A 60948-nucleotide genomic window follows, 5' to 3' on the forward strand; every position below is an offset into this window, starting at 1 on the left:
CAACCTGGCATTTGGAGTCTCCCAGTGGAAAGACTAGCTTCTTGCCCCATGACCATGAGACCAGGTTTGTTAGTCAACAAGTTATGTAGAGGGGCCAGCCCGGTGGCATAGCAGTTAAGTGCACGTGCTCCACTTGGGTGGCCCAGGGTTGGCAGGTTCAGATCCCAGGTGTGCCCCGACACACTGCTTGTCAAGCCATGCTGTGACGGTGTCCCATATAAAATAGAGGAAGATGGGCACGGATGCTAGCCCAGGGCCAGTCTTCCTCAGCAAAAAGAGGAGGATTGGCAACAGATGTTAGCTCAGGGCTAATCTTCCTCACAAAAAATAAAAATAAAAAAATAAGTTATGTAGATAGCTCTCCATCAGTTTTTTACTGCTTCGTCCTAAAAAATGACTGAACCCCCAGGGAAAAAATAGAAAAAATTTCAATATGGAAGAGAAAAACATAAGATAAATAAATGATAAAACTGACGCTAAAGGAAGTGAAGCGAATTCAGGTAACAGGCAGTAGTTTTCAAAACTTCTGCAGAAGCTTTGAGAAGATGTTGCAACCAAGAAAACCCAGAATTGCTATGAAGATAGAACAACAAAGTGCTCTTGAAAAGTAAAAGATGATTGCCAAAATTAAAGATTCAATGAAAAGGTTTAAATATAAAGTCAAGGAAATCTCCCAGAAGGTAGAAGAAAAAAGACAAAGAGATGGAGAATATGAGAAAAGTAAGAGACATGAAAGATTGATCCAGGAGGCACAACGTCGGACCAATAGGAGTTCCAGAAAGAGAACTGGAAAATGAAGAGAATAAACGCATTCCACAAGGTCAAAGAACGTGACTATTTAGGATGAAAGGGCCCACAGAATGCCCAGCACAATGAATGAAAAGAGACTCACACACACCGCGGTGCAACTTCCAAACACCAAGTATTGAGTAGATCTTGGAAACTTCCAGAAAGAAACAAAAAAAGTTTTCTATCAAAGGAATGAAACTCAGATTGGCATTAGAAACACTGGACAGGAGGGAAAAAATGGAGCAAACCTTTAAAATTGTGAGAGAAAATAGTTTTCTATCTAGAAATCTATGTCCAAGCAGCCCATAGAGTTTAACACAGTCTGAAGGTAAGAAAGAAAGACATTTTCCGACTTACCAGCCTCAGACTGTTGGTGTCCCACACACTTTTTTCTGAGAAAGTTACTTGAAGATGTGCTCCAGCAAGTAAATTCCTCTTTCTTGGACTAAATGAAGGAAGAGAAAAATGTAGCATACAACCTAGAAGAGTGATTAAGGGAAGTTCCAGGATTCCAGCTGCAAGAGTAGGCCTGGAGAGCAAGCAGTTGGAAAGACAGATATGGAAGATTCCAGGAGGCAGACACCTGGAAAAATAGAGACTTGAGAGATTTTATACAGTTAGAGATTTGGCACCACATAAAAGATATTACAAGCAATTGGTGCACAATAAAAAGTAAGACAATGAACCAGGCAAGAACGTAAGGAATATAAACCCCTGAGAGGTTTCACCTAAAAGGGAAGAAGATGAGCTCAGAGCCAGACTGCCTCACCTTGACCTCCAGCTCTGGGACTATCAGCTGTGAGATCTTACGTGACCCCTCTGTGCCTCAGTTTACTCATCCATATAATGGAGATGATAATAATACATCATAGAATTGTTGCAAAAAGTACACGAACTAATACATGTAAAGTAATTAGCACAGGGTCTGTCACATAGTAAAAGTTCAGTAAATTTTAGCCATTATCTTTATGGACTTTTCTGGAAGAATCTACTTATGAATAAATCCAACCAACCAAAAGAAATTAAAAAAAACACACACACACACAACTGGAGAAACTGTAGTGATCATCGTGTCCATTTGATTGGTTAAGGTCGTGTTAACTACCTTAGCAAACACACCCAAAGTATAAAAGAGCTCAAACATGATAGAAGTTTATTTCTGCATCACATAAATTCCAAAACAGTTGTTTCTTGATTGGCGGCAGCTCTCCTCTCCTTGGTGATTCAGGTGTCTACCACCTTGTGGCCCCACAGAGGTCAGCACGGCATCCAGGTGTGCTGGGTTCTTGTGTCTCCAGTCAATGGGATGGGAGGGAGTGCAGAGGATCATCCACTGTGGTTTTCAGGGGCCAGGCCAGCAAGTGGCACCCAGCACTTCTGTGCATCATCCAGAGCTCAGGAGCATCCCACTGCAAAGGAGGTCAGGAAGTGTAGTCCTCTGTGCATCACCCAGAGCTCAGGAGCATCCCACTGCAAAGGAGGGCGGGAAATGTAGTCCACTGTGCAGCACCCAGAGCTCAGGAGCATCCCACTGCAAAGGAGGGCGGGAAATGTAGTCCACTGTGCAGCACCCAGAGCTCAGGAGCATCCCACTGCAAAGGAGGGCGGGAAATGTAGTCCACTGTGCAGCACCCAGAGCTCAGGAGCATCCCACTGCAAAGGAGTGTGGGAAATGTAGTCCACTGTGCGCGGGAAGGAAGGGTGACGGATTTGGTGAAAAACTTCTGTCATGCACAGATTTCTGGTGTCAGAACAGAATGTCAATGCTATAAACTTGAACAAAGTAAAAATAATAATATTCAGAGGTGGGGAAGGAGGGTGGGAACATTAGTAAGGATGCTAATATCCTCTTCTTTCTTAGTAGGACATCAATTCATTCTGCTTTAAATCAAAAAATGGAGTTAAAAAAACTATAATGACTCTAATCCCCTAATTTTGCCATGCTTTGTTTTATAATCTTAAAAGAATCTTTCCAATTAATATCTTATAAAGAAGAGCAATTATCTGAAATTCAGAAATTCATTTAGTGTAACCTCAATTTCTTTTTCTTCTGTTAAATTCAAGTGAAATTAAATTTAGTACCCAAAAATTTTTTAAGTGCAGGCGTACCTTGACCTCAAAGCTTACTTTCCACTTCCCGAAGCCTGGAGGTACCAGCTGGGAAGCTCCCCCGGGGAAGCTCAAGTGAGATCCCGGTACCAGCATAAAAATCCCTCAGCCACGACCTGGCTGGATGATGCTCTGGGCCCCACTTTCCGGGCCTCTCCATCAGCCACTGTGACGTGGACATGTGAGGAGGCTCCTGAAGGTGCTGTGCCCAAGAACAGCACCCCTCGTCTCTGCCCTGTGCCCTCACAACCTTCTGGGTGTCACTGCCCTCCAGGAAGGAGCAGAGAATGAGAAAGGGAGACGTTGGGACCGGGAGGACCCAGGCCCTCCGCCCACCTGGTTCCATAAAAGGGATGCTCTCCAGAGTTAGGGGTTGCTGGAATTTGCTGATGTGGATTCTCTTCCTCTCAAACTTGCAGAAATGCTGGGAGGTAGCACCTCCCAGAGCAGGAAGTGATCATTAAAGAAAACAGAATCAGGGGAGACGTTGGAATCAGCAGACCCAGGTGGATTTGCTATAATTGCTGTGCAAAGCAACCCTAGTGCCACTTCCGGCCCTTACCAGGACAGCTCAAACTGTGGATGGCCAAATAACCCAGCTGAGGGCTCTCGTGGACCCTGCTTCCAGGAGACATTGAGGGGAGTCTCTGCTCTTGATGGCCGCTGTGTAAGAGTTTTCTGACTCCTTTTCTGGAGTGGGACGCCTGGTGAGGATTGTGTTGGGGAAGAGGGAGAATCCCCCTCCACCCTTTCTCTTAGGGTTCTCATGGCTGGCCAAATAATGAAAAGACAGGTTAGCAGGAGAAAATCAAACAAAGTTTAATAACATGTATACATGAGAGAAACCAGGGAAACTGAGTTTCTTAACAAAATGGCAGAGATTTTTACTTTAAATAGATTTAGATAAAGACAAAGGAGGATGTTGGGGGTGGGGGAGTCAGTTATGGGAGATTATCAGAAAAGCACAGTAAACAAGAGTATGCATATTTAAGTCCTCTCCTTCCGTACTGAAAAGAGTTTCCAGAGATAAGATCATCTTCCCCTCTTCCCAGTACAAAGAGGGAGATACCTTTACAAATGGAGATTTCCCTTATAAATGTAAATGTTTGTCTGGCAACTCTTTTCAGGGCCACCTAGAAAATGTGGCCGGGGAGAGACAGAATTTTTGATAAAATGGGCTTGGTGCCTTTCCTATTGTAACATCTATTTTACATTATATTACAGCCATCACATGGTAGTGGCTCCTTCCTGGAACAGGTCTTCTATGTTAAGTTATTTAGGTAGTTTGGGGGAGGTCAAATGTCTGTCAGAGAAAATAATCAAGGTAAAGAGACATATTTCAGGATGGCCAATTTTTATCTTCCACAATTGCATGAGCTTTTGATCCACCATCCAGCCCCCAGAGAGACCCTGCCTCACGGAACACACCCTAGCCTACCTCCCTACCCCTAAACCAGGCTTGGGACACTTTCTCCCAGGTTTGGTGACTCCTCAGGCTGGGGAACAGGTCTGCAGCCAAAGCATTGCTCACCCAGCTCCACAGACGTCTCTCTCTCTGAGAACCTCGGCTGTCATTCATTCATGTCAATCATTCACTCGGCAAGGATTCACTGAGGACCAAGCACTCTACTGTGGCCTGGGATACAGCAGTGAACAGAGCAGCAGCCCTTCCGTCATGGACCTTATATTCCAACCAGGACACGGTTTCTTCACCTTGGCACTACAGACATTGGAGTTGGGCAATTTTTTGTTGGAGAGTGAGGGCTGTCCCGTGCACTGTAGGATCTTTAGCAGCATCTCCACTCTTTACCAATTAGACGCTGGTAGCAACTTCCCCTCTCCCAATCATAACCACCAAAAACGTCTCCAGGCATCGCCAAATGTCCCTGGAGGGCAAATTGTTCCCAGTCGAGAACCACTGAATTGGGGAGACACCGACACAGAGACACACACACCCACACACCTCTAACAATACATTTAGCATGAGGCTCACCATAGAGAGGCTCTTAGACGAGCTCTAGGTCTCAGTATCTGCCGTCAGGATTCCAGCTACCCAGAGCCAACGTTATTTTGTTGCCAGGCACTCTACATAGATTACCTAAGTTAGTCTTTACAACATGACAACCCCAATATTAACCATCCTCCCCCCATCCTGCAGATGAGGGAGCTGAAGCTTAAAAGCAGTGAAGTAAGCAGCCACAGCATTAAGTGGAGTAGCTGAGATTTGAACCCAGGCAGCCTGCCTCCAGACCTGGTCCTGGTAACCACTATGCACTCTGTAAACAGCAGCGTGCTGGCCTGACCTGCAGCCCCAGGATGCTCAGAACCTGCAAGGAGATCACTGACTGGAAAGCACAGGGAACACTGGAGAGAGACATGCAATTTAAAGGTGAGCTTTTCAAATGGGGTGCTGGGCCGGCAATGACAGAAGCCACAGAAGTAACCTGAGACCAGCTTTTGTCTCTCTTCCTGGTGTAATGTAAAACAGGTTCTTTCAGGGCCAATAAAAATCGATGGTGGACGAGAATGCAAAATCACATTAGTCTTTTAATGATAAAATGATAAAGACTTCTGTGAGGGATCAGAATTGGCCACCCCAAAATGTGTCTCTTTGGCATGAGGATTATTGGGGCTGGTTACTTTTAAAAACTGCAGACATGGGAGAAGCTCTGAAAAGTAGAATTTACCCTTTGTAAGAGTCATTTACATTTATAACGGAAATCTCCATTTGTAAAGATATCTCCCTCTCTGTACCAGGAAGAAGAGGGGATGACCTTATCTCTAGAAACTCTTATCAGTGCGGAAGGCAAGGACTTAAATCTGCATATTAACCTCACTGTTGTTTACTGTGCTTTTCTGGTAATCTCCCATAGCTGACTCCCCCACCCCCAACATCCTCCTTTATCTTACGTGAAGATAGTATTTAAGACGAGAACCTCTGCCATTTTGGTGAGTTACCCAGTTTTTCCTGGGTTTCTCCCATGTATACATGTTATAAAGCTTTGTTTGATTTTCTCCTGTTATTCAGTCTCATGTCAATTTAATTCATACCCCAGCCAGAAGGACCCAGAGTGGGTAGAGGATTTGTCTTCCTCCCCTACACTGCCAAGAATATGTATGTTTCCTGCTGTCATTTCAGCCCATCAGGCCCTTACTAGGTATGGTGGGAAAGCTGGAGAAACTAATGATTAATAATAATAATGACAGCAATAGTTATAACAACTAGTATTCATGAGACCCTTCACATGCAATGCCTGCCCTTTACTTGTGTTAACTCATTTAATCCTTACAAAACCCCATTAAGTACATGCAGGTTTTTTTGTATATCAATTATATCTCGATAAAGCTATTTAGAAAAAAGAAAAGAAATGAGGATTAAGAAACTGTGCGGTGCCCAACAAGTACACATTTCTCATTACTGAGTAATTGTAGATAATTATAAAATAAAATATTATTTTTCTTTAAAAAAAGCCTTATGGGGTTACTTGAGGCAATCAGGGGCCCAGAGAGGAGAAATGACTTTTCCCAAGGTCCCACAGCGAGACTGACCCACAGAGACAGGGCTGGTTCAAGGTTTTGCTGCATAGCTCTCAGCCTCCCAGCTCAGTGGGAGGAGATCCCGAGGAGCAGGTGAGGGATGGATAGAGGCACAGCAAGATGCCCAGAATTGAGCCAAGGGCATCAGCAGCAGCAGGCAGTAGAAAGAAGGCGAAGCTTCCAGGTCAGAATGTGAGGTGGGCCCCCCACGTCAGTGGAGGGGGTCTGGTGCTTGATTCACTCCCAAATCCAGGTGACTTTCCTTAGGCACAGGTAGAGAAAGGTTGGAGACAGATGCAGACAGCTTGTGGGGTGGTGTGCAAAGTGCAGATGTAGCTAGAAAGTTGGTGGTGTAGGGAGACAGCAAAAAACAACCCAAGGCCCTGCTCTGCCCTCAAGGCACAGCCAAGTTACTGGGGCTTCTCAAACTGTGGCATATGGACCACCCACACCAGCATCACACGAGCAGTTGGTTGAAAAATGTGTATTTCCCCTGTTAATTTAAATAACAAAAAACTCTTCATTTGTTAAAATAAGAAATCTAACAGAGTTATGGGCTTTTTCCCCCATTATATATGCGGGAGAAGAAGAAAGTCTAAATAGTTCTGTCCTGACTGACAGAGCATCTTACAAGAATTTATGCTCTTTACGAGTACAGCAATGTCCATTCCAGAATTATCACTAGAGAAATGGCTGGTCCGAATGCAAGTTTCTGTTTGAAGGTTATTTTCACAGGACATGGCCACAATTTCAAGTCTCAGGAGTTTTACCAGACACTTTTGTTCACATTATACTTCTGTGGATAGATTTATATCAACAGGAAACAGAATAAACTGGCAATAGGTTCACAGATATTGACATGTGGGTGATCTATTGCTGTGTAACGAACCACCCCACAACTTAGGGGCTTAAAATGATACGTTATAATCCTCTCTCATGTCTCCGTGGCTACCGGGCTCAGATGGGCAGATCTTACTTAGAGTCTCTCAGAACGTTACATTCAGACAGTAGCCGGGGCTGGTGTCATCTGAAGGCTCCACTGGGCTGGACATCCCACATGGCTCACCCACAAAGCCATTGGTGTGGGCTATCAGCAGGGAGCTGAGCTGGGCTGTCAACTGGAGTTCCTATCCATGGCCTCTCCATGTGCTTGGCCTTCCCAGAACCTGGAAGCTGGCTTCCTAGAGGGAGCATTGCAAGTAGCAAGGAGCCCCAGCAGAAGCTGGGAGGTTTCCTTCAGAATGTCACTTCTGTTGTCAAGCAAATCACCAAGGCCAGCCTACATCAAAAGTGAGAGAGATGAGGCTCCCCCTCTCATGCATTTACAGGGAGGGAAAGAATCGATGTTCATCTCTGGAGATTATCCACCACATCCCACCGGCCTCCATGTTACACAGACACCAAGACTGATATTTTCATGAATGATCTCAATTTGACATCATATCAAATCAGATTATTTGCAAAAGAAAGACCTTGCTGCCACTGTAGTTACAGAAAAGAGGGGACATGACCTTCATTCATTTCTGAGATACTGTTGTTGATTATGAACATCCAAATTTTGAGGGCGAGACCTGGAAGGTCATTAGTTAGTGTTATAAATAATCAATAAACAACTCTCAATTCTGTGACAGATCTGGAGCGGAGGATGGCAGAGATTTTACTTATAAGCAGGGATATAAGGCACAGATCTCATTAATCTTCAACACCAGGCCACCAGTGACCCCAAATCAGCCTCGCTAGAGGTGGGGCCCAGAAATGGGCATTTTGTAATTTTTATTCATGGTATTAATTTTTCTCTTCCTAATTAGAATCACTTCCAAGCCTGTTGATACCAGATTGGCCCTGGCTTTGCCTACAGAGCTCCTCAAATTCACCAAGTTGATTTGTCCCTGAGATTTCTTCTCCAATATGCCATTAAGTCTTCTTCAAAAAATCTCCCCACGGCCAGCCCAGTGGCATAGTGGTCAAGTTCGTGCTCCACTTTGGTGGGCCGGGGTTCAGATCCCAGGGGCAGACCTACACACTGCTCGTCAAGCCATGCTGTGGCAGCTTCCCACATGCAAAATAGACGAAGATTGGCACAGATGTTAGCTCAGGGCCAATCTTCCTCACCAAAAAAAAAAAAAAAAGGTTTCTCCTGGACTCTATGACCTCTAGCTTTCCTTTCAGCCCTAACATTTCAAAACAATGATAACAACTCCCAGAAGTCCAGCGCTAGCCACGTGCCAGGCATTGGGCCGAGCACTTCTCACCCACTATATTCCTTAATTCAGTCCATTTACGGATGTCAAAACTGAGCCTCCCCAAGATAAAGTGCTTTGCTGGAGGCCACTCAGCCAGTCCCCCGGTGGCATCTGAATTCACTCCGGGGTTGATTCGTGCCACAGTGCTCTGACTTGGCCACTACACACAACTACTTTCCAGCTTACCTGACTACCCCCCCAGGCTATGACACAGACCAGGGTGTCCAGGGGCTCCGGCCAAGGCTCCTCCCACTCTCCCCAGCCCTGGAGCAGTTTAAACAGTGCCAGGGGTTTCCAGGGCCTCCCTTGGGTGGGATGGTGGGGTGGCAGTGATGGGGGAATGCACATACAGGCTGTGCATGGGGGTGCAGCAAAGCCTCAGGATTGAGTTAAGGCAACAGGGGAGGGCTGGGGGCAGGGACAGGGCTCCTGTCTGTCCACCCCACATCATTATTGAGGTGCTATTATATGCCAGGCACTGTTCTAGAACTGGGGATACCTCAACAGATGACACAAACTCGTATCCCTGCCTTCCTAGGGCCTGTATTCCAAAAGGGAGACTCAGGCCATCGACAGCGAACCAGAGAGGTAAGGGAAAGTACGTGGACTATTAAACAATGTTAAAGTAAGGTAGGAAAGGAGAACAGACAGCGATGGGGTGGAGGGCAAGCACTCGTCATTTTCTATAAGGTGGACAGAGAAGGCCTCACAGAGAAGGAAGGTGATGCTGGGAGTAAAGGCATGGAGGGGAGGGTCCTCTTCCCCCCGCATCCTCTAGGTGGCAGCGTCCTCTCATCCGCGGGGCAGCACCGGTGGGTCCTCCCTCTTCCAGCCCTAGAGGAAGATCCCTAGGGAGGCTCACTTAAGTGACACTATGGGAACCAGGGCTGCTTTGGCCCATCTATAAATGCTGATTAAAAATGGGGAATCCTAGAAAACAACGCATGAAGAATTCCTGGGGTGCAAACATTGTTCTGTATCTTGATCTGGGTGCTGGATAGACAAGTGTGTTCACTTTGTGAAAATCCACTAAATTACACTTCTTATAATCTGCACACATTGCCCATAGGTTGTACTTCAATAAAAAGTTAAAAATGACACACACACCTGGAATATTTTCTTTTCACCTAAATCATAGTTTTCATTACTTTGCCCACCTCTTGCTAACTAGAGCTCTGTGCCATCTTTCTCAGAGTTTATGAAATACATCACTATAGACAAAACGCTCAGGGCTGTGCCCGACGTGGAGGAAGCTCTTCATACGTGTTAGTGCCATTTCCGTCTGCGCACGCCACAATGCGTCATCTGTGATCTCAGTCTCACTTTCTTTACACGGAGGAAGAACTCAGAGATGATTGCGAGCGATCTGATGGCAGAATCCTAGAATTTTATGATTCTTCCCAACCTTTCACGGATAACTTGCTCATACTTATTTTAATAGAAGTTCTAAAAGCAAGTGACCTTCATGAGTCTTTCAAAAATATTCACATTAGTTTTCATAGAACTAACTCTTCTTCATACTTCTATTTCCTTCATTGACATATTAATTAATTAAAGTATGATTCAATAATGAGATCACTTGGCATAAGAAGATTTGGAGACAAACACAACTCACCCTAGGTATACAGCTCAACCGGAATGGGAGAAACGCTGAGGGCATGGAGAGAGGGGGCCGCTGGCTGCGAGGTTTCACTGGGCTGCAGCCATCAGGCAGCAAGTTCTCTGGAGGGAGTGGAGAGCTCGGCCATTCTGGAAGGTTGATTCACTGGAGGTTGGGTCAGAGAGCAACTAGGTACCCCTTTTAAGTGCTGGGGTCTGCAATACTAATTCTTACACGATTATTAACGGGCTGGCATACCCATCAGGCATTGCTGGAAGCGCTTGGTAAGGCTGCCTTTGGGAACCCAGAATAATAATCAAAACCATTCATTGTTTAACTTCTGTGTCCCAGGCCCTAGCTAGGTGCCTTACGTACCCTCACAGTGCTCCTGTGAGGGCTGGAATAGCACCACCATTTGAAGCTGTCCATCAGTTAGTTCTCGATGTGTAACAAACACTCCAAAACTTGGTGGCTTAAAATGACTCCTGATTTTAATTTAGTGCATAATTCTGTGGTTGGCCCTTTGTGGGGGCTCAGCGGGGTGGTTCTTCTAGCTTCAGCCGGGCTCAATCACGTGTCTGGGGGGAGCTGCCACCCAGCTGCTCAGCTCTGCTTCTGGAAATTGGCTAGCTGTGGGCCGAGGTGGTGGAGACAAGTGGGCCACTTGATCTCTCGTCCCCCAGCAGACTGGCTGGGCTTCTTCACATGGTGGCTGGGCACAAATCCATGACAGAGAGTGGAAGCATCCGAGGTCTCTCCAGGGCGAGGCTTAGAATTGGCACAATGTCACTTCCACCACAGTCTACCAGCCAGATCAAGCCACAAGGCTAACGTAGATTAAGGAGTGAAGCAATAGACCTCCATCTCTTTGCACAGTCATATTGCGAAGGGGTGTGAACGAAGAAATGAGAATCATTGCAGACATATTGTTCATTTGGAGCAAATGGGAGCATTTTAATTCTTAATTAACATCAGCTGAGCATCCTCTACTATTTACACAGCACAGTGCTGTGTTGTCATCCTCGCAACATCTCCATGAAGTAGAAGCAATCATCCTCATTTTACAGATGAGGAAATTAAGGCTCAGAAAAATTAAGGCTACTTGCCTTAAGGAATGAGGATCATGTAGCCTCGTGCACATAAAGACAAGGGATTTGAACCTATTTCTTCTGATTTCAAGTCCACTATTCTTTCAGTCATGCTGAAGACTCCTCACCTGGAGTCCATGAACTTCTAGAAGGTGTCACACGGTCCTTGAACAATTTAGGGTTACATACAAAGTTTCATACATATTGCATTCAAGTATTCTTCTGAAAAGGAAACAGCTTTCATTAGATTCTCAGAGGGGTCTATGTCCCCTGACAAAGTTGAGCACCACATCTCTGCACAAGTGTGGAGCTTTCTCCCAACCAGGCGGGCGAAGCCTTCCAGACAAAGTCCCATCATCTTGGTACATTCCACAAACCTAGAGAGAAAGGGAGCCTTTGGGCTGGCTCTCAGAGAAATTGGATGGAATGAGGAGCTTTGCCTCTGAGAATCAGAATGTGTTACTTCATCTTGTGCTGAGATGGAATCAGGGGTTTGAAAGAATACTGGCTTGTTGAAAATGACCTGCCAGGGCAGGTGGCGACCAGCAGTGGTCAATGAGGGAAGCTGCCACTTGCTCAACTCCAGAATAGTTTTCTGTCTTTTGCACACTTGGATTTCTGTTTCAGGGGTGCCCAGACCCAACCCCTTTCTCCTTTCTGCCTTAAGATGTGGCCCCAGGGCCGGACCCATGGCTCGCGTTCCGCTGCTGACGGCCCGGGTTCGGATCCCAGGCGTGCACTGATGCACCACTTCTCTGGCCATGCTGAGGCCACATCCCACATACAGCAACTAGAAGGATGTGCAACTACGACATACAACTATCTACTGCGGCTTTGGGGGAAAAAAGGAGGAGGATTGGCAACAGATGTTAGCTCAGAGCCAGTCTTCATCAGCAAAAAGAGGAGGATTAGCATGGATGTTAGCTCAGGGCTGATCTTCCTCACACTAAAAAAAAAAAAAAAAAAAAAGATGTGGCCCCAGAATTGCTGAGAGCCAGCAGCAGGAGTCCTGGGAGAGGGCCTGACTCCTGGCCTTGACTGAGTTCCTTACCTCCTCGCCCCACTGCCAGGGTCTCAGCTCTCCCAGGTCTGCATTATCCTGCTGGGGGCCCCAGATCTCCACCTCCTTATGCCAGGCAGCTTCCTCCTATGCCTCCCCACTTCGGCAGGGCCTGGGGCTTAGGGAACCTCCAGTTGGCAGTGGTCCAGCTTAGAGAAGCACAAAGTCATCAAGTGAGAGAGCTAACAACACAGAGCTGAAAAGTGAGGGACAGCAGAGAGAAAGTGACCCGCCTGCCATGCCTGCCCTCTCCTCACGCCATCCACAATTTCAGCCCGCCATACAACTATACGTGTCTTCAAGGAAGCTTGGCCTCCCTCTCTCTAGTTCACCGGCATCCACTTTGTCCCCCTCCAATCTATTCTCAATACGGCAGCCAGAAGGATCTTTTCAAAACACAAATCTGATCATATCATGCTCCCCTGCCTAAAAATACCCAATGGCCTTCCATTATGGCCTAACAAGCCCTGTTGTCGCCCCTGCCCCTCCCTTCAGGCTCATCTCACACGGAGCTTCTCCCAGCTCACAGAGCCAATTGGTAAATATTCAGGAATTTGTTGGCATCTGGAAATTGACCATGGTGGGAGTATCTATACTAGAGAAGTCAACAAATGCTACAAATCAATTATTTTTTTCCCCCCGGAGAGCTGGTTGACCAGCACACTGCTGCCCCACGCCCACTGTGTGGTTCCATCTCAGGGTCCTTCCATACTGTTTCTCTGCCTGGAACACTCTTCCTTCCTTCTTTGTTGATTTAACTTTACTCTTCTAGACCTCAGTGCAATTGCTACTTCCTCTGGGGAGCCTCCTTGGTGTCTCGGAATAAGTCGAATCCCAACCTTGATCTTCTTCTTCTCAGCTTGTGTCACAGTTGTAATTTCACATGTATTTGTGTGATGAATGATTATTGTCATCTGCCCCACGGGAGTGTCAACTCTGTGACGAGAAGGACCCGTGCCTGGTTTTGCTCACTATCTTTGTTCGATCACCCAGCACAGTACCTGGTACATGGTAGAAACTCAAAAGATTCGTTGAATTAATGACTGAGTTAGAGAAATATGCATAGACAAGAAGTCCTAAGCTATGCCTTCTGTGGCAGAAACTTCTTTTGCTCATGCAAACTCACCGTCTCCTCTCTATCTCCCAGTCTCCTTCGCTATTAGGTTTGCCATGTTACCAAATTCTGGCCACGGCAGTGGGGTGACAGGTACATACTCTGTTTCCAGCCATGGCCTCTGAAATGTCACAAGTGGTCTTCAGTGCTCTCTCTCTTCCCCATCTGCATGGCCAGAAGCACAGGAGTCACAAGACAGAAAAAGGCCAGATTCTTGAGTCACCAACTGAAGACAAAGCTGCCCACACAAGTCCTCTGACCCTCCTTGAACTGTGGTAGGAGCAAGATGCACTTTTATTGAGTTAATCCCTGAGGTTTTGAGGTGACTTGTTACTGCAGCAGAACTTAATATATCCGGACTGAAAACACTTTCCCAGCTCTATCATTAACTCCTTCTACCCTTTGGTAAGCCACAATCTCTCTGGGCCTCAGTTTCCCTGTTGGTCAAATGAAAAGATTCCACAAGGAGACCTCTGAAATCCTTCCAATGTTAAAATTTGGTTGTTCTGCTTATATATTATTTTCTCTCTAGCACTATATGCAGACACTAAATATTGGCTAAACAAGAGAAGCTTCCATATTTGAAATTCTTTCCCCCAGATAAAGGCATTTAAAACCTTAGAAATTCAGAGTGGTTACTCAGAATGTTTAAGCAACAACATCCAACATCCAACAAATAAAATATTCATCAAAATAACAATGGTGACATTTCATCAAGAAGCTGGGGACCCTTCTGAGATCTGCCCCTCAGCCTTCCAGAAGCTTCCCCAAGCATCCTGCTCTGTCTGCCCTGTGGCAGTCTGGCGGACCCGGCATTTCCAATTATTACCCAGCCTCATCCTCAGACTGTCTCCACTGTTCCACTCGGCTGATTCTGTCAACCGCCTTTCTGAATAGAGATGACCTCGTTTTTCAAAGGAACCCACTAATGCCTTTTCTTAGAGAGTTGTCATTAAAGGCTACTGCCTGGGTATCAGTAATGAAGAAGCAAAAGTCACATCTTTGATGAGATGTAGCCAAGGTGATGCAGAGTCCTGATGACCCACTGGGTTTCAAACCTCCTGAGGTCCATCCTAGCTCTGCCGTGGGTTCACTGTGTGTGAAAGAGGCCAAAGGCAAGCTGTTCTTGTGTTGGGGTCTGTCTTCCTGTTAAGAATGAAGGTGATGGCAGCTGCTCCCATCCCGGTAACCATAGTAACAGTGGACCACACGGCAGGTGTCTGAGCCCCATCAGACAATGCCTGATATTAAGTGTTCTTCATCTTTCCCCTCACCCCCACCCTGGATCCTGTTAGGTGACAGTGAGGGTCTCCCAGGAGAGCAGCTCAGGCATGGAGATCTGGACTGACAGCATTAATTAAACCTCTTATTTCCCCAGGACGTTTTGCATTGCCAGGCCCGGGAGCAAGAAAGCCTCCCAGGGAAGCTCTTATGAGAGAGATCGCTGAGTCTACCACCAGGGACTAAGCAGCTTTGTCTCCAGAGTTGGCAGCAAATGGCGCTTAGTAGGAAAATGTGCCTGGCATACAGCAGACACAAAATAAATATTTGTGCAAGAGCCACTTTAATTAAGTGGGGCTCATATAGCAAATGGGATTCTTTCCAAGCCATTGGAAGTCCTGCATGAGATGATCATTGAGCCATTCACCCTTTCAAAAGTTACTGAATGCCTGCTGTATGCACTCATGGGTGATGGCCTGGAGCCTCTGAAGATGTGAGCTTGCTGAATGAATCCCAAGTCCCTGGGAGTGGCTGGGGCTCAAAGGCATGTCGGGAAGTGTGTAAAGGAGAGTCCAAAGAGATTGGCAGGGACCTCATCACAAAAGACTTTGGATCTAAGTGGAGATTCTTGGGTTTATCCCTGGAGACACTTTGAAGACTTTTATGCATGTGAGTGACAGGGTCAGCTTTGCATTTCAGAAACACCCTCTTTGATGCCCTGTAGGGAAAGGGTTAGAAACTATTGCTTTGACCAAAAAAAAAACGATGTTCTAGAACTTCCAAAACCAGGCCTTAAGAGAATTAGTAGCTTCTGCTTCCTTCATCTTGGAATCCAGCTGCCATGCTGTGGGAAGCTCTAGCCATGTGGAAGAGAACCCAGTTGACAACCCAGTGGTGCTCCCAGGGGCAGCCAGCACCAACTGCTCGCCATGCAGTGTGCCATCTTGGACACTCCAGCCCAGCTGACCACAGTCCTGGAAGACATCATGTTGAGCAGGAAAACAGCCCAACTGAGCCCAGTCAACCCACAAAATCATGAGAAGTCACAAAACAATTGTAAGCCACTAAGTCATGGGTGGTTTGTTAAGCAGGGTAATGGAAACACTAGAAGGTACCAGATGGTGGTCACGTCTGCAGCTCAGCAGAAACGTCTGGCTGGAACATCACAGACTTGGGAGTCATTAGCTTCATGGGAAGTTGAAAGCTCTGTTGTGGATGAAATCGCCTACATCTCTTCTCACACGTGCCCAGCACACCCGGAGCACAGCCGCACCACAGCAAATGCTTGTTGAATTCAATTAAACACTTTGCATGATGAAAAACACTGATAACTACTGTTTTCTGATCTAAGACAGTCCTCCTCATGCCTGGAATTCTGATTTCTCCTCCCTCTGGGCATACTCCTTTAATTTTCCCTTTCTCTGAATCAAATGTGGACTCCTGGCTGCTGCATTTGATAGTCTTTCTCCTCTTAAGATAAATCCCTTCTCTGGGTGAGACCTGTCGACTTGGAATCTGCAAACCTGAGCCTGGGTTCAAAATGACTGGATTTTTCTAGCTGCTCTCCAGCCCCTCTGAGTCGCAGCTTCCTTATTTGGAGGTGGGAATACGGCAGATCGTGGACTACCGGGTCCACACTAAAGAAGATGCGATTAAATAGAATCATTGAGATCATCTTCCCCAGGACACGGGTCCGGTCTCAACCGCAGACACAGCATCCATTCCCTCTGCCCCGCCGCCTGCCCCTCTCCCGGGTAGGGAGCACCTGGCAGGTTCGGGAGATGGGAAATCTCCAGCTTAGTGTTTGAAAAGCTCATGGAGGACCCAGTTTTACAGCCTCGTCGCCAGAGGGTGAACAACTGGTTAGCAGTCTGGAACAAGGACCCCCTCTCCAGACAGAGCCCGCAGGCCTGGGTTCGAGTCCTGGTTTGCCCGCTAACGCACAGGGTGACCTCGGCGAGCTGCTGTCCTTCCTGGGCCTGTGTCCTCGTGCGTAAAGCGGCAAGAACGGCCTGAGGCGACCCTAAGGTTCCTTCCACCCGAGCGGCTCCAGCTCCCGTTGGGGTGGGGTCACGTGTTGTTGGGGAGGGTGGTGCTGAGTGCGGGCGCACCCGCCGGCTCGGGCCACCTCCTCCTCTGACGTCCTCCAGCCGCCCTCCGCCCGCCCCTCCCCGCCCTCCGGCGGCGGGAGACCTGCCGGCGCGCCCGGATCCCGGGAGCTGCCTGGCGGCGGGCGGCGGGCCGGCCGAGCCCCGCGCGGGGACCGGGCACCATGGTGCTGTCGGTGCCCGTGATCGCGCTGGGCGCCACGCTGGGCACGGCCACCAGCATCCTCGCGCTCTGCGGGGTCACCTGCCTGTGCCGGCACATGCACCCCAAGAAGGGGCTGCTGCAGCGGGACCGGGACCCCGACCCGGAGAAGGCGAGAGGCGGCGTGCTCCGGCCCGCCCAACAGGTGAGCGGGGGCGGCGCCTCGGGCCCCAGGCGAGGTGGGGTCTCCCGGGCTGCGCGGCGGGGGAGCGGTGGCGGGGAGCGGTCGCGGTTCTTCCTTAGGCGACAGAGCGTGGCGGGGTGGAGGGCTGGCAGACGTGCTAGAGGACCGGCGGAAGGGTCCTGAAGGCCTGGGGGGTGGGGGAGGGGTCAGGGAGGATAATTAGGGGAGGGAGGCTTGTGGGGGCGAGAGGGGAACTGGGACAGCGAGCTATAAAGGGGTGGGGCCGGGAGGGAAGGGAAAGGGGCCTTGGATAGGAATAGGGGCTGGGAGTGCGGTATGGGGGCTGGGAGTGTAGTGTGGGGGCTGGGTGGGAGTTGGAGGGCTGGGAGGGAGTTGGGGGCTGGGGTGCAGTATGGGGGACTGCGGTGCAGTGTGGGGGCCTGGGAGGGAGTTGGGGGCCAGGAAGGGAGTTGGGGGCTGGGGTGCAGGATGGGGGACTGGGGGTGCAGTGTGGGGGCCTGGGAGGGGAGTTGGGGGGCTGGGAGGAGTAAGAGAGGGAGGCCATGAGGGCAATGTGCACAGGGCACTGTGGGGGGGATGGGGGGGGGGTCTGTGCGGAGACTGCGAGAGGGGACTGTGACGGTTGGGGAGACTGTGAGAGGAAGCCAGCAGAATGAGAAGCCTGCAGAATTGGGGGAAGGAGGAAGGGGACTGTGAGAGGGAAGAGTGGCTGGTGGAGAGAATGCACTGACACAGCTGAGAAGAGGGAAATCCACCAAACACCAGAGGGGAGGTGGCTGCTGTCCTCGGAGGAGCTGGGGGGAGGGGTGCAGGTGCATATGGAGGGACCGGAAGGACCCTCGCCCCCCGCAGCAGCCCGCAGCTCCAGCCAGCCAGAGGAGCTTGCTGTGGCCGCCCCCAAGATGTCTGTGAAGATGTCGCTGGCGGCCGGAGGGCTTTTATCCCGTGCCCTTGCTCGTCCCCTGGGCTGCTTTGGGCAGAAAATGAGTGGAGTCCCCACTGGACTATGCAGCAGAAGGGGTCTGGGGAAGAGGTTTGGAAGGACTTCCTGACAGAGGCTGTGAACTCCAGGGTGCGCCCTGGGTAGGAAGTGCAAACCGTCCTCAGGAGAACCCAGAGGACGAGAGTCTTGCCAGAGTGGTTTGCGGAAGGCTGGCCCCGGGGCAGGCCCCCTCTAGATTCCTTACAGAGCTTGTGATGCTGAGAGAGGCACTAAAACCCTGTGATTCCGTCTTCCTTTTCCCAATCAATTATTCAATAGCTCTGAGCCCCAGCTGCACGCGGCCGGTGTCAGTCGCTGTAGAGTGACAGGGGAAGGAAATGGCTGCTGTCTTGGAGGCACTTACAATCCAAGGAAAGTGACATTGACACTGGCAGGAATGAGAGTCAGCTGGGCAGCGGGAATGGGACCTGGAAGCATCTGGAATGGGAGTGGTGGCTCCCCATTAGTGGGGGGTTGGATGAGCCCTTCTCCAGAAGTTGTGGCCTGCGCCTGTCAACCTTCTCCTCCGCCCAGTGTGCTTCGGGGACAGCCATTCTTCTGCCTTTCACAGTGGTGGCTCTTGAGGGGCTGTCCCCTCCCCTTCCCAGAGAGAACCACTGGGGAAGGAGTTGGTGTAAATGACCTCTGGGATCCCCTCCAACTCTTGTCTTATTGACAACCAGTGGCCCACACAATGGCCAAGAATCTGTTAAAGACAAATCAGATCGTGCTTCTCCCTGGCTTCAAATCGTCGACAACTTCTCATTTGGAACGAGTCATAGGAAACCGTTACATGGCACGTACCTGTGCCAGGCACCATCCTAAGTGCTTTACACTGAATGCATTTAGCAACTCAATGAAGGACATAGATGGTGATCCCAACTTAAAGATGAGAAAGCTAAGGCTCAGAGAGGGTGAGTGACTCGCCCAAGGCCACACAGCTAGGAAAGTTTTGGAGCTGGATTCTAGCCAAGCTGGTATGGTTCCAGAGTCCGTGCCTTTAGCCACTCCACTCTGCTCGCTCCCTTGCTTCATCTGGCAGGTGTCTACCTCTCCGGCCAAGCTCACACCAGCTCTCCCCTTCCTCGGCAGTCTCAGCCTCCCCGGACTTACAATCCTTCTTAAAGACACCAGCCCTTCCCGCTATCCTCTGGCTTTTCACACAGATGGCTCCTTTTCCTCCTTCAGGTCTCTTTCCCTTTAAATCTCACCTTCTTAAGGAGGATTTTGTCTACTGCTGCGTGTAATAAAGCGTCTCCCCCCCACCCCCCGAATTATCTTCTCCCATGTCGTTTCTTCCAAATTCATTTATACACTTGTGACAACTCGATGTGACCCTTCTTATCTGCATACTTGTATAATATTTATTCCCAGTACCCACTCAGTGCCTGGAACCTAGTAGGCACCCAGTAAGAAACTGTGGACAAAGACATCCCGGGATCCAGACATGTAGGACTGTTGTCTGAGTTATTTCTTCACCTGTGGATGCATGCATCATGCCCTTGCAACCCGGGGCTGGCTCACTAGGGCAACAATAAACATTGTTGAGACACGAGACCCGTCCATCCGCATTCCCTCGCTTGGCTCCCTCGGTGACAAGGATTTGGGCACCTGGGCTAGAGTCAACAGATGGGAATGAGGGGAAGCTGGGGTCTCATGGTGTTGGCTTGGCTGCCACTGTGCTCAGGCTGATTCGGCCTCTGACCCAGAGAAAGTAGACAGAGAAAAGACAACACAAGTGACATTTCAAAACAAGTAAAGGAGGTGGTGTCAGGGGTGGCAGGTGACAGCAGGGTGATGGACGTGGCACCTGTTGACAAGGAGGGGAAGAGTTGGGAAGACTCCTTGAAGAGAGGGCACAGGGGCTGGGGAACAGGGTTCTAGATTCCCGTAGCCACTGAGAACTGGAATGTCTGTAGGACACAGAGTGACTGCCCATGTATCTCTAAGTCACTGGTTATGGTTGCTGGAAAAATTCCTTGGATTTGCATGCCATGCCTGGGAATCTGATTTCTGGCCCCGAATGGCTGGAGGAAGTTGAAGTTTGTAGTGGTTTTGAAAAGAACTTTGAAATTTTCCCAGGGATTCGTTTTATTTTTATTTGGTGAGGAAGATTGGCACTGAGCTGACACCTACTCCAGTCTTCCTCTGTTTTGTATGTGGGACGCCGCCACAGCATGGCTGATGAGTGGCGTAGGTCTGTGCCAGGGATCTGAACCCGCGAACCCCAGGCCACCGAAGCGGAGCGTGCTAAACTTAACCACTATACCACCAGGCCGGCCCCTTTCCCAGGAGTTCTTAACCTGAGGTTCACAGATCCCTCACCAAGGGGTCTATGGATAAAATTTAAGGGGCTCGTGGTCTTGAAGAGGAAAAAATTACTTCTTCATTTTCACTAACCTCTAACTGAAACTTCGCATTTCCTGTAAGTAGGAATATAAACAATGCACCACAGGAGTATTGACAATATCTGGGACTTTGTGCCCAAGGGAATTCAAAAATCATTTCAGAGCACCCTACAGCTGTGGCAGGTACTTCACAATATCATTTATGCTTATCTCTAATTCTGAATCACGGACCTTATTAAATCTCCTGCTAGATCCTCTTATTTAATGAATGAATGAAGAGACACACATATAACCATTTCACAAATTGATCTTATTAGATGCCCCTCTGTAGTCCCACGTCTTTTATTTTCTGCTTTTTCAAACATTCTGAGGAAGTGTCCAGGCTTCCCCAGATGGCTAAAGGAGTCCATGGGACAAAAAGGTCCAGAATCTCTGCTAAGTGAGAGGTGGCAGAGGGTGGAAGCCGTCAGTCATTCATCGCCTTGCTTGCCTCCAGCTGGGTTCAATTCAGCCCTCTTCTTTGCTTTTCCCAAAATACGCACTCTGGACCCTTTTTCCTGCCTTCTTAGACAATCCCTCACCCTCACCCGGGGACAAAAGCGATTCAGTCTCACTATGCCGCCCACTCATGGTGTGGCGGGGACACCTGGGACCTCCCCCGCTATTGTCAGCCCGGCTTTCGAAGCTTGGTTATTATGCGGTGACCTGGCAGCTTGAGCAAGGAGACACAGCAAAGAGGCAGAATGGGGTGTGTGCGTGTGTGTGTGTGTGTGTGTGTGAGATCCTCTCCCTTCACCACTGCTTCTGAATCTGTTAGTGAGAGGCAGCCAGACCCATTGGTTCCTTCCCCCTGAATCTCCTTTACACGCTTGTCGACGCTCACCCCATTTCTGGGGCCCTGCGGAGGAAGCCCTCTCTTTGACTAACCTAAATAACTATAGAGGAGCAGGGACAACTGCCCTTTTCCCACTGCTCAGTACCCCTGACACCTGTCACTTAGCAGGAGCTGGGGCCTTGTTTCCAGAAAGCTTTAGTTTCAGTGGCCGATATTCCCCGCCACAGCACTTACCTTGTTGTACCCTTAAACGAATCTTTTCAAATGTGTCTCAGAGGTCCCCAGGGTGACCCTGGTGCTGGTCCCTTGAAGCTAACATGTGGTCAACGGCTTTAGCCAAGTTGCCTGGTCCCTCAACAGGGGTCCCTACCCCTATCCACGTCCCCAGCCTCCCAGTGCCACTCACCACCAGACTATAAAATCCTGCTCTCCTCCCAGCAGAGTTGAGAAGACAGAGGTGGCTTTCCTGGAACACTGTCACAGTCCGTTCAGGCTGCTATAACAGACTACCCCAGACCTGCTGGCCTCTAAACAACAGAAATTGATTTCTTATGGTTCTGGCGCCTGGAGGTCCAGGATCAAGGCTCCGGCAGATTCAGCGTCTGGAGAGAGCCCGCTTCCTAGACTGTGCACTGTAACCTCATGTTGGGGAGAGAGCAAGGGGGCTCTCTCTTGCCCTTTTATGAGGGCACTAATCCCATCTGTAAGGGCTCCACCCTTATGACCTAATCACCTCCCACAGGCCCCACCTCCTAACACCATCACCTTGGGGGTTAGGTTTCAACATATAAATTTGGGGGGGACACAGGCATTCAGACTGTAGCAAACATTAGTAGATTGAGTCTAGGTTTTTATGAAGTAGTATAAATAAGTGCTGAATTTATACGCAACAATATATGTATAGAGGAGTCTTTCCCCCCAAGATCAAGGAGTGCGTCTTTCATTTTTCTTGTGTCCCTGACAACGTCTAGTGTGATGCTGGGCACGCGATAACCCTTCAATGTACATTTTGAATTACATTGTCCTATTGTGACACAACACTGAATAAGAGAGGGAAGATTCCATTTCCACAGATTTGAAATCAAGCCTAGTTTATTTACGGTGCCGTCGCTGGGGGCGGGTAATGACTGGGGTGGGGTTGTGGGGGAGCTTCTGGGCTTTTGTTTACAAGCTCTGCCTCTTGACGTGGGTGTTGGTGACACAGGTGTGTTCCCTCTATGAGAAAAATTCATCCAGCTCTACATTTATGATTTGTGTACTTTCCTGTATGTAGTTATACTTCAGTCAAGTTTTAATTAAAATTGTCATATTGTGACGTAATGTTTGTGAACATTAATTTAGTACCAAGCCAGTGTTGCTATTACCAGGGGGATTTTGGGGCTGTCGTCAAGAGACATGGCTCTCTTTTTGTGGTCCATCACGCACCACCTCCCTGGCCCGGTCTGCTTTCTGCTGTCTCTCCTGTGGCTGCCTCCTCCTTGGGATTAGGGTCTTGAGACCATCAGTGTGGTCCTATCGACCCTCCTGTCTGCTCTCCTCTTCCTTGGACCTCTAGAGCAGCATCCTCTCAGATCGCTTGTCTGAATTCCTACTTGTAAGAGTGAGGATGGATCAGAGCCCAGATGCTGCGTTTCATTAGCTAATAAGTTCATTCATCAAAGGTTGATGAGCACGTGCTAGGCTCTGGAACAGAGCTGAAAAGACATGCTCTTTCTGATAAGTGGAGACAGACAATGTAGCCAGCAATGGCCGTGAAGCCTGTTACAGTGCTGCTGTGACCGGGGAGGTATGGGGAGCCTTAGGAGGGGCACCTCACCATCAGCCCAAAATAGAACTTTCTCCAGTTCCAGTTGGCTACTCTGCCGAGGTCTCCCCTGTAGCTTAGTGATCACGGGAGGCCCCACGAATTGTAAACCCCACTCCTGGAATTTATCTGGCTCCGGGCTTCTGTAAGGCCCGACCTCCATGGATTCTCACCCTTTAAAGGATTCATTTCTCAGCTGATCTCCTGGCTGGGAAACTCTCCTATTCATATAAACAAACAAAAAATAGATCCATTTCTGTAGAATAATAAATAAGAGTGATGGCATAGCTCACATTTATTGGTTTCTTTATATGTGCCAGGCACTGTTCTAAGCACTTTAACCATGTTAATTATATCCTCTCAATAGCCCTGTGCAATATGCATAATTATTATTTCCATTTTACAGATGGGAAAAGTGAATCACAGAACGCTCAACCGATTTATTCAGTGGCAGAGCTGGGAATCAAATTTAGCAATTCTGGCTTCAGAGCCCACAATTCTGACCACTAGGCTGCAGATTAGCAGAAAAAACTCATCAAAATTTTCTTTGAGCCACTGTTTCCCCAGATATGGCATAAAAGTGTCTACAAATATGCACTTCTGCAGGTCAGCTTCAGAAACCTTCCCAAAGCTTTGGATTGCTTCTCTGTCTCTTACGTCCACCATGCTTCAGGCACGGGGTGCAGCCCAGGGCCCTCCAGTGAGATTTACACGGTAAACATGTTTGGGCTGGTTGCTTAGCAACGTGGAAGACAGTGTGAATTTTTCATCAAGAAATTAGCATAGATTATTTCAGGGAGATGAGCACACACCCGCTGGAAACATTCAGCTCTTTGGAACACAATGTGGACCTAAGTCTGTGTCCATTGATCTCTTTCCAGTGGCAGGTCCCCGACCTGTCACATCTCCTTCCCTTCCTAGTCTCTCCTCTGGTACAGCATGTGGATAATTTAAGTGCCTGGCTCCTCTCTTCATGAAATGGACGGTTCCCTAGCGCCTTTTGTTAACTCGAGCAGAAAACATTGCTGCATCCTTCGAAATTTTCGGATTCTCAGATACCATCAAGTAGCTGGGGTGCAGGAAGGGGAGTGGAGAGGCCGTGGGAGCATGGTGGAAGAAACACCTGAAGGAGAAATCAGAGAGGCTGAAGGCAAAGGCTGAGGGAAGGGAGAGACCAGTAGGATGGCGCAGCAGCAGAGCCAGGAGACAAAGAGGAGACGAGATAAGGAGCGACTGGCCATCCCAGAGTCAGACCAGGGGAGAAATCAGAATAAATGTCGACGATCCCTGTACTGTCGGCACTGTTTGACCTACAGTCTCCCAATAGCCAGGAACAGTTTGTCTCCCACCTCTGCCTTCGTGTTCCTGCATTCACTACCACCAGAGCTTATTTCTTGCTAACAAACGTCGGGAAACCTTGTTTTGAGGATGGAGGAGAATAGCTTCCCAGAGACAGGCCTTAAGAACTAAAGGATTCTATATATACATGTCAGAATCAACACACATGTGCATATAAGGGCTCCCATAACCAATTTGGTAAGAAATAATGTGTTAGTAGATTTCTAAAGGAAAACGGGAAAGGATAGATACATTCCTGCCTCCCCCTCTCTTCCTCCCTGCTTTCCTCCCTTGATTATGTTCATTGAGCACATACTGTGTGCCAGGGTCTGTGCTCGGGGTGGGGCTATGATGGTAATGCCCCCTCCTCAATGACACAGTGACCCATTCTCAGCCCTTGTGAAACTTGTGTTGTCATGGGGGAGACCAGGGTTAATAGAAGAAGAGCACAAATGGTTGAAAATGTCTGATGGTGGTAAATGACCTGGAGAGAAAGTTCTGGTGCTATGATGGTGTAAGGTGGAATTGACCCAGTCAGGGAGGTCAGACAGGCTTTGCTGGAGAGAGTGATGGCCACGCTCAGAGCTGGCGTTGGAGGGGAAGTTAACCAGGGCAGTGGGGAGAAGTGTGAGGGGCTCCAGACAGAGGAATGAGGCTGTGCAAAGGTCCTGTGACAGAAGGAAGCCTAGCACTGTCGAGGGCAGGGAAAGGCCAGCATGCCCGAAGAGCAGAGAGCAAGGGGGAGCCCGGTGTACGATGGGGCTGGGCAGGTGGACAGGGCAAGCAGGGCATTGTAGACCATGGACAGGTTCATTCCTTCGTTTCTTCATCCGTGTATCAAACACTTCTTAATGGCTGTGTGAGGGGCACTGACCTACGTACTGATAATATGACTGTTACAGTTATTTTCAAAGCCTTTTTTTGTTGAGGTGAAATTCACATAAAATTAACCATTTTGAAGTGAACGGATCAATGGCACTTAGTACATTGACACTGTTGTGCAACCATCACCTCCATCTAGTTCTAAAACACCTTCATCACCCCTGAAGTAAACGGACACCCTCTGTTCCTCCCCCGCCCTGTCCCTGCCTACCCCCAATCTCTTTCCCGTCTTTTTGGGTTTGTCTATTCTGGACATTTCAGATCATTGGAATTATAAAATATGTGACCTTTTGTGTCTGGCTTCTTTCACTTAGCATAATATTTTCAAGGTTCATCCATGTGGTAGCATATATTAGAAATCTATTTCTTTTTAAGGATGAATAATGTTCCATTGGATGTATATGCCTCATTTTGTTTATCCTTCCATTGGTTGATGGTCATTTAGGTTGACTCTACCTTTGGGTTATTGTGGATGGTGCTGCTGTGTACATTCCGTACAAGTATTTGAGTCCCTGTTTTTCATTCTTTCAAGTATATACCTAAGAGTGGAATGCTGGATCATATGGTGTAATTCTATGTTTAACTTTTTGAGGAACCACCAAACCGCTTTCCTCAGCGTCTGTACCATTTTACATTCCCACCAGCAACAGGGGAGCGTTCCAACTTCTCCATGTCTTTGCCAGAAGTTGTTATTTTCCTTTTGTTTTGTTTTGTTGTAGCCACCCTAGTGGGTGTGAAGTGGTATCTCATTGTGGAGATGAGATATTTCTAAGCTTTTAATTAAAAAAAAATCCAAACTCTCATTTCTAAAATATTCATCGGTATCTGGCAAGTTTTTAACAAGCACTTCCTCTCTGTATTGAATGCACGTTACAATGAATCCGCATGGGCGCAGCCGTGGAAACATCTCGTTGCTCAGGGGTCTCAGGGGAGGAGTGGAGTGTGTGGCAGTCCTGGCTCCCCTGTTCTCCCAGCGAACCCTCACCTGCCGCTCTATCCTTTAAATACGTTGCACATTATCACTCTCATTTTCCCTGCCCTTTCCCCCCATGCTTTAGTCCCTCATGGGTCCCAATCTACTTCACTCAGGTACCTGGGGCCCTATAAACCTGGGTCCAATCGAGGTGGTATTTATTCTCTTTCAGTATCATTTCCTTGTTATTGACATTACAGGACCAGCACCATGCCAAGCGAGCCCTCCTCCTCCGTGGTGTCAGTTCTCTGCCCACACACACACCTTCCCACCGAGGAGATCCTTCAGAGCTGATTAAGTGAAGGGTGTTTTAGTTGATTTGTATTATAGAAAACTCCTGGGAGTTTTTACATGGCGTTTAAGAGTGTTACAGTGATACACAGCGATATTTGGGGAAGTTGACTGGGGTTTTGGGGTGAACTTGGAATGCGTTATAATCTTTCCCACTTAAAATAATGGACTACAGTGGCTGCTCTCTGCGATTCACTAGCCAGCACGTTTCCATGAACACATTAGAGTCAAATAATGAGGGGTAGTTGTGCATGTGAACATATGCATGTGCATGTGTATATGCATATATAAATATGAATAAGAAAACAGCAGAGGAGCATCCTATGGGGACTCTATAAAATTGAGTCTCAGTCCACCTGGCATAGACCCTAGGGCATTTTGACATATTTCATTGACTCTTCCCGCCCTTCACTCATTAAATCCAAGACATACCTTTCCTTCATAGGAAAACTGAGCAGGCCTTGGCAGATAGCAAGAGAAGTGAGCAGGAGTGTTGAATGACTGCGTGAGTCAGTGAATGGATGGATAGATGAATGGGGAGGAGGTGATTCATGGGGCTGCCGCCTCTGCTTGCAGCCAAGATAAACATTACAAGCACGGGAACGCAGAGGAAGGCACTGAGCTGGCTGAAGCATCTCCGGGCTTGCCTTCAGTGACACAAAGGCAAGGAATCAAGACAGGCCTGGAGGACATGGCAACTTCACATTCTATCGATTTCCCTCCCTGCGAGTCTCGCATCACTTGGCTAATATTGGAGACAGTTTTCAAAACCTTCAGCTGCAAGACCAATGAGATAATACCCATGGAGTCCACATTTGACTCGAAAAAGCATAAACCACACGGTTTTGGACTTGCTGCTAAGAATGGCATGATGTGGGGGATGGAGGTGATCGAGGGTGGATGGTGCAGACTTTGCTTTTCAAATAGAATTAAGAATAAGGTTTTGGAGGGTGGTATTTGAAGATGAAGGTAAGGTTGGGGAAAAGCAGTTTGGTTGGGCAAAGCAGAAGAGCTGATGGAAACAGCTCCAAGCATAGAATAACTTCAGCCAGCTCTAAGCGTATCCTCTGCTTCAGATCCCCGCCCCTTTTCTCGCCGTGCATACCACCAAGCATCTTCAACTGTATTTTCATTCCCAGCACACGTAGAAGACAGGGCGAGGCTATCAGAGAGAAATCGAGTGAACGGAGAGATGGTATAGCAAGAGATGAAACTCCATAGGAAAACATCAACATGAACTGGAGGGCTTTTTGGCACATTTCCTGCAAATGCGTCATCTGATGTGCCCGCCTCTTACTCTGCGAGTCGAACAGATTCTTTAAGCAGCAACATGACTGTCGCCTTCACTTGACAGCCTCATTACAAAACACGCAGAAACAAAGACACGAAAGCAATGAGCACGAGATGAGGTAACATGTTCGTAACCACTGCATTGTGGTCTTTCATTTGATTTTGGATACTCATTGGAATTAATTTTAGTAATAACAATCTAGTTTTTTTGAGACCACTCAAAAGAAGAAATTGCCTCTTGGAATGAAAGTGTTCATTTTATGATCAAGACGCTGAGATAGAATAGGAAGCAAATTAGACTTCGACCACAAGCCTGAATTTGAATTCAGATCCCACCATTTTCCAGCTAAATGACCTTGACTGTTCTGAATCCCACTTTTCTGTTATAAAACAGAGATGATAGTAATAAGCTTCTCTAAGGTAACATTTAAGACTAAATGAGACTAACACTTATGAAAGCACCCAACAGACTCAGCACCTGGCCACTGCTCAGAGTATATTTTAGGTAGCTCTGAATCATTTTCTTATTTATCTTTGACTAAAGCAATGACTCATCTGTATGTTCACTAGTAGGAAAGAGAGAGTCCATTAAAAGCATTCTAGATGTGAAAAATGAAAAGCTTCTGTTGGTATGAGAAGGGGAGCACAAACATTCCACTTCTAGGATATTCATTCATTCAGTGATTTCTTGATCACCTACTATGTGCAAGTCACTGACTCAGCACTGGAGACAGCACAGGGACCAGGCAGACAACATCTCTGACCTCCTCCTATTCTAGGGGTAGGGGTGTTCATCACACAGTCATACAAATGAATATAAATTTATACTGTCTAGGTGTAAAAGGGAGACAGACATCCTCCCAAAAAAGTGATAACTGATTAGTGCTTTGATCTTCAACATTTTTGGAAACTCCTTTCAGTAAAAAAATTTTGAGCATGTACCCCTTATATGTGTACATTTAATTCTTTGTAAAGTGTATATATGCTTATGTATTGTATATATTACTCTACTAATATATCATGTATATAATAAAACATGCACAAATATGGACCTTTTAAAACAATAAGATAAAAATAAATTATAAAATGAAATTCTGTTCGTTTCTTTCCATTCCCCAAATGGACTGTCTTGCACACCCCTGTGGCATACAGTTAGTGGTACTTACTAGGTAAAGGTGGGGATGATGGTTTAAAGTCTTCTAAGCACAGGGCACGTGCAAAGGCCCTGTGGAAAGAAGAAATATCACTTAGGAGGGGCTGAAGGAAGGTCAAAGTGGGCAGAGCACAGAGAGCATGGCAGGGAGTGATGAGAAGCGAGGGAGGTGGGTCGAGCCAGGACAGGGCCACACAGGGCCTCCTGAGCCACCATAAGTGTTGGGTTTTATCCCAAGAGCAGTGGAAGCTACTGAAAGGTCTTAAGTGAGATGTGACAGGGTTGGATTTGGGTTGTGAAAAGACCCTTTTGGATGAAGGAAGAATGGAGGTGAGGAAACCAGAAGGAAGAGATGGAGAAAGATTATGATGGCTTGGGCCAGGGTAGCAGTGGTGATTTGGAGAGATGTTTGGGAAATAAATTGACTGGCTTTGCCTATGGGTTGGGTGCGGGCTCCAGAAAGAGGGAAGAGCTGGGATGATCCCTAAGTTTTTCACTTACCCAGCTGGATGGTGGCAGCAATTAGTGAAACAGGGAACACGCAAAAATGATGAGGTCATGGATTTTAAGTCATGAGCTCACTGTTGTGCAGGGAGAGTGTGAGACGTCTTTAAGATATCTCCATGAAGATGTCAATTGTGCTGGTAGTTCAGCAGGTCTGGAGCTCACAAGATGGCTGTGATGTATATTGGGGAGCTGGAGATGTATTTTGGGGAGTCGTCTGTAGGAAATAGCAACTGCAGCCACGAGCATGGCTGAGACCGCCTAGGAAGAGAGCAGGAGAGGGGAGAGGACCTAGAACAATCCTGATGGACATCAACATTGAATGAGACGAGGAGGAGTGGCTGGAGAGGAAGGAGAAAGACCTGGAGGGTGTAATGTCAAATAACAAAAACAATAACCAGAGAAAAAGCTTTTTAAGAGGAAGAGACTCATCAACTGGGAAGCCCAATGCTGAAAAGTCAAATGAGATAAGACTGAAAAATCCACAGGAATTAGACAGTGAAGGTCATCGGTGACCTTGGAGACCAATAGTGACCTTCAGTGGGCTGACAGAGCCCTTGGGAATGGGTTGTAGAGTGGGTGGCAAGTGAGGAAGTGAAGACAGCACCAAGTCCGGGCAATTCTGTGGAGATGTGTGGCTGCGAAGGGGTGGAGAGGGTTAGGGCAGCAGCTGAGCAGGGGGCAAGAAGTCAAAGGAATATTGAGCACATTTAAAGGCTGATGGGAAAGACCCAGTTGAAAGAGAAAGATGAACATTCAAGAGAGAGAAGAGAGAGCTATTTTCAATCTCTCTCGAATCTTCATAGCCAAGACATGGAAGCAACCCAAATGCCCATCAATGGATGAATGGATATAGAAGATGTGGTATATATATACAATGGAATACTACTCAGCCATAAAAAAGACAAAATCATGCCATTTGCAACAGCATGGGTGGACCCTGAGGGCATTATGCTAAGCAAAATAAGCCAGACAAAGACAAACATCGTACGATTTCACTCGTGTGGAAGATAAACAAACACATGGATGTGTAGAACAGGTTAGTGGTTACCTTAGGGGAAGGGGGTTGGGGGGAGGGTGAAAGGGGTAAAGGGGCACATATATATGGTGATGGATAAAACTAGACTATTGGTGGTGAGCACAATGCAGTCTATACAGAAACTGATAAATAATAATGTACACCTGAAATTACACAATGTTATAAACCAGTATGACCTCAATAAAATAATTAAATTAAAAAAAGAAAAGAAAATAGCTAGTGTAAGTCTCCTACAAATGCACTGGGGTGGGGTGCAAAGCTCGGATGGGGGGACTCGTCTTGGAGAGAGGGAGCAGGGGTACACCTCCTGCTGTGTAACAGGACAACAGGATGGGGATGGGCCACAGCATCCGTCCAGACAAAGGAGGACAGGTTTATACGTCTGTTAGCAGGACGCTAAGGGGCCTCCATTCTCTTGGCTTCCTTTCTCTCTGTGAAGGAAGTCTGAAGAGTTAGAGAAATTCCCAAATGTGGGCTTGAGGGAGGACTTAGGGAAACAGTAGGATTGCTGGGCAGGACTGAGACCCTATTTGAGGTTGGTGACCATGAATTTATCATTGAAACATCCTCCCTGCCGCGTGACTCGCCATTCCCTGTTGGTTTACTTAACCCTCCACAGCTTTGTAAATATCTGCTTTATGCAACTCTCCTCAGTGACCCTGTTTGAATGTGCCAGCTGCTCCTGCCAAAACCCTTATTGACAGGGTACTCTGTCAATGTTAGCTATTATTACCACCCCTAATAATTAATAATAATAAAGGGAGAGTCTGTGCATCAGAGAGAGTGCGTACAAATTGGCACAGGTCAGGGCGATGATAAAGCCTTCTGTTTGCACAAGGCGTGATTGTTTAGAAACCGCTTCCATGGGGCTCTGCACATCTCGAAGCTTTTGATACGTGCCTGCCAAACAGACACACCTGTGGGCGGGAAGCTTTCGTTGTTCTTCTCATTTCGAAAAGCTTGAAATGAGCTGAGGGAAAATACTTGGACATTTGCAGTAACTTAGAGCCAGATACTGTGATATTACTGACCGTCCGTGATCATATCGTATTTCTGTGACAGCATTTGGTAGACTGTTGGAACGGTGGCCCCTGTGATGCAGAAAGGAAATCCAGTAGGTTTGCATCCCATTTGAAAGAAGGAGCGGCTCCATCTCTGGATGATACCCACCGGCTTGGGTCTGCCCCAAAACGACAGCTGGGAGGAGGATGTGAGAAGAGCCCCCTAGTGGCCGTCCCTTGAAATCTTGCTGACTACTCCTGAAAGTCACCCAGAAGAACCAACCAGTTGCCCAAACACTGCTGCGGCTGGAGACCGCCCATGTGGCTCAGGGATTACGCTTTTTCGGAAAGAAAGACCTGAGAGGTGATAATGGAAGTATTTTTTCCTTGATGCATTTCTCTTGGATTCCTCCCTCCCCCTGCACATTGCTCCACTCTAAGCGCTGTCGAATCTTCCTTGGAGAAGTCTCACGCGTTGCTGCTTTCACTTTCCCATCTGGCCAGGTGTGCCCTGGCCTGGTCCCTCGCTTCCGCTCACCTGGATTACTCCCGCCAGGTCTCCGGGCTGGTCTTCTCGCTTCCATTTTCCTCCATCAGTCACTCCTGCATGCACCTGCTAGTTTGATTTACTAAAAATACTGTTTCGCTCGTGTCATTCTCCTATTTACAAACTGTAAAAGTCTCTCTACTGTTCATAAAATAGAATTCAAAATCTTTTGCTGGGCATTCGAGGCCTTTCACGGCCTGGCCATACCATTCCTTTGCAAATCCATTTCTCCAACCCCAGCCTTCTCTTCAGCTGGTTTGCCAGACTCTCCCTGCCCCAAGTGTGCGCCCCTCTGCACCCACACTGCTGCCATCTCTCCATCTGAGATACCTCTGCCTCTCCTCCCCGTAGTTATCCCTGAAGCCCCTCCTCCAGGAAGCCTTCTCTGATCTCACTGACAATAACGAGCTCCTCCTTAGTCTTCTGTAGCACGCAGTCCAGACTCTCGGCCTTTTAAGACTACCTTCTATACTTATTTGTCTCTTTATAAGTACACATCAGGAGGAGCAGACAGTTTTCATCTTACGTATCAATTGTTATTAATTGGTAGTGGCTTCCTGCAGCCCTGAGCTGAACAGGCTGTGTCTGAGCACAGCAGGAAGGAATGCTTTCATCGATTAGTCATGTCTGCCATGGGCATAGGGTAGGGGAGTTGCAGCGTAAGCAATTCATACTTCCCATTAATGGAACATCTCGTCTCCACCATTGGGTGGCAAACTTTCTGAGATCAGAAACTTCTTCACGTATCTTCCATGGTGTATAGGCTGGGTGTATAGAGTATATACATAGTTAGCAGACAACAAGTGTGTGCCCATCATCTGGAGAGAAATCTGAGAGTTGCTTAATTGGAGGGTTTTGGCTTAAAACCAAAATAGAAGGAGAATCTAGTAAAACAGTCACTGTCCTATTTTAAAGGCGCACTTTACAACTTGGCTGTTTTTTAAACCACCAGTTTAGAAATTGATATGCTTTTCCAAGTGTGGGCACCTAAGTGCATGGAGGAATTCAATTCGTGGTTCTCTGCACTTTTTTCCCACAGTGCATCCCCTTTGTTGGATGATATTCACATGCTCGAAGGGTTCTGCAGAATTCACCTCCTTTCTCTCCCACTATCAGAAAGCAAATGTGTGAAAGAGGTATTGTTATAAGAACAGCCTGGAATGTGCTCCAATCAATTTTTAAATGGGTAAAAAACTATCAAATTTCAGTACTTTAGTATCATTCGTAATATACTGGCATAATAACAAGGTTGAAAATTGTTGCCTCCGCCAATGGTTTCATTAGTTATCAGAGCATCATGGAATCAAAAAATCTTACAGCTGTTCTGGAAGAAGACCCTGAATTCAATGTCAAGGAAGCTGGCGTGTAACCATATTTTTCAGCCTTTAATACCAAAATGACTTTTTTACATTAAAAATATAGCCCCCACAAATGAGAAACTGAGGGAAAAAATGTCTAAAGTATTCAAATGGACACTGTTGGTTAAGACCACAGACACTGATATTAAACATGTGTGTTCCCACCTTATAGAAGTTATTGATGATGTAAGGCTGAGATCTTGCTCCTATATATGGGCTCAGTTTAAAAAGAGAGATTTTTAAGGCCCTAGTTAACCAATACAGTGGGGGGAGGGGCAAGTGGAAATTTTGGAAGTTAAAGGCTAGCTGAGAGAATCTGCTCTGAGTCAAACCCGTTGCCAACAGCCCTGTAATGGCGGCTGGAGATGGGAGGATAAGGATGGGGTGGATGGGATGGGAAGGCTGTGTTTGAGCCACAGATGACTGACCAGAGGGATTTTCTGTGACCTTTAAAAACACCCCAGCTTTGAAACAATGCTTATGACGAGTGTTGGTCAGGTGACAACATAGTCTTGACGTCTTGGCTCAGGTCACCAGTGAAACACATTTTTGCCACAAAGAATGTCAAGCCCAGATTCAGAACTGAAAGCAGTAACAAAGTTAATGCCCAAACATCTGGGTAGTTCATTAAAACAACCAGACAACGTGGTGGGGAGAGCAACGGGGTCAACAGTCTAATGATGTAGCGCCTGTCAGCCAATCAAAAGCGATGATTTGGACTTTTCCATTTGCACGTGTTTAGGGTTGGTGTCCAGAGTCATAGCCCCAGAGAACCACGTGGTGCAGTGTGGTGGTTAGCAGCACGGGCCTTGGGTGGATTGAGTTCCAAGCTCACACTGTCATACATGAGCTGCGGGACCTTGGGCAAGTTTCAAACTCTCTGAGTCTCAATTGCCTCCTCCTTAGAGTAGAGAAAAGAATTAGGTTATTTTTATTTATTAATATTAAGGTATAGAATAGAGAAAATATTAGGCACTTATCTGTAGGGTTGTGAGAGGACTGAATACAATAAAGTCTGTAGTGCTTTGCAGAGAGCGTCTGCTACACAAGAAGTGTTCAAGACATGGCGGCCACCTTGCCCTTTCAGGCACTGGGACATGGCTGATGAAGTTAACGCAGGGACCACCTACGAGAAGTAACTCTCTAGGCAGGATCTTGCCATTTTGTGGTTCCCAGTCCCGTGGAAGTTTTTGTTGTTGTTTTGTTTTTGTAAACTCTGTTTGCTCCAGAAATGTTGGGATTATAGCAACACTCATTGTCCCTTCTGTTCTCCTGGGGCTTTAAGCTTTAGTTGAACCTGCTGCAGACTTTCATGCTGCTGCCTTGGCCCAGAATGCTCGCTCCCCTGCTCCACCTGTCAACCTGCTGCCCGGGCTTCGGGGGGGCACCCAACCAAAAGTCAGAGTTCCTGAATCTTCCTGACAATCTCTGCCTTCCACACACATCCCACCTGCCCCCTCCACAGGCAAAGTTTGACGTGCTCCTATGTATTCTGTCTCGTATTTTGCTGGTCTCCATCTTATCGGTTATTATGTATACCAATCTCCCCACCGCCCATTCCTCCCCACACACACAGACTGTGTGTGAGAGCAGGCACCAGTGTCTGCGGTGGCCTCCGTCATGTGAAATGTTCTCAATGTTGAAGGAAGCTTGATGGAATGAATGAATGGATGGACGGCTGTGCACCAGGGTGGAGGTGAGACATCCCTCCCCCAGCCCCAGTAGGCTTCTCCTTAGATCTACCCAAGACCTTAGAAAGATAACACACCGTCCCGCCTTTGGTTCTTTGGTCTTGTCCAGGCAGGGAAGTGCATGGCCGAGATGTAAAGCCTGCAGGCTCCACAGTCATCTGCCTGGGTTCAAATCCCAGCTCTGCGTCTAGTTAACCACGTGACTTCAGACTTCAGTCCTCTGTGCCTCTGTGTCCTCCTCTGTAAACAATAACACTCCCTCAGGAGACTGTAAGGTTTAAATGGAGCCCTGTGGGTAAAATGCTTATACTTTTATCTGACACATGATTAATGCTAGGTATGGTTTTTCCCTCAAATTTTAGCTCAGGAAGACTTTCCTGACCCTCAGATTCTTGGCGGACACAACTTCTCTTCCCTTCCACCTCCGTTGCCGTCTATCCCTGTCTTGATAGTACTTATTCGTACCTGAGATTGCCTTTTGCATCTGCTGGTTTCTTGCTCCCTGCTCCACTGGCAATGCCCACCCTGCAAGGAAAATGATTGGACATTGTTGTTGCTGCAGCTGATCAGCATCCAGAGATTTAATAAATGTTGAACAAATGGCTGAATGAATGACTATCAGCAGAGAAAGAGTTTGCACTGGGGATGGCTGTTATTCCCAGCCGTGTCTCGTTCTTGCCGGGTTGGGAGAGGCACATTGACCCGACTGATGGCAGGGCTAACCCACCAACAAACCTCCTAGTCTGTTGCATTAGGTACCAGCTAGGGGGCAGGGAATGTGCTGGGTCAACCACGAACTTGCCCTTTTAGATTTTAAAATAACCACAGAAGGGAAAGAGGCTAGCAGGAGGTAAGTCCCAAGGGAAGGGGATTTGAGAGGGGACTGGGGGCACAGACTTATAATAAACAAAAGAGAGGGTGTTGGAAAGGAAACAAAAGATGTATGATGGCTGGGTCGCCATGGAAACACTGCATGGTGCCTGGACCAGAAGACAAGCTGGTTCTTCAAAGAGAATTCCAACTTTGCAGCTTGGAATGTTCCCTCCCCTGGGACCTGATCCTGTGGATTCTCCCATAAGCAGCAGAGAAGTAGAGCCCTGGTACCAGCAGCTCCCCAGGAGCTGGAGGTCTACCAGACAAATAAATGTCAGTGGGCAGCGGGAGGACTTGACTGAGATGGTGAGGTTGTGCTGTGAGCAGCTCACTACACAAGAGGACATTTCTACATCTACCCCACCTGGAGTTTGGGGGCATCCCCCAAACCAGAATGTTCTCCCTTCGTTGCAGGGACCACCCACATCGCGGTCACCCTGGGGAGCTTCATAGACATGCAGATTCTCCAGGCTCCACCTAAGACCCCTGAGTGAGACCCCTGGGGGAGGCCTGGGGATCTGAATTTTACATGTCCACGGGTGAAATTGATGCACATCAGAGCACTTACAGCCCCGTTCCTCTCACTAAAGGGCATACAGGGGCAGAATAAGTGGTGATGGGCCAGGCAGCGGCCTAAGCATCAGTCTAAGTGGCACAAAACCGTGGGTGAGGGGTAAGAAATGACCAGAAATGTGAGGAGGTGGGTGAAGAGCCTGGAGGCACGGCAGAGTGGGTCAGCGCAGGGCTCTGGAGAGAGTCAGCCTGGGTCTGAATGGAGCCTCTGCCACTCACTAGCTACCGTACATCCTTGTCTGTAAAATGGGATTGATCATTATAGTGCTTCCTGATGGGGTTATGGTGAGGACTCAGGGAGCTCATATCTGAACAGTGCAGGGTACAGGTGGCAGAACCACGAGATGGAAGAGGCTGGGACTCCAAGTTCCGAGAAGAACCAGTAGGCCCTTTAAGACTTCGAGAAATCAATTTTCATTGTGTTCAGCCACTGAGGATTGGGGGCGGTCTGTTATGAGTAGCTGGCCTTCCTTGACTAATACAAGGCTGTTAACAAGTGGCCTGCCAGCCGGGAAGGTTCAACCAGGTGTGGGTCTGTGAAAGGATGCTCTATGGAAAAGTGGGCAAAGGGGATCCAGCCTTTGGGTTGGTTAAAAGCTTCTACAGCTGCACCCCACATTCTCCCCAGGAAAGCTATCTATATGGTTGGAAGGAGAACTTGGAAAGAGGGCTGGTCCCACTCACAGACTCAGCCTCTCCTAGTTGGCCCTTCCCTGCATGTAAAATTACTGTCTCTCTCAGTTAACTTCTAGCTGATCTAATGGACTTTTTCTTCCCCCCAAAGCCCCAGTAGATAGTTGTATGTCATAGCTGCACATCGTTCTAGTTGCTGTATGTGGGACGTGGCCTCAGCATGGCCGGAGAAGTGGTGCGTCAGTGCGCGCCCGGGATCCGAACCCGGGCCACCAGTAGCAGAGCGCGCGCACTTAACCGCTAAGCCACAGGGCCGGCCCCTTATCTAATGGACTTGATGCCTATTGTCCAGACATGAGGGAGAGAGAGTGCTGCTTCTCCACTAGGGGAGAACGTGTGTGTACGTGAGTGTGTATATATAAGAATGTGTGAGTGTATATATGTGTGAGTGTGTATTGTGAGACTGTGTGATTGTGTGTGTGTGTGTGTTGGAGGGGGAGCGGAGGGAGTGTGGTACCAGCCAGCATCCTGGAAGTCACAAAATAAACAAGGCAAACTTTTCCTTCCTGATGAGAATGTAAGACATTTTAATACTAAAACAAGCAACCACATGGTGTCAAAGACAAAAAGTCACATGAATTTTAAAGATAGAACCAGAGATTTCAAGAAAGAGTCCCAGTCGCTCCAGGAGACTTCCCACTACCTGGAGCGCGTTACCCTCCTCTGCCTCCAGGTGCTTCGGAAGGAAAGTTCGAGAAACAGTGATCCAGAGCCCACTGGATCCTAAACACAGGTCCGTAGGCAGGTTCGGGGCTGGCTGTATGGAGGAGTCACTTGGGACACTGACTGAGCATTCAGATTCTCACACCCACCCCAGAAAGCCTAATTCAGCAGGGTGGATAGAAGGGGGTGTGTGTGCGTGTGTGCGCGCGTGTGTGTATGTATCTCTGTTATCTCGCTAAATTTTTTTTGAGGTACAGTTCACCTACAGTGAAATGCACCCATTCTAAGTTTATAGTTTGATCAATTTTGACAATATTTATTCCCTAGGCTGGAACCCATATCTCTAACATGCTCTTACCACTCGGTTTTCCCCAGAAGCAACATTGTTCTGATTTCTATCAGCATTGATTAGTTTCGTCTGTTCTAGAACTTCATATAAACCAACGTTTCTCAGCCTCGGCACTACTGACATTTTGGGTTGGATAATTCTTTGTTGTAGGGAGCTGTCCTGTGCATTGTGGGATGGTTAGCAGAATTCCTGGCCTCCATGGGCTAACAGCTTCTACCCACTAGCTGTGACAACCAAAAATATCCCCAGACATTGCCAATGTCCTCTGAGTTGAGAACCACTGATATAAATGGGATGGTGCAGGATATATTCTTATGTATCATGCCTTCTTTCACTCAATATGTTTTTGTGATTTTTCCCTGTTGCTGAGTGTACTCATAACTCGTTCCTTTTTATTTTTGAGGAGTATTCCATTGTAAGAATATGCCACAATTTATGTATCCATTCTCCTGTTCATGGACACCTGGGCTGCTTTCCTTGTTTGGTTGATATGAGTAAAGTTACCATCAGTAATCACATATAAGTCTTTTTGTGTGTGTGTGTGTGTGTGTGTGAGGAAGATTAGCCCTGAGCTAACATCCGATGGCAATCCTCATTTTGCCGAGGAAGACTGGCCCTGGGCTAACATCCGTGCTCCTCTACTTTCTATAGGACACCACCATAGTATGGCTTGACAAGCGGTGTGTGTCGGTGCACGCCTGGGATCCGAACCTCTGAAGCCCAGGCCACTGAAGTGGAGCGCACGCACCTAACCGCTATACCACCGTGCCGGCCCCCACACATAAGTCTGTTTGCGAACATATATTTTCAGTTTCCTTGGATAAATATCTAGGAATGGAACTGCTGGGTCATAGGGTAGATATAAGTTTAACTTTTAAGACACTACCAATTGTCCAAAGTGGCTTACCATTTTCCCTTCCACCAGCAATGTATGAGCATTCCCGTTGTTTCACATCCTTGCCAACATTTGGCATTGTCATTCTTTTTCATTTTAGCCATTCTAATAGATATGCAGTGGTACCTATATTTTTTAACACCATCTTGGATAATTCTCATGAACAGATGTATTATTATCTATTGCTGTGTAACAAATTACCCCAAAACTTAGTGGCTTAATGTAACACTTATTGTGTCACAGTTTCTGAGGGTCAGAATATGGTCATGGCGTCACTGGGTCCTCTGGCTCAGGGTCAAGGTGTCATCCTGGGTCATCCTCATCTGAAGGCTCGATCGGGGAAGGATCCACTTCCAAGTTCACTCACGTGGTTGTTGCAGGATTCAGTTCCTCCTGGGCTGCCCTCGAGTCCTCGCCACATGGGCCTCTCCATAGGGCAGCCCCCACCATCGCAGCCTGCTTCATCAGAGGGAGCAGGTGAGGTGGAATCTGATTTTTGTGACCTAATCTCAGAAGTGACCTCCCATCACGTTGCCGATTCTCTTCATCAGAAGCAAGTCACAAGGGCTGGCCCAGGCTCAAGGGGAGGGGTTTACACAGGTGTGCACCCAGGACGTGAGGGGCCCTGGGAGCCACTGTAGAAGCACCTGCCACAGCAGCTCTGGGGTGAGAAGGAAGCTGGGTCTAGACCAGAGCTTCTCACACCATCTGTGGGGAAAGGACCTGTTTGTTTTGTTTTGTTTTAATGCCTACTTATTTCATCACAAAGGAGTAAAACAGTGTTCATGGACTGGCCCCAATGCATGAACCCCATTTTGCATAGCACTGGTCTACACCCTACAGTCAAGCAAAAGTATTTCCAACACTTATTCAGGGTTTGCTGTGCCAGCCTCTGTGCTAGGAGCTCTACACAGGTTGTCTCATCTACTCCTTAACACAACCCCAGGAGACAGGTGCTATTGTTAGCATGCCCGTTTTACAGATGAAGACACTGGAGGCACAGAGAGGTTAATTCATCAGATGCAAGATCACACAGCATGTGACTGGCAGAACCTGGACTCCAACCAAGCTGACTGGTTTTAGAGTGTGAACATTGACCACCGGGCTATATTTCAAACTCTTGTACACACGTTAGCATGCTAATTACCATTATTAGAGTCCAGAGTGACAGAAGCTGGCAGGCCCCTCTCCCCTGGCCCAGCTCCCCTCTGAGGGGGGCTCCATTGTACCTAGCTGTGGCTGCACAGGCCTGTGTTTGTCATCGTCCAAATATTCTATGTCCGACTTTCCTCTCTGCTCTCTGTTTTTTAAAGTTCGAGTATAAAAGTCAAAGCCAGGGCTGGCCTGGTGGTGCAAGTGGTTAAAAGAAAAAACGTCAAAGCCATCTGTCCTTTCCTCCAGCCGAGTCTGCTTCCCCGCCGTCCCCCAGAACTTCCTGGGTACTATGATGCTTTCATATGGATGCCCCAGCGTGAAAACCCAAAGTAATAAGCAGTCTTTCGGTGAAAAAATTAATCCCGTCACAGAAGGGTCACCTAACGTCTCTGGTAAGGTTAAGTGTTCGTTTACAGATCATTAACTACATAATTAATTTCTCGTTTTCCAACATAAACCTCATGAGGGAAGGCCAGCATCTGTCTTGTTCACATCTGTGTTCCTAACACATAGCGTAGGACCTGTCTGTAGTAGGGCTCAATAAATATTTGTTCATTAAATGGAGGTTCGGGTCCACCCACCGAGCCATCTGTCTTAGCCTGGATGACGGGAAAGTTGAGGCCTCCAGCCGCCTCCGTGCTGGCTGTCGTCAGGAAGTGCAGTCCAGGGATGCAGGGGGAGGGGATGCGGGAGGGCACATTACTGAGCCCAGATGGTGTCAAGAGCGACCGCTGGATCTCGAGAAGTCATCTTCCGAAAGGCCACTGAAGACACTGTGGGAGGGGCAGTGAGGAAGAAGGGAGAATTCGGTGTCTGGCTTCCAGCTCACAGTGGTCAAGTTCCCCGGATGGAGTTTTAACTCTGGCACGTCTGGGTTGCCCTTGCGTGGACACAGAGTATCCGTGGGGGTCTCACACCTCAGCGGCCACTGAGAAGCCCCAGGGCGAGTGGCAAGAGGGGCGGGGCATGATCGTGACAGGAGGCACTGTGGGGCTGTGCCCACGTGGAGCTGGTCGGAGTCCATGCAGAGCTGCCCACAGTGGGGAGGAGGAAGTGGCCCAAGGCCCCGGAAACAGGGGAGGCAGGACGAACCCCAGGAGATGCATCAGAGGGGGCTGAATTGTTGAATGCCTTCCCCCACTGGAAACTTCCCTGATTCATCCTGCAGCTGTATTTCCAGGCCCTCTTGCCTGGGTTCAAGGCACATTTAGAGGAGAATCCTGCTTCTAAATCCTGCCCCTCCTACATCACGGCCTAAGGCTCCAGCAGGGATCCTTCCATAGGGTTCTGCTCCCCTGGGCACCCCTCCTTCCCAGGCATTCCTGTGCTCCACCTATAATCCTTTCCCGGGCTCCCTCCTTCAACTCCCTAAACCTCTTTTCTGCTTCTTGGGCCCTGAAGTTTAAGCTATTTAAGTGGAAACAGATTCAATTGAAAGATGTGGTGCAACCAGGGTTTTGAAATGCAATAAATAAGATTGTACAAGAGAACGAGATAGGTAATCAGCTGCTGCTCCCACTACTGGAAGAGGCTCATGTAACAGTCATCAGATTGCTCTTGGCCTGGTCAAGGGCTGTAAGTCATTCTCCACTAAAGACAGCCATTGCCGCACAAGATCGTACAAGACAGGGTGAGGATAAACAGCAAACGAGGATGACTTCGTCTGGATGCAGAGAGGTTCGGGGTGGGGGAGGGGTGTCACCATAGGCAGAATTTCTCTACACCAGGGTCATGCTCTCCTGTGATGCTCATTAAAAATGCAGTGCATCCATCTGGGATGCTCTTGACTGCAAGTCACCAAGACCCCAATTCAAACCCGCTTAAACAATATCAGTATTGCTCATGTGACTTAAGAGCAGAGGTGGGACAGATTTCAAGGTTGGTTGACTCAGTGGCTTAATGACACTGTCATCCGAGACACAGCTTCCTTCTGTCTCTCTACCCTGCTGTCCATCTCATCGGCTTTGTCCTAAGGCTGGCTGACCCTGCAGTCACAAGACAGGGCCACATGCTTTCCGTCCAGCGAGGGAGAGAGTCTCTTCTCCTACCACGGGATGCCAGTCCTCACATCCTGTCTGTTGGCTTCTCCAGGACAGGTGCCAACTCCTGGGCCAGAAACAGTCACCAAGATAATGCCAAGAACCGATGGGATCAGACCAAAGAGAACCCTCCCTGCCCCGGAGCTGGGCCTGGAGTGGAACGCACAAAAGCTGCTGACCTGGAGGGAAGGCGGAGGGAGAGGGATGGATATTGGGAGAAAAGCCCAAGCTCCTGCCCTGGGGTGCATTTTAAGCCCTTGTCACAGGCTCCTGGGCTTCTCAGGGGTCCACAAACAGACCCACGGAGTAGGGAGGGATGGGGACCCAGGCTCTGCAGAGACTTAAGGCAACACAGAGCGAGCCTCCCTCAGAGCTAAACTGGATGATTATTTCCCCATGAAAAATGCAAAATTGGCCAAATTTGATCAAACTGGGAATTAATCAACAGCTCTTTTTTTAAAACGATTGAAACCAAGTATAAACACCAAGGTGTTCCCCAAACCTGCCAAACGGCCTTAGTTCTGACCCCAACAAGTGACAGAACAGGGTGACCCCGAGAAGCGAGTGCGTGGTCCAGCGGCCTGGGGGGAGTTGAGCGCTTTCGTGCTAAAGAACAGGAGGGACCAGCAGGAGCCTGAACCCCAGGACGCTACGATTGCCACTTCGCATCCGGCGTCCCAGACAATAGGGATGTTTTCTGAGAAACAGCTGCAGGGCAGTGGAAATGACACAAATTTGAAGTCAAGATATCTGGAGGCTCAATTATATACCACTTGTCAGTTGTCTGACCTTGAACTTCCTCGAGCCTCCGTTTCCTCATTGTGAAAGGCATAAGAAATGGAACTCGGGCTTAGATGAGGTATTGGAGGTGGACACCACTTTGTGGAGGATAAAATGACATGGGGACATCAGTCATTGCTCTGTGGCCCTGGCCCACAACCTTCCTCCCCACCCTTCTCCCTACCTTCCAATCCCCTCTCCTTCAAGGTCTAGCTCCCACCCTGGCTCCCCCTCGAACTCCCGGATTCCTCAGCTATCCCCCCTCATCTACCGTCTTTTCTCTCCCATTGGTTATTTACAAAACTGCCTGCTGCCCGCTTCTGTACTGCAGTGGGAACAGTGAAATATACCTGTTGTTCGCTCTCCTGTTTGTGATTCTCTCCCCAACTCACCTGCACCTGCAAATAAAGAACTGTGTCTCCCACCTCTTTGCAGCTCAGAGTGTGGGAGTGGAACAAACCTTGAAATCAATCACCTGTCGCTTGAGGTGACAACTCAGGTGAAATGACCTGCCAAAGTTATTAGCTCCAGCAGTAGGGTCAGTGCTAGAAGCCAGGCCTCTTGTTGATGCCCAGTGACACTCTCCATGGGGTGCAGGTGCAAAGGGGACCTGATATTGCAAATCATACAGGTCCCTCCCCAGGCGACTAGTCGCTCTGTGTATCCATGACAAACGTTCCTGATGGGTGGGTGCTGTGCCTGGCACAGGCTCAAAGGCAGGAAAAGGGTTGGGAGCCACAGGTGCAGTGAGCTTTGGAGCCAGGCTGATGTCAGTTTAATCCTGCCACCCCCCTCACTGCCTGATCCCGGCAGCTTCACTCCCTATAAGTCAGAGATGCTTCTGGAGCCCATGGGCACCGGGCACACCCTGCAGAGATCAGGATAGCCATGTCCCTGCTTGGGCTGCATTACAGTCTGCTGGGCAGTGTTTCTGAGAGAGGAATGGAGTGTTTTAGCTCCTCTAAGCCCTTAGGGAGTTCTGAGGAATACATGAGGTAATGCAGGGGCAGCAACCTGCATGGTGGCCTGCAGGAGAGGCTGGCTCCTGCCGCTCGCCCCGTTGGGCCCTGCTGCACCTCTGTGTTCACCCTGCGTCTGTTGTCCAGTTGATGAGACATTAAGAGTGCCCCTGTCACTGAGGTCCAGCCTCCCTCAGGAATGGTTGGGGACAGAGTGTCAACCAGGGCAGAATGTCCAGGGGTTATCCTCAGGTAATGAAATGCAGAGGGTGCAGCAGAGTCAACTTTGAAGCACCCTCCCCCAACCCCAGGCCTGCATCACCCCACCCCCACCCTCCCCAGCCCCTGGGTCACTCCTGCCCCTGGGTAGAGCAGCCTTGACCCCTAGCCAGGCCCTCCAGCGGCCACATAGAGGGGAAGGCAGGAGGACCAGCATGGAGGGCAGGCGGCTTCTGCTGTGGGTCGGTACCCGCCTTAAGCTGAGGGCCGTTTTGTGGGCTGCCCACTGACGGTGCCAGCATTTCAAGCTTTAGATCTGGTCATCAGTCCCCAATTTCCTGGGGACTGGGCAGGCCGCTGGTGTTTCTGCCTGTTATACAACTTTGAAGCCCTCAAGTAGGAGAGATTTCTGTCCAATGCAGGCAAAGATAGAAGATTCCACTCCCGCATGCGGCAGCCTTGCGTACTTAAGGCTGGACAGACAGGTGGGTCTTTGAGTGGAGAAAAAGATGCCCTTTCCTCCAGGTGGACTGAGCCTCGCCCCAGGGCACACAGCTGGGCAAATGGTGCACAAACTGCACTTCAGCCACCGCTTGCCGCTCATCTGGGCACCTTTGTGCAGTGCACAAACCATACAACCGAACATGGCAGCCCTGGCCACAGGTACATATTGCATGCTCCCTGTGAACAGAGGCTGTGCTAGGCACCAGGGACGCAGCAGGAGCAAGACAAGACACAATCCCTGTGCTCACACACGAGTGGGAGAGACTGGCCACAAACCGGCCAACCTATGATGAAAATAACACAAGATGAGCTCAGTGCTGTAAAGCAAAGAGCAGGATGCAGTGATAGGGATGGACAGGCTTGGGGCAGGACTTAATTTAGAGCAGGTGGCGGTCGGGGTGGGTGGTTTGCCGGGAGGAGTCAGGGGCCAGAAGACCAATCCAGAAAGAGTTCAGCCTGTTTGAGAAGCAGGGAGCTCAGTGGCCAGAGGGGAGCAGAGGGAGAAGGGTTGGGGGCAATGTCAAAAAGATGATCACGGCAAGGCTGGGCTGATAGGTCACCGCAAGGAGTTTGGATTTTGTTCTAAGTGTGGAGGGACCACTGGCATCTCTGAGCCATTGGATGGATAAGGGGAGGGAGAGAAGGAATAAGAGATGGAGACAAGGAGGAGAGAAAACACAGAGGCAGGTGGCACAGACGAGAGCAGAGGAGGGAGGCCCACCCGCCCTTGTGGCACCTGTGGGCACAGCAGCGGGGCAGACGGCGGGCGGATGGGCAGACCAGGGGATGGATGAGCAGGGCTCGCGTCTCAGCAGGCCCCAGCGTGACTCATGGTGCTGTGGATTCTGGAGGCTTTGGAGATGACATTTTCCTTCCCAGGTCATGCTCCTCGGAGCAGACAGGAGCCACACCCTCCCTCTGCCTCCTGTGAAAGGTCAGGTCATGGCTTCTCCCTCCGTGGGTGGACAACAGGCAGGAACTCCTCTCGTGGACTAATCAGAGTGATTTGTGTTCGCAGTTCAACGTTAAGAAGTCCACGGAGCCCGTCCAGCCCAGAGCCCTCCTCAAGTTCCCAGACATCTACGGGCCCAGGCCGGCGGTGACGGCCCCGGAGGTCATCAACTACACAGACTACACGCTGAGGGCCACGGAGGAGCCCGCAGCGCCTGCCAGCCCCCAGGCCCCGAGTGACAGCCGCCTCAAGAGGCAGGTCACAGAGGAGCTCTTCATCCTTCCTCAGAATGGTAGGGGTCTCCTGCCCCTCGCTTTCCCGTAGGCAACGCTCAGGGGGGTTGACAGCATCTCTATAGACGCTGCGTGTGGCCAGCCCCAGGGTCCACGGCGTCTGACACGGGCAAGTAGGTGGGCACGGGGCCTCGGAATTACAGTCCTCTATTCCTGCCGATGTGGGGCCACATCGCATCCCCCCAAGGCCTCCAGCTTTCCACTGGGAACTGGAGAGTCCCTTTCAAGTCATGTGTGCAACTACGGAGAGGGGATAAGGAGCCGTGATAACATGGGCTTCAGAGTCATGGGTGTAATTCTCTGCCCTTTTATATACTCACTCTGTGGCCTTGGGCATGTTGCTAATCTCTCTGGGCCTCGGTTTCTTCATCTTTAAAATGGGATCACACTATTACCTGCCTGGTAGGGTTGTTGTAAAGTGTAAATAAAATAATGCATATAAAGGGCTTAACTTAGGGCTTGACATAAAGGACATAACCAACCCTTTTATTATGATTGTTTCTAGTCTCATCAGCATCAACATCAAGAACGCAACCCCTTCAGGGGTGCAGCACTGTGCTGGGCACAGGGGCAGATTTATGAAGCAGAGACACAGTCCCCAACCCAAGGAGAATGTAGGCTTTTTTAGGAAGGCAAAAAAAAACAACGAGGAGAGTGGATTGTTGGGTGGCTTGGGGTTTTGTTTCATGTGGTTGGAGGGAGACGGTAGAAGCCGGAGCCGCAGAGCCGCCTCTGACAGTGACCTCACTCATCTTACCACATCTCCTAGGCTGGGTCCAACCGCGCCGCACGCCGGCCAGTGAACAGGCGCCCCCCAACCCAGCCCAGAACACAGTGACTAGCCCGCTGTTTCTTCAGGAACAAATTCACGTAGTGCCTGTGGCGGGAACGAGTCCTGGTTGGCTCTTCGCCTCCAGGTTTGCCAGCCCACGTTTTAGACAGATGGAAAATAGACCCCTTGAGCCCTTGAGAGCTTAAGCTTGCAAGGTGGGGAACAATTTGTGTGAGAACCCTTTTGGGGTGGTCATCATAATCCTAATCATAATCACAGAAGGGCTCCCCTTTCTTGGGAGCCCCAGATTTCTCAAAGGATGAAACCAGGATTGGACACTCTCCACCAAGGAGGGCAGGAGAGCACATCGGAGTCTGGGACTTGGAAGAATTGAACACATTCATTCATTTTCTCCTTTTCATGGTTCCTCATTCCTTTCCTCACCCCAGAAGGCAACAACCAAGTCCTGAGTCCACAGAAATTGACCAGAGGCGAGGGAGTGCAGGGGAGGATGCCAGAGTGATCAGACACTGTCCCCACGATGTCCTGAGTGTGGTGTGCTCCCACCAGCGACCGTCCTTAGCAGCTCCTTGCAGAGCTCAAAGTCCTGATTCTTGAGGCTGAGTCCACTCCTGCATTTCCAAGTGGTGCTGGCTTTGGCTTGGTTTTGATTTGGTTTTGATTTGGAAGGCTGAGGGGTCAGAGAGCCGAGAGCCCTGGGTGCCACCATGCCCCCTCTGACGCTGACCCTGCTGCAGGTGTCTCTGTGGTGCCCTTGGAAGTCACAAGGGTCCTGCCTCTCTTTCTGACCATTGCTCACACCCTGGTCCATCTGTTCCTTTAGATGCACCAGGGAGAATCTTCACTACTTGCAGGAACCCAATAATGAACCATTTTGGAAATTAAATACTCCTTTATATGTCGGCCCTCTAAATTCGTTCTGAAAATCGAAAATTTTTTTCAATTCCAATTTGCTTAAAGTGGAGGCTGCTGCAGCTACTGGATCCTTTAATTCTTGTATTATGTGTGTCTAATGGAATCTTCCAGATGTTTGGCTCCTGTTCAAGTGAGGGGCAGAGTGAGCAATACATGTGGTTTTAGGGACATCTGAATTAAAGATAAGGTCATTCATTCATTCAGCAAGCATTTACTGAACATGCACTAAAGTCGGGTCCACCATCCCTGACCTGGTCCCCAGCATCTGCTCCTGACTTGTTCTGTGACACTTGTCTCCAGCCGTGAACTCCTGGGGCGCAGGGACTGGATGCTGTGGGCGAGGGGGAGCTGGAGACGGGCTGGGGATGGTTTGCTGGAAACAAGGCAACCAGAACCACACAGGCTGAGACGGTTCCCCTTACTTAAATCTCACCACGGGCCGGGCTATGGGCTCAGTATTTTCCCCACTTTATTTCAACTTAATGCTCACAAGAACTCTGGGTAGAAGGAACTGTTATCACTCCCATTGTAAAGACGAGAAAACTGAGGTTCGAAGAAGTCAAGTAACGTGTCCAAGGTCACATAGCTATTATGTAGCAGCCCGTGTCTGCCACCAAAGCCCATGTCTTGATCGCTGGGCTGTGACAGCCCCTTGGAATATAATGCCCAGGGCCACAGGTGTCACTCTGGAGCAGCCACCATGAGTTTGCACCCGGCTAGGAAGCTTTGGGTTTGGATTCATGGCAGAGGTGGCAGAGACGGGAAAGGCATGGTCGGGAATACAGGACCCCGGCGCGGGTGGCAGTGACGGCTTTTCCTTCTTAACAGGTGTGGTGGAGGATGTTTGCGTCATGGAGACCTGGAACCCAGAGAAGGCTGCCCGTTGGAACCAAGCCCCCAAACTCCACTACTGCCTGGACTATGACCGGCAGAAGGCGGAACTGTTTGTGACTCGCCTGGAAGGTATGTGCTTAGCTGACTTCCACAGCCTTCTGTGTGTCTGTCTCCCCTGGAGGAGCCGTGCAGGAGGGGTGGGGGCATCTGCGGCTGCGGGGAGCCCTGGGTGCTGGATTAGCACCCTGTAACAGACAGACCCTGAAACGTGGGACGCTCAGATACATCGGGGTTTTTTCTCACTCTCATGTAACAGTCTAAAGTAGAGATTCCATGTTGGCAGACATCTTTCCTCCAGATGGTGATTCAGGGACCAGGCTCCTTCCATCTGTGGCTCCATAATCCCCTCAGCCTCCTTGTCGTCTGCATCTGCAGGGATACAGGGAGAGGGCACAAGCATTCCTTAAAAGCCATAACCTGCCCACAGCGTGCACCACCCCTGCTCACACCTCATTGGCTGGCACTCAGTCACATGGCCATGGACTGCAAAGGAGCCTGGGAAATGTGGCCTCGCAGGTGCCCAGCCGAAAGAGGAAATGGGTTTTTGGTGAACAGCCAGCCATCTCTGCCATGGGTGCCGTTGCCATTGAACAGGGCTGTGCACCGGACACGGGGGGTGTTCTGAATGGTCAGCAAAGCTTCTGGATTTCTAGAACCAGGCAGTCTTTCTGAGGGGTCAGGATGTCCCTGGGCTCCCTACCCTGATAGTTCACTTTACCATCAGCAAACAAAGCTAAGACTTTGCAAAGGAATCAGAGCTAACAATGGGCAACGCCGGCTCCTGGAAGCTGGAAGCTATGGGCAGGATAAATCCGACTGTGATATTTACTGTAATTTTTTTGAGAGTGTTTTTCCTTTTTGTTTTCTTTCAAGATTTTTTAGATTATTTTTTATACTTTATTGCATGTGGTCTTCACTATCGTCCCATTTTACAGATTAGGAAACTGAGGCCTAGCAACATCAGGTGACTTGTCTAAGATCACTCCAACGAGTGGTGCCAGAGCGAGGAGAATACCCAGGTCCCTTGCAGCTCAGTGGGTGCTCTTTCTGTTAGGACACAGGGCCCCAGTCCCTCATCTTCCCTTCCTGGAAAGCATCAGCTGCCACTTCTCAAATGGTCCCTGAGGGACCCTTCGTAAAAGTGCCCCAGGTGCAAATTGCCACCACGTGAAGCATTGAGAACACCAAGGTTCAGAATATCAAACAACATTCACCGGGGCGCAGCCAAGGGACTCACATCACGGTGGCTGTGTGGGAAATATTGACAGGACAGAACAAGCCAATTACCGTTTCAGGAGCAACACTAATAAAAGTCATCAGCAGTTGGCGGGCCCTGGCGCCTTGGGGACATCTCAGGGTCAGGAGGTCAGAAGGGCTCCCAGAAGCAGGGAGTCTTGTCCCCGTTCTCCACGGAGGACCAGTGTGTGCTGACATTGGCCCCTCGGAGGATCTCCTGTTTCTCAAGGCCTTGCAGAAAGGCGATTCCATGCCGGGGTGGTCAGCCCTGGGGTCTTTCAGGCCCCCGAGGTTGTAACCGTTAAGCTGGATTCTGCAGCTCAGAGCAGGGCCGTGCTCCGGCCCTCCCCTTCAGCTCTAGAAGCTGCATGTCTGTGCTGATTTTCTCCTTGGCTGCAGCTGTGACCGGTGACCACGACGGAGGCTGTGACTGCTATGTCCAGGGCAGCGTGGCCAACAGGACGGGCTCTGTGGAGGCCCAGACGGCCCTGAAGAAGCGGCAGCTGCGCACCACATGGGAGGAGGGCCTGGTGCTCCCCCTGGCGGAGGAGGAGCTCCCCACGGCCACCCTGACGCTGACCCTGAGGACCTGCGACCGCTTCTCCCGCCACAGCGTGGCTGGGGAGCTCCGCCTGGGCCTGGATGGGGTGTCTGTGCCTCTGGGGGCCGCCCAGTGGGGCGAGCTGAAGACTTCAGTTAAGGTAGAGTGACTTCTTGCCAGGAAGGGTAAAGCCTGTTAGTGGAGCGTGGGACGGCAGGACTGGGCCAGTGCTCAGGGAACGAGCTTAGAGACCTTCCCAGCCCAGGGCCGGGAATGTGCAAGTCAAGTCGGAGTCTTGAGTAGGGTGGGGGACTGGAGCAGACCCACAGCCCAGGATTTGGGATTCCTGGTGCTTTTGCTTCTAGCTTGCCATGCAAAGACACACCACCCCTCCGCACCACCATAGTGGAGAACATCATGTTGCGAGTGTATTGGCTCTGGTGCTGACAGTATTATCCCTATTTAAATTCATTTATACTCCTTGTGTACCTACTATGTGCCAGGTGCTGCTGGGGAGATGAGCACCAGCTAGAGCCCCCCTCTGCTCATAGAACAAACAGGCCAGAGGGAGAAACGGGAACAGATGAGTGATGATGCCAATGATGATGATGACTGTGATGAGGATGATGATATCTGACGTGTTGAATCCTAAGACATCAAAGAGGGGCCTAACCAAAGTGCTCTGATGGAAAGTTCTAGAAGGCCTGGTGTGCCGTGATGCATGCGCTGGGCTTTGAAGGAGTGATGGGTGCTGGGGGCAGCTGCAGAGCCCAGTGTTCTACATGGGCTCTACCCTAGGATGGTTCTCCCGACCCCTCTGCTGCTGGGGAAGCTGTGAATGGGAAGAAGTGTCTGCTGGGAGGCCACACTGTGCAGAGAGGGGCTCCTTGGAGAGCAGATCACTGTCCCCACAGGCCAGGGCAGTGACGGGGTCGGGGGAAGATCAGGGCTACAGGACAGTGTGTAGTTATTTAGGCCCCTGGGTCAAGGCCTCATCCAAGGGGCTGCCATGATGGTGCCTAGAGGGAACTTTCTGGATGACCAATCTCTGAACCAGCTGGTCAGTGCCTTATCTGGAGACTGCATAGCCCACAAAGCGTAAAATAGTTACTGTCTGATCCTTTATAGAAAAGTTTGCCGACCCCCATGTTAGAGTAATAAAAGTACTAAGAAGGGCACTAGTTTTTGGGCACCACCCATCAGTGGCTGTGCTTAGAACTTTACCTAAGTTCTGTCCCAAACCAACCAAGCAAGGGTGATGCCATGACAACCCCATTTACAGACAAAGGAACTGAGGCTGGGGGTAGTTCAGTAACCCGCCCACGGTCGCCCAGCCGGGACACGGCAAGCTCGGCCTGGGGGCCAGGTTGGTCCAGCTGTGAGTCCCATGTGGTCCTCCACCGTGCGGCATGAGTGCCTGACGGTGTAAGAGGCGGCCTCAGCAGGCGCCTTCATGATGGACGCTGCAGGAGGGAGGGTACACTCTCACGCCCACCTGCTCCTCTTTTTTCTATGATCTCTTCCTTGCCTTATTTTTCTCTCTTTCCCAGGCTCAGAAATTTGATAAAAATTGACAGCCACTCTCAGCTGGAACCAGGCTGTTCCTGGTCTAATTAGTGTGTGATTTGGGACTTGTGTGGAATCCCAGCTGGGGGTCCTGGGAAGAGAACCCAATACTGGTTTATGCAGCTGGCAAAGCAGCTTCCTCCAGAGATGGAGGAGGGAGTCCATCTAGAGCTAGAGCTAGAAGGAGTCCTTCTAGAGCTTTGGAGACCCTGGTCCCACCCCTTAAAGGGCTGAAATTTGGCCCATGCAGGCAGACGTCTCAGGGACCTAACCCACTTCTCTCCCTCCCCCTAGAAGAGCACAAATCATTCATTCATTCCATGAATACCTTGTCTGGTTTCCACCATGTGCCAGGCACCATGCTGGGAGCTGGGGCACAGCAGTAATTAAGACACAGCCCTGCCCTCATGGCTCATCCATCTCAATCATCATCCTACTCGTAGTTATCACCGTTCCACAAATACACTCTCGCATCCCCTTGGACCACGAATGTGACCAATCTCAGAGGGCAGCATGGAGTCAGAAGTAGGAGGTGGCGCTCTCGGTGTATGTGGCAGGAGAGAGTCCCAAGGCCAGGCTAGGGAGCCCCTCGCCCCAGCTGGAGGGTGCAGGCAATTTGAACAAGGTGGATGGAGCCTTCAGTTGCTGCAGCCCAGACGATGTTCTCCTCTTGGGCAGAATGGGTTAACGGAGGTGTTAGCAGTGTCCCAGTTCTCCCCGGAAGACACTGAGCCAAAAGTGGCGTGTGCGTCACCAGGGACCATAGAACGACCCACTCCAAGGGCAGCTTGAATGATTCACTGAGAGCCCAAGAGAAAGATGGGGGATGGGAAAAACCAGGGAAGGATGGAGGGAGAAAGAGGGTTGTTTTTGTTGGCAGGTACTTCAAGCAGCAGAGCCAAGGGGCAGATGCTGTTAAAATTCTCTGGCTGTGGTGCAGCTGGCTGGACTTGTCCGGGCCTTTTGGCACCCTACACAAAGGTGACGAGCCCTTCACGGGCTGACGGGTCCAGGCTCCTCTCACCTGGTCTGGGAGAAGTGAAGGGCTCAAGCCTGGTCACCTTGTGGCCACAGCCCAGGCCAACCGTGGACCTCCAATAAGTGCCCTTGAATCAGGAGGCTGGTGCCCATCCCAGCTCTGGTTCCACCCCTCTGTGTTCCTAGACAAGTCTTTGGGCAGGGTCTTATGCTTCAAATAGGAACAAGATTAGCATCCCTTTCACTCTTGTTGTTAAGATTAAAGGGATGTCTCACCCTTCTTTCTCACAAATATTAATTGTGTGTCAACTCTGTGCTAGGTGCTGGGGATGGCTCTGTGGAGCTTACAGCCTAGTGGGATATATATGTAATTGCACCCAGCACAAAGTAAGTGTTGACTTAATGTTAGCTGCTATTATTCAGGCCATTGCCAACGTCCTCACAGCTCCCAAATCGTTTCATCATGTGACTAGTCACTTACACCTAGTTGAATCCTTGGGGTCGTGGTGAAGACATTTTTCCTGGATGAAAGGTGTGACCCGGGCAGAGGGCTGGCCAGCTCGTCCATCCAGCCTCCCTCCCAAAGCCCAGACCGGCTCCTGTTCACCCAGAAACAACGTTCCCACTTACCAATCTCAAGAAGTAGTGGCTGTCCTCTTGGACAACTAATGATAATGATCCAAGCAAACAGTTTCATGGTGCGTGGCGTGTGCCAGGCAGTGTTCAAAGCCGTGAAATATTAACTCATTTAATTTCTACCACAACCCCATTGGGTGGAGATATTATTATTCCCATTTTACAGATGAGGAAAGGGAGGTTTGGGAAAGTTAAATAACTTACCTAAGGTCACACAGCTAGTAAATGGCAGGATTGGAACTCAGACCCAGATGGTCTGCTTCTAGAATTTACCTAAGAACTTACCTAGCATTCTTAGCGCTATCCTTGGACTGTGACAGCCACCTGCCTCCTGTGGGGACTCTTGGTCATTTTCGTCCCTCAGTGGATTTGTTGGAGTTCCAAGCAAAATCTTGTAGGAATTTCAGTGGAGATACTCTATAAAGCTGCAGACGGGGGACAGACCTTCTGGATGCTTCACAGAGGCATCAGCGCCTCCTGCAAAGCACAGTTATTGCCAGCGGTCTCTGGTGCATTGCCCTCCATCCTCTGCCTGGCTTCTCGTTGACATAGTTGGCCATTCTGTTGACCAAGCAAGCCCCCACTGAGCATTGGTACAGCACATTATTGACTCTCTCCGCCCTGCAGGGGCTGGAAGGAATTAGCTTTTCAAACAGAGTAATGAATCACAGCTCCCCGCTGCCCCAGGAACCTGACCGGTCAATGCAGTGATTCTCAAACTGCCGTCTCCAGCACCCTAGCGTTCTACAGAGATGCCGCAGGAGCCTGGGGGGTGGGGATGAAGGGCGAGAGGGGTTCTGGCCCTCTGCCCCTGCCGCATCCTGAGTGGCATCTCTTCGATCTGTTTTATATGTTGGCTTTGAATAAAAGATATTTGGAAAATCACATTTTGAGGCAAACGAAACAAACCCTTATTGATGCGCATGCCACATGTGATTCCCCCGTGCCCTCCTCCCTTCTGCAAGGGTGGAGAAAACAGCATTGATGGGTAAATGTTTCTAGGATGCCTGTTGGATGCAAGTCCAGTGTGACCCCAGCCTCAGCATTAGTGAATGGGTCAGAAGCCATCCCTAAATGAGGCCCCCCTCCTGCGTCCCCTCTTCTGTTTCAGGAGGCGTCTGCAGGAACCGGAGAGGTCCTTCTATCCATCAGCTACCTCCCGGCTGCCAACCGCCTCCTGGTAGTGCTGATCAAAGCCAAGAACCTCCACTCGAACCAGTCCAAGGAGCTCCTGGGGAAGGGTGAGTGAGGCGGGAGAGGGGAGAACCAGGCCACCTCCCCCTCTAGGAATGTGTGTGGAGGGAGGTGGCACCTGGGAGGCAGTGGGGACAGGTGAGCGAGGAGGTGGAACATGAGTACATTGGTGGAGTCAGCCTCAGCTGTGTCCTCCACCACAAACTCACAAACCGATTTTGAAGGACACACTCACTTCTTTATAGTCACATCCATTTACTCCTGGGCCAGTGCCATCCCTTAGGGACCAGGTGTGAGCCACCTGGGGCTCCTTACCTTGCAGATCCGGCATAAGAGGAATCAGCCTTCCCCACGGGTCTTAGGAAGCCAAGAACAGACTGTAGCCATGGAGCAGAGTATCTGGGCTGTAGGGGAAACTTGGCCCAGCTCTTGTCACCCAGACCTGGCCGGAGCCATCTTACAGGCAGGTGTTTCTTCTCCTGTCTCAGCCAGCCACCACTGCACTTCCCACCCCACTCCAGTCTCTTCTCTCTTCCCAGCCTTTGCCAACCTGCCGTCCTCACCCCAGCTGAGTGTGGGTGATGGCAGAAGGTGTGTGGGTGCACAGGCTAGGCGGCCCGAAGCTTAGGGCGTCTGTGCCCCATATACCCAAAGAAGCATCTCTTCAACATTCTGGAAGCCTGGGTTTTTCCTTCTGGATACCCCAGCATAGGCCTCAAGTCTTGGGGACCAAACAGGCTCTCTTGTCAGGGCAGGAAAGAGCGTTGGTTAGCCATATGGTACCTGGCCCTGGAACCAAGGGCTCATCACAGGATATAAATAAATAGATATTTATAGCAGCATACAAATAAAGAATGGCCACTGTGTTCAGAATCTTTGAGCACCAGATCTTGGGTGAATGAAATCACAAGAGTTGGTCTTGCTGACAGATTCCTGAGCCAAAGGTCAGAATTCACTGCTTTTTCTTCATCCCCTCCAGACAATTCTTTGCCTCCTGCTATTTTTTTTATAGCTCCTGTCAGGACAATTACAGCTCCACACTCTGTCTCTTAAATATCTCTGCTGAAATAACAAACTAACCACCTGGGGGTGAGAATTATAGCAATAAATACAGAGTAACAATTATTCTCACATTAGCTTCAGGAACCTTGACTAATGAAAACGGAATCCAGGTCCTGATCCCCGTGATGTTACTTGAAAGCTCGTCTGGTGACCTGTTGGCGATTTCCTGGGGGGCAGCTCTATTGGTGGGGTTCCCATGTGGGCCGAGGCACTCTGCCCTCACCCTCCACATGAAGTCGGGATTCTCAAGTAAAACTTACGAAAGAACAGAAGAGAAGAACTCAACCAACCAGCAGGAGAGCTGCTATCTTAATAACAGACAAAAATGCATGGACAGAGAACCAAGGGGATGAAGACATGGGATGGCTTAGTTTTTCTGGTCTGAGTTTAAACTCAAGCTGCAGGATGTCTGAGCCATTGTCCTGGGCCTGGTTGGCTGTGGGACTTGAAGGCACTTAGAAGACTCATGCAGAGGGTGTTTCCCTGGCTGTACTATGGCACAACCCAATCATGGGCCCCTCAATGACCAGCCTTATGTATTAGCTATTGTCTGTTTTAACCATACTTGAATGTAAGTTCATCCCCATGTCTAGACCAGCGTCTGCCATATGGTGGGCATTTAATAATTCTTGAATAAATACATGGCCCATGGGAAGGGGGGAGGTAGAGAGGGAGCCTAGATACAGATCTTTGTCAGAGACCCTGTCTGTCCATCCCCAAGAGGAAGCATCATCTGGGGCCCCACCACACCCCAGAAGCTCACTCCTGGCCCTTCTCTCTGTCTCTCTTTCCTCTCTCTCCTTCCCCAGATGTCTCTGTCAAGGTGACCTTAAAGCATCAGGCTCAGAAGCTGAAGAAAAAGCAAACGAAACGAGCCAAGCACAAGATCAACCCCGTGTGGAACGAGATGATCATGTTCGAGCTGCCGGATGACCTGCTGCGGGCGTCCAGCGTGGAGCTGGAGGTGCTGGGCCAGAGCGCGGAGGGGCGGAGCTGCGCCCTCGGCCACTGCAGCCTGGGCCTGCACGCCTCGGGCTCCGAGCGCAGCCACTGGGAGGAGATGCTCAAAAACCCGCGCCGGCAGATCGCCATGTGGCACCAGCTACGCCCGTAGCCGGCCACCGGGGTCGCCTCCCTCCTCGCCCACAGCCCCGCCCCTCCAGCCCCAGCCATCCTGCCACCTCCTCTGTGTGCCCCGTCCTCGTTCTGACACCCAGAAGACAGACGCGTGTGCAAAGGCCAGGACCCTACTCCTCTCTCAGCACACTCTCGTTTCTAGAACAGAAGTGGGGAGGGGCAGCGTGCGGAAACAGGACCTGCGGGTCACACCGAGGCACGCGTCGTGCTCATCTGCGTTACTGAAGAGACACTCGTCAAGTCCAGCCTGTGTGCAGAATTGCAGGTGGGGTCAGGCCAGATGCAGAGAAAGCTTAATTTGTGGTATAATGGGTGCAAAGAAGGTGGCTTTTTAAAAATAAGCATTTCAAAAATGATGGAAGAAATAAAAGCATCCCGGATCAACCCACAGAATTAGAGATTGGCAGGGTGGCATGAAATCGTAGCCAGCATTAAATGCTACCCACCCGAGGCAGTAACCCAGCAGGTCTCAGACCTTAGCGTGTGAAGAATCACCAGCAGATTCCCAGGCCCGCCTGTCGACGTTGCAAATCAGTATTCCCGGCCAAAACCCGGGAGCCTGTGTTTTTAACAAGCCCTGAGTCGTTTTGATGCAGAGGTTGGGGCATTGCACTTGGAGAAATCTCTTTTACAACATTCCAGACAGGTTTTCACAGTCCTTGTGAGGGCCCCGACACCCTGGGGTAGCTGTTCCAATGCCAGACACCTCAGCCATCAGTGTGAAATTTGGGAGCCTCTGGTTTTTATTTCATTATTATTTTACTTAATATTTTCATTTGTGCTTCTCCGATCCTGCTCTTGGACTGAATTTTGTGCTTTTTATTGAATAACTTTCTTGTTTTAGCTCAAAATCAGTTTATATTACATTTGGGGAGACCTTCCCTGACAAGGTACAGGTGGGATCCCCTATTAGGCATCTGGCACTGGTTGTCACGTCCACCAGCATCACCAAGTGACCCCTCTGAGACAGACCCATCCCTTCTCAGCATTCCAGCCACTTTAGGAGGAATTCAGTGTGGGGCACATATTAAGTTACTCTGTTACATCTGGCTCTGTGGAGGTGGAGAAGGAAAATAATTTTAAATAGGAAACGAAGTCTTTTGCAAATGGGTCTCCCTCCCTTAGTTTTCAGGGCCTATCACTTAATTAGTAAATAACCAGCAGCTAGGTTTCAAATTCCTACCTTATTATAACAAAGAGCTGTCCACATCACTAATCGAATGATGAGCCTTGCTGAGTGAATATGACATTTGCCTGTGAACCAGGATTCCTGGGTTCTGTTGTCGGCCGTGTGTACAGTAGGATGAATGTCATGTGTGTGTACAATATGATAGATGAAATAGTGCTCATAAGCTGTAGGCGCTCCCTGGCTAAAAACACTCTGAGGCCACCAGCAGATTATCTTTAAGGTTCAGTTGGCAGCTGACAACGCCTGGAAAGTGCCAGAACCATCCCAGGCATTTCCAGAACCATGGATTCTGGATTCTCTTCAATACTGACATCCAACCTCTGGGCATGCAGATGTCACCCCAGCCCCCCTGATCTGAAAGAGAATTCCTAGACGAGGTGAATAAGGACTGCCCTTCATTCCTTCAACAAGTCAAGTCCTTCTTGGCCTCTCCCTGAGAATCTGAGCGGGGACTCGATCACCTTTTGTCATTATTTTCCTTTTCTGTACAGAAGTAGAAAAGCATTAGACCATCTTCTGAAAAAACAGAAAAACATATCTAATCCGTCTTTAATGGGGAAGTCTTTCAGGTCATTGGAAATCTTGATCGCTGGTGTTGACCTCCTCCTGCCAAGTATTTTTTAGGAAAAGCATCTGTTGCTGATTTCCTAGATCATGTTTTTGAGAGCTTCCTCACCTCTCTGGTCTCCCTTTTTTGGTTGGCATGGCTCAAAGAGAAGAAAACGTTCCGTGTGTAAGTTGACCAGGATTCTCTTCTTGGTAATGTCTGCTACTCCAATATAGAAAAGTCTGGATTCTAGACTTAAAAGCAGGAAACATGGGTTCTACTTCCTTGTAACTCTATGCATCTGCCTTACAGTCACACCAAAGGATGTTCGAGGGGGCTGGGTGGGGCCTCTGATCCCAGAAATGTCAATTGCCCCCATGGTCATTCATCACGAGGCATTCATTTCTTTGGATCTCCAAGGTTTAGTTTTCCAGAATCCAAACTAAAGGTTGCCCTTGATAGGAGTCACATGCCACCACAGAGCATCTTAGGTGTCATCCATCACCTCACTTAGCAGGCAGGTGCAGAAACGAGCTAGGATTTGCAGAGGTTTGTGTCTTTCGTGTTCACACAGTGTATTCCAACCGCCTAGAATAAAGCTGGCTCCTTGTCCTCGATAAATATTTGTTGAATGAATTAATGAAGGAAGGATGGATAGGGGAGTGGGCAGAAAAAGACACCACACGTGGTGTTTTTATGGCCTACCTGATTTCTCAATGGTAAAGACATCAGATGTCTCAACAGTTGCCCTAGAAATTCACAACATTGAGTGTTACCGTTCACCTGATGACAATTCATAGCCCTCCACGTAAATGTAATTAAAGATAGAAGAGAACACAATCACTGTGCTTTTCCACCAAAACTCCATTTTGGTGAATTTTAAATTATCCAGAGATATCAGACTGCTAGATCAAAAAACTTCTGTAATCTTTGCATCAGCTTACCTTGTACTAGATACATTTGCAATTTACTATCAAATTAGAGTAACTGTGTCTGTGGGAATGCATCTGATCATTTTTTAAAGGAACACCTTGTACTTTGCCAGGGAGCGTTTTCTAAGAGGGGCAGGAAGTGAGGTGAAAATAGAGGGAGAAGCCATCTCAGACGGGGCTGTTGGTGACCTGGTTGGTGACCAAGGTAACCTGGTTCTTTCATGGACCTGGTGATGGGCATGGAGAACTGGGAGTCCACCCTCATTAATCTGTGATCCCACTTCTTGCACCAAATCCGTATTTTTTGTTGAGTGCCTATTGATCAAGACCTTGCACGCGTCTGTCCATTTCCATTGGAGATACGACTCTTGGTGTGGGTTGAGTGACGTATTACTCCAAACGATGCCATGTAGAGAGAGCAAGATGGGACATCAGTTCTTCAGGGGCAAATCCTTTGGGATGTAAAGGAGTCCTGGGTGGCAGGTGGCTGCAGCCTAAGCCAAATCGAGGTGAGGACCCCTAAAAGAGAAACCTAGTCCTTGTGATTTGTTTCTTCTGCCTGTGTTCCCTGTTGTCAGTGCTAAGTGTGTGTGTGTTTGCAATCATGAACTGAAGCACAAAACGACGCATGAGACATTCTAGTCATATGTCTGGTGTCACACTTTGGAGCAAAAACCTTTCAGTGGTAAATAAATAATTTCCAACTGGGTCAGCTGCCTGGTGTTCTCTTTTTGCCTTTTCACTTAATAGTTTAGACATATAAAATGCAAAACAGATAATATGGTAAACACTCATGAACCACTGCCAAGTTTTACCAAACTTGACAAATACAGTTGAAGTCCCCCAGCCACCACCATCAGGAGACTACCATCCTGAATTTGGGGTCTCTGACCCCAAGCATTTTATCCTTTTATCCCTTTACTACCTGTATATGAAAACTCTGAGCACTATAGAGTATTTCCGTGTGTTTTAAACTTTATTTAAATTGTATCACACTATTTTGGCTCCACCTGAAAGTTTTGAGCCTTATCCACGCGGATCTATGTTGTTCATTTATTTTTCGCTGCTGTATAATATTCCATTGTATGGATATACCACAATCCCATTCTCCTGTTGGTGTACATTTAGA

General features: G+C 49.1%; 1 protein-coding gene across 1 annotated transcript; it reads left to right on the top strand.

Moving 5' to 3' along the window:
- The first annotated feature begins 16997 nt into the window (after window positions 1-16997).
- SYT13 (synaptotagmin 13) lies at window positions 16998-60528 on the top strand. The gene is made up of 6 exons (XM_004436894.3): window positions 16998-17216; window positions 45973-46198; window positions 48736-48870; window positions 50437-50738; window positions 54870-54999; window positions 56824-60528. Exons 1-6 carry the CDS (start codon window positions 17034-17036, stop codon window positions 57126-57128), a joined length of 1281 nt encoding a protein of 426 aa, XP_004436951.1. The 5' UTR covers window positions 16998-17033; the 3' UTR covers window positions 57129-60528.
- Window positions 60529-60948: the final 420 nt, after the last annotated feature.

The sequence above is a fragment of the Ceratotherium simum genome, chromosome 34 (genome assembly GCF_057802395.1).
Source record: "Ceratotherium simum simum isolate JZ-2026a chromosome 34, ASM5780239v1, whole genome shotgun sequence".
Classification (NCBI taxonomy): domain Eukaryota; kingdom Metazoa; phylum Chordata; class Mammalia; order Perissodactyla; family Rhinocerotidae; genus Ceratotherium; species Ceratotherium simum.

What these genes read in the sequence shown, in the direction of transcription:
- SYT13 (XM_004436894.3), top strand. Translation starts at nt 17,034, where the DNA reads ATGGTGCTGTCGGTGCCCGTGATCGCGCTGGGCGCCACGCTGGGCACG. An exon ending in CTTCATCCTTCCTCAGAATG is followed by an intron (nt 46,199 to 48,735) that starts GTAGGGGTCTCC and finishes CCTTCTTAACAG; the next exon opens with GTGTGGTGGAGGATGTTTGC. An exon ending in GTTTGTGACTCGCCTGGAAG is followed by an intron (nt 48,871 to 50,436) that starts GTATGTGCTTAG and finishes CCTTGGCTGCAG; the next exon opens with CTGTGACCGGTGACCACGAC.